Source organism: Hevea brasiliensis, chromosome 13 (assembly GCF_030052815.1).
Source record: "Hevea brasiliensis isolate MT/VB/25A 57/8 chromosome 13, ASM3005281v1, whole genome shotgun sequence".
NCBI classification, from domain to species: Eukaryota; Viridiplantae; Streptophyta; class Magnoliopsida; order Malpighiales; family Euphorbiaceae; genus Hevea; species Hevea brasiliensis.
The window spans coordinates 35994448-36066536 of NC_079505.1; the positions used below are offsets into that span (position 1 = coordinate 35994448).

The 72089-nt window shown below is 35.7% G+C and overlaps 1 protein-coding gene across 5 annotated transcripts; it reads left to right on the forward strand.

Moving 5' to 3' along the window:
• Positions 1 to 36816: 36816 nt before the first annotated feature.
• LOC110642642 (uncharacterized) lies at positions 36817 to 53137 on the forward strand. Of its 5 annotated transcripts, none has more exons than XM_058131979.1 (9): positions 36817 to 37139; positions 37218 to 37342; positions 37472 to 37509; positions 40305 to 40415; positions 40643 to 40722; positions 42075 to 42111; positions 43183 to 43224; positions 47436 to 47545; positions 52913 to 53137. In XM_058131979.1, exons 1-9 carry the CDS (start codon positions 36861 to 36863, stop codon positions 52931 to 52933), a joined length of 843 nt encoding a protein of 280 aa, XP_057987962.1. In that variant the 5' UTR covers positions 36817 to 36860; the 3' UTR covers positions 52934 to 53137. The 5 variants fall into 5 exon arrangements, with proteins under 5 accessions (XP_057987962.1, XP_021650550.2, XP_021650614.2 ...); XM_021794858.2 differs by lacking the exon at positions 47436 to 47545 and adding an exon at positions 50978 to 51018; XM_021794922.2 differs by lacking the exons at positions 47436 to 47545; positions 52913 to 53137 and adding an exon at positions 50044 to 50954.
• Positions 53138 to 72089: the final 18952 nt, after the last annotated feature.

A 72089-nucleotide genomic window follows, 5' to 3' on the forward strand; every position in this document is an offset into this window, starting at 1 on the left:
CTTCCAACTGACTGCACTTCCATTATAAATGAACACATACCCAGAGGTAGACTTTCTATCATCGATGTCTGATTGAAAATTAGAATCAGTATAACCATCCAATTGCAAGTCTCCACCTCTATAAATCAAGAATAAATCCTTAGTTCTTATCAAGTACTTAAGAATATTCTTGACAGCTATCCAGTTTTCCAAACCTGGATTTGATTGATACCTGCTAGTCAAACTAACAACATATGCGATATCCGGCCTAGTACACAACATTGCATATATTAAACTTCCAATAGCCAAAGCATATGGAATCCTGACCATTTTATCTCTTTCTTCAGGTGTCTTTGGAGACATCTCTTTAGAAAGGTGGATACCATATCTCACTAGTAACAATCCTCTCTTGGAATTAAGCATGTTAAACCTCTTTAACACCTTTTCCAAGTATAGACTTTGGGATAAACCAATTATTCTTTTTGCTCTATCTCTATAGATGCGAATCCCAAGAATATAGGTTGCCTCCCTAAGTCTTTCATGGAGAATGTATTTGACAACCATACCTTTACAGTTATCAACATACCTGTGTCATTACCTATCAACAAAATGTCATCCACATATAAGATAAAAAAAGTGACAACACTATAACTAACCTTCTTATATACACATGGCTCATCCTCATTTTTTATAAAACCAAAGGACTTAATAGCTTCATCAAAACGGATGTTCCAACTCCTCGAAGCTTGTTTCAACCCATAAATAGATCGCTTTAGCTTGCATACCTTGGAACCATCTTGGGATTCAAAACCCCTAGGTTGTTCTATGAAAATATTTTCTTCAATGTATCCATTGAGAAAAGCTGTTTTGACATCCATCTGCTAAATCTCATAATCATAGTATGCAGCTATTACTAATAGAATCCAAATTGATTTAAGCATGGCAACAGGTGAGAAAGTCTCCTCATAGTCGATTCCTTGCCTTTGGTGAAACCCTTTTGCTACTAGCTTTGCCTTATAGGTCTCTTCCTTTCCATCAGAACCAATTTTCTTCTTGAAAACCCATTTGTTCCCCATAGGTACAATACCTTCAGGTGGGTCAACAAGATCCCAAACTTGATTCTTATACATGGAATCAATTTCAAATTTCATAGCATCAATCCATTTTGAAGAGTCTATATCTAATATAGCTTTTTCATAGGTAAGTGGATCATCTCCATGATCTACTTCTTCATGAGTAGACAACTCTTGTTCTTCTTCATGAAGGAAACTATATCTCACTGGTGGGTGAAATGCCCTGGTTGTTCTACAAGGAATAGCTATAGATGTTATATCAATAGGTGTAGGTTGACTAGATGGATCTATATCCATCTAATCTGTTGGTTGGTCAGAATTCTCTAATTATAACTCTATTTGCCTTCCTTTGCCTCCTTCTTAAACAAACTGTTGTTCAAGAAATGTAGCATCTCTACTTATCACAACCTTTTGTGATATAGGCAAATAAAAATAGTATCCAAAACTATCTTTTGGATATCTAACAAATCGACCCTTTTCTGATCTAGTTTTCAATTTATCAGTGTTCAGCTTTTTGATATAAGCTAGACAACCCCAGATCTTAACATACTTAAGACTTGGTTTTCTTCCATACCATATCTCATAAGGTGTGGAAGAACTGATTTTCATGGAATCCTATTCAGAATATACAAAGCTGATTCTAATGCAAATCCCCAAAAAGAGATTGGCATATCAGTATAGCTCATCATACTATGTATCATATCCAATAGGGTACGATTTCTCCTTTCAGATACACCATTCGGCTGTGGTGTTCTTGGAGGAGTCTGCTAGGAAATAATGCCGTGCTCTCTCAAGTATTCATCAAATTCAGTACTCAAATATTCACCTCCACGATCTGATCGAAGAGCTTTAATACTCTTTCATGTTTGATTTTCTACTTCAGATTTAAATTCTTTGAACTTTTCAAAGGATTCATGTTTGTATTTCATTAAATACAAATACTCAAATCTTGATTTATCATCAGTAAAGGTAATAAAATAATGAAAACCACCTCTAGCTATTTTTTTAAATGGACCACATACATTACTATGTATGAGCACCAAAATATTTTCAGCTCTTAGCCCTTGTCCAACAAAGGGTGATCTAGTCATTTTGCCCTGAAGGCAAGATTCACAAGTTAGAGTAGGCTCAGAGCCCAATGAGGATAGAATCCCCATTTTCTCCAGTTTTGCAATCCTATCTTCTGCAACATGACCTAATCTTAAGTGCCAAATATATTTTGAACTCGAGTTGATTTTCACCATGGCATTGCATTCATTTAGATCACTTGCATTCTTTTTGTGTTTGTCATTATTATCCAAATAATAAAGACCATCATTCATATACCCTGAACCAACATATTTATTTCCAAAATAAATATTATTGCAAACATCATTTGTGAACTGAAATTCATAGCCATTTCTAGTCAAACTAGATATAGAAATGATGTTCTTAAAAGCATCAGGTACATATAAAATATTATCCAAATGCATAACATGTCCAAACATGTAAAAAGATTTAGATTCTATGGATAAAGCTTCAACAATTGAGCCATTGCCAATCCGGACTCTAACATCTCGAGAATGCAAGCTGCTACTATTTGCTAGTTCCTGCATATCATAAGAAATGTGAGAACTGGCACCAGTATCTAAAACCCAAGCTGTAGATGAACTATGAGTATCATCAGAATCTAAATAACAAGATATAGACATACCTTCCGAAGGTCTATCTTTCTTGTCCTTCAGAGAAGCAAGATACTCTGGGTAGTTCCTTTTCCAGTGCCCATCCTTTTGGCAGTGGAAGCACTTTCCTTTGCCTTCATCAGCTTTAGTCTTCCCTTTCGGTTTAGTTATTTTCTTGGAAGGACCCGGAATCTGAGGTTTCTTTTTCTTATTACCCTTCTGCTTGTTGGACTTTCCAGCAGAAGAAGATGCAATCAAAGCTACCTCTTTTCCTTTATTGCTCGAAAAATTCTTTTGGGCAATAACCAGCATGTTAAGTAAACCAGCTAAGGTGCATTTCTGTTTAGTCATATGGAAATTTGTCACAAAATTCTCAAAAGACTCAGGAAGGGACTGAAGGATCAAATCCATCTGCAATTGAAAATCCATGTTAAAGTCGAGATATTCCAGTTGCTCAATCAGCCGAATCATCTTGTGGACATGATCCCCAACATTCTGTTCCTCAGACATCTTCATGCAAAATAGCTGTCCAGATATCTCATATCTAGCATTCCTGCTGTGTTCATCATACAACTGTTATAGGTGAAGGAGGATCTCACTTGCACTTTGCATGTTCTCATACTGCTTCTGTAACTCATTACTCATGGAAGCAAGCATGTAACATTTCGCTCTCATATCATGCTCCTTCCACTTGTCCAAAGTTTCATGTTCCTCTTGAGTGGCATCTAGAGGTAAGGGACCAGGAACATTTGAGTCTAGAACATATCCTATATGTTCAAGGTTCAGGATAAGTTTCAAATTTCTTAGCCAATCAGACAGATTAGGTCCTGTCAACCTATTGCGATCAAGTATGCTTGCAAGGATATTGGATGGTGGTGGTTGTTCTGTGCTCATTATTAGCAGAAAATTAACTACAGAAACTAACCAAATTAATTAGTAAATGTATCATGTAATTAACCAAAATGATTATGGTCTTTTAATCAAATTGGTCCTCCCACTAACTTAGCGAATCCTACACTTCCAAAGTAGAAAACGAAAATCCTAGTTGGATGGATTTATAGTGGGTGATTGAATTCTTATAATTCTATTGATCATCCTTAGGTACACCCATTATTGGAATTACAATAAACTATAAGTGAGCAACTGCTTGCCCATCATATTCTATGTGAGGTTCAATCCTTTACGTAGCCCCTAATGCTCAAAATCTCAGGTACATCCATTATTGACTTATCTTGCATTAGTTAAGTTGATCCCATTGAGCTAGTAATTATGCAAATAATTTTAATGTCCTCAGGTACATCCAATATTGGCCACCAAACCATTTACATATTTACAAAATCTCATGCTTAACAATTATTCTTAAGAAAATCTCTTAAATTAATTGCATCTTATGCAAGCATTTAAAATTTCTTAAAATAATTGCCTCAATTGAGGGCTCATGTTATAATTACTTTAATTATAGCATTTTCAACTTAATCATTTGTTTGGAAGATTTTATAGTCATCCTAATTACTATTAAGGTCTCACTTTGCACATTATCCAATTAGCATGCATATATCATATACTTGCATACATTCCCATACATCTCATGCATTCATAGATAATAAATAAATATGGTATGATCATGGACTTTTCTAAGGGATTCAATTCTAAGCCACCAAGAATTGAATCAGGGCATTCCTAGGTGCATTTCATTTATTCATTTTACAAGAGTTGCTGAAGGAGTAAATAATCAACATTTGATCTTGAATTCCTCCCACTGGTCCCACCAATGTTCTTGACCTCCTTGATCTTCTTGCAATCCAATTACATAGTAATCCTTGGCATACCACCTATATACAAGATAACTGTACTATCTCAGGTCTAAAGATTATATGCACTGATATGATTTATAACAATGCATTGACAAGAGTAAACTCCATGTGCTTGTCATAAGTGTCACTGGTTCGACCTACTTATCATGTATAAGTGCCTATCATGTTTGTTATATGGCATGAGACTCACCATTCTATCTTATTTACATCTCATATAAATAACTTGGGAACAAACATGAATACAATCATTCTGGATAAGTCATGTCCTTATTATGAAGTATCCTCGATTGTGAACCTATTTATGATACTTTGTACTAAAAATACTGTCACTCATATTCTTAACAACTTAAGAATAGAATTTCTAACAAAATATCAATGGACCTTTTCTATTACACATAAATATATTATATAAACGAAAAAGTGAAAATACCTTTTATTTATAAAAATATGTACAAGATACATACTAAATGATATACTTTAGGGCATACTACTAACACCAATATAAATAGAAAAGAAAACATCAGAAGAGACGGACAGTCGCAGGGAGTGTTGTTGAAGGCTGCTACTGTTGGGCTCCGCATCAGCACCAAAAGATGTTTTCCAGCTGAAGTTCCACAAGATCAAAGCTGCAAACTATCTTCAGTTCCTTCGTTTCATCTCGTTAGACAGATTTCTATTGCTTTATTTCCTTTACATGATTTTCTTCTTACTGTCTTTACCTTTTAACATGATGTTTGTTGAACTCACCATGAGTGAGTAGTTTCCTTATTCTGGATTTGGGAGAGTAATGCTTGTAATTATTATTATGGATGAACATTAAGTTTTATTCACTGGATTTGAGATTCGTTTCTTGATTTAATTTCTTGTGATCCTAATGCATGCTATGTGATGGTACCCACTTAGACATGATTGTAGATGTTGATTGAAGGACTGAAAGGTGAACATTAACATTAGAAAATCAAGATCTTGAACCTAGGAAATCTGACCTAGACATGGATTGATACCTTTGTGAAACCTAAAAATTGGTCAAAGGTCTTAAAAGATTTTAATTAATTTGATCACCACGAAAGTAGGGTTTGAGTTAATTAAAATACACCTTAGATGCCTTGAGAAAGGATTTAGGATAACTTAGGGCTAATTTCCATCAAGGAAAATGATCCTCAATTCAGTAAATAAACGAGATAACATCCCTAATAAGATTTAAGTGTAAAATCTTAAATCCAGAATTATTCCAAAAATAGATTACTTCATTTTAAATTTACTATTCTAGTGTTTAAAATTAATAAACTTCACTCTCTAAATATTTAATAGCCTAGACAGTCAAAATTACTATGTAGATTGGTACTTGCTAAACAAATGTTCTCGTGGGAATGATACTCTACTTATCATTTTATTACTTGTTAGCGATCCGTGCACTTGCGGCGTTGTAAAACCAGGCAAACACTTTTTAGGGTTTAGGATTGAAATTTGTGGGATAAAATCAAGTTATTCAAGCTTGAATAACTTAGCAATGGAGGACATCCATGGAGGAGAGAGGTGTGAGAGTTTCGGCCGGCTTTGGTGTGGAGGAGAAAATGAATTTTTTTTCTTTTAATTTTTATGTATTTATCTTTCATCTTTGACTTAGTCAAATTTCAATTAATTAAATTTCATTTTTGACATCATGTGTGATGTCACTAAGGTGAGGTCATAATTCAATTTCTTTTTCTTTTTCTTTTCCATTTGTTTTTCCATGGTTCTTTAATTTAATTCCTTATTTCAAAATTTTCATTTCTCCTATTTAATTGGACAGTTACGTCATGGGTCACCTCTAGGGGTGAATTGATCAATTTGCTCCTCGCCGGTCTGATCCGATTTGCATATAATTTGATATTTCTTCCGAAGTCCTGACCTAATTATTTGACCTATTTATCAACTCTTTTATGTGATTTTCTCTTTTCCACTAGCTTTGCTCTAGTCCTTAGGACCACGGTATCAATTTTTCCCTTTCAAAATTAGGATTACAGTTGACCTCGCTGTCACTTCCCGATAAGGTCACCCATCGCTGCGACCACTGACTCATTTAACCTTTTATACTTTATTTTTCTTATTTATACTTCACTATCTGGTACTCGCTATTTATTTCCATTAAGGGTTTTTCTAGGTGTCTTAAACATGATTCTAATCTTTTTAATTAGATTACCAAGCTAATCTTCACCAGTCACCGGAACAGTGAAATATACCAAGCTATGCAAATAGGAGTGTTACATGCACTCTATCTATTTCTATCTATCTAGGTCTAGGACCGCCTAAACCTCTGCCTTGATACTACTACACAAATGCAGTTAGGGCTTAAAACACACACTATTTTTCAACAATTCTCAACCTGCAGGGAAATTACACTCCCAAATTCATTCCTCCAACTCCTTTACCTTCAAATAGCATACATGACACTTCTAAATATCATCAATGATCTCAATACATGTGACACCCCTTACCCATCTACTGTATAGCTAAGTAAGATATATCACACAGTGTACCAGAACACCTTATTTTAATTCAACTATTTTTATTCTTCCTAATTTATTTCTTTCATAGTTATGAAGTGTAATTCGTGAAATATCATTCATTTAAGTCATTTATTGAAATTATAATTTATTTGAAATTCTGCAAATTTTATAGAAAATCCGGCAGAGTGCTAGCTAAAAATGGATAAAACAGTTCTTCGAAACTTGTGAAAAACACTTCCAAAATTTTCAATCAATCCCAAACTCCATTTCATCAACAAAATCTCAATATTTTTCAACAACATTTCCATTTCTCATTCATTCATTACATAGGATATTCATGTACAAGTCATAAATAAATATTCACTTTTTTCATTCATAAACATAATTTCCACTATTTACATTGATAACAAAATACATTATATGAGTCTCAATTTTATATGATAAAATAAAAGTTAATTACAAAATACCCAAAATGAAACCTAGTGTCCTACCAATGCACTGCTGTCGGTGAGGTGACACGGACACTATGTAGAGATGCAGAAGGTCTCACTCAGTCTGTGGTCTATTGGGCTCTCGGTCGGTCTCTCCAGAACCTACGCATGGCAAAAAGTAACGCACTAAGCAATAATGCTTAATGGTGCCAATAACAAAATAAAAAGAAATAACATAAAATAAATGTGCAGTGCATGTTCTGATATCTTATGCAGATAATTTTTCGATCATTATTGATAATATTATTTATTTTGTACTTGTTATATTCATAATTTCATTAAATTTATTCACTTTCATTTTTTTTGGTTACCTAAGTAACCTATACTGGATGACTGGACTGATAAACGGGTAAACTGGCACTAGGTATCAAGTACCTCGGGCTGTCACACCATCGGTCACATATGTATCTCCCGGTGTGCAACAGAACAGCTAATAAGCTGTAATAAACATTAGGCACAAGGCCAAGTATCATCACAATGTCAGAATGACTAAAAGCCATAAAATCACAGAATGGCATAATGCCATGTGCAATACTGCTAACTGAACCCTATTGGCATGCCAACCTATCCAAACCAACCTTGCTAGGTGTACTAGGGCATGTTACACTTTTAAATTGTACAATTCTTGAAATTTAAGTTTAGGTGTTACTATTAATTTCATTAGTCAACTAAAATATTGACTTTTGCATAGAAAATAGGTACATTGGTTCTAATACTCCCAACATACCACATTTTGCATTCTAAAATTGTTGGTATTGGTTGCCAATACCATTTCTAAGCTTAGTGTTAGTTATTCAAAATTTTCAAATTTTAAGCCTCATATTTACTGTTCCATTGGTCATTTGTACAGTAAGAATTTGGTAAAATTGTCTTCATGAAAGTTGTTCATTATTTTGTCTAGTTATATTTCCTTTTTTGAATCACTCCATTTGGAGTTTTGTAACTCAAGTTATGGCCTAAAAACCATAACTGGCCGGATTAGACAGAATCCAAAATTCTGGGCAAAACTGGTTCTGCCAAATTTGGTAACCTAAGTTTGGTTGGCAATTTGACTAGGTTATGGTTAGAATTTGGATTTGTATTCTTCATGAAAGTTGTAGTTCTATGTCTTAGCTTTCTGCTGGTAAACTTTCAGGACAATTGGACCTTTCTACAATGAGTTATGACGAAATGAATAAATACTGTTCATTTAGTCATTTTGCTCAGGCAGAATGCAGGTCACCCAGATTAGGGTAATTTTTAGGTCAACTTGGTTTGGTTTGCTGGGCAGGGTTTCTATACCAAAATTGTGCCATTATGTGTCTAGTTTCATGTCCAATTGACCTTGCACCAATTGAACCTCTACAACTCTATTTATAACTGCAAAAACTTGCTGGACTCATGCTTAGTTCTGCAGGTCAGCCAAGGCAACTCACCCACACTCAATTGCCAAGCCTCAACTCACTTCATTTTCTCATCATACACAGCCAAATGGTCACTAATTGACCATTTAAACTTTCATTCACCAACACATAAGCAATGTAACACCCCTTATCCATCTACAGTATAGCCGAGCAAGGCGTGTTACACAGCGTGCCGGAACACCTAGTCTGTGATTATCTCATTTTCTGAACTCAATTTGATTTTAAGAAGTCTTTTTATGTAATATTCATATCATGCTGATACTATTTTCATACTTTGATAAAATCAGTATTTCAAAAATGGTAATAAAAATTTGGCAAGATGCCGTCTGTATTTCGGATAAACTGTCCTTCCAAACCTGTTGAAAACAGTTTAATATGATTATATCAAAATCTCAAATATTTCACAGTTTCTATTTCTCAGTAAAGTCAATAGACTTTTACAGTTATTAAACAGTTCCATAATACAGTCCATAATAATTTAAATATATCTAGAAAATCTCCATGTTATTTAATATGTACAAAATATTACAAACTTTAGAGCTTTTATATCATTATAAAATACAAGGCCGAATTTCAAAAATACAACAAAAGTACAAAATATAAGATATCCTATGTAACACCCCAAAGTTCGGTAGGGCGTTCTACTGCTCCGGTGACCAGTGTTGTCCGGACAGCTAGGATGCCTAGAACCGTACTTCAATATGAGTGAGGAGACATAAAATAATGAAATACAAGAAAAGAAAAACAAAGGAAAAATCATAGTAAAGAAATGTAACCGAGTAAGTGAGCCGGGAAACCTAGCGATGGGTGACCGCACCGGGAGGTCACGGCGTGGACCGTTGACTAGCCCTGGATCATGGAACCACAGGAAACATTTTTAGGACTTAAATAGACCATTTTTGAAGAGTAAATATCATTAGAAAGATCAAAGAAAAATTAAATAATTAGTACAAAGAAAAGTGAGAAATCGAAAAACAGACAAAATACGGTGTTACCAAAAATCGGAAAACCACGAACAGGGCATTATGGTCATTCGACATCCCAAGTGTCTTTTGACCTAAATGTCCATTAAAAATAAATAGTATTACACTTAGAAAATGAAATGAAAAATTAATTTGGTGGTACCTAAAATAAATAGTGGAAATAATGGGTTAAATGTGGATTATGGGAAAGTTAAGTTTATAATATGAATTATTTTACTTAGTGGAGCACTAAGGGATTAATTTATCATTGAATTATGGCTGATATGGTCCACTCACCATCTGAAATCCATCTTCCTCATATTCTCTCAAAAATGGCCGAAGTGAAGAACACAAAGAACTCCATGGGCGTTTGCATGCAAGCTTAATCCACCCTCCATTTTCAGCTCCATTCACTTAGCTTCTTTCATGAAAAATGGTCTACACACCACAAGGAAGATATTGATACCAATTTTGGGAAGTTTAAGCAAGGTTTAACAAGCTCCAAGCATAAGGTAAGTTCATAATTTTGAGAATTTCTTTGTTAAAGTTTATGTGCATGTTATGGGTATTAGTTTGGTGAAGGAAAATTTTGAGTTTGATGGGTTATTGTTGTTGTCATTTTGGACAGCCATGGTCACGTTTTTGATGAGGAAATTGTGCATATAATTGTTGAGAAATAATGTTGTTCATGGTGATTTAGTAACCTAGTGGTTTAATGCATGTATATATGGTGAATTATGCACTTTGATGGAAATTAACTTATGGTACGGCAATGTGATGTTGATGAGTGATTTGTGGCAGCTTGTGGACACTTGAGAAAGGGTGTATATTGAAGGAAGTGTGGGCAGCATATTGACCTAGAAGGATTGATGTTAAGTATGTAAATTAAAGTTGTAAAGTGTATGTAATGTTTGTAGTGTTTAGGTGTAATTGTAATGGTACTTAGAATTGTGATTGTGAATGATAATTGGTGTGTTGATGGTGATTGGAATCTGCCCAAAATAATGCTAATGTAATGTAGTAAATGTTGTTGGTAATGTGCCAAAACAGTTTGGTAGGGTATGGAAGTAAACCTTGCAAGGTAAATAATGTGTTTGAAGTTGGGGTGTGAAATGCATATTGAGGGCAGTGTATATTTTGGCCTATAACCTTGAATGTGTAACCTTAATTAGTATGAGACCAATTTGAGGTGAAACTAGGCACAAAATGTGCCAACTTTCATTGAGAAACCATGCCAAAATTCTGCTTGCAAGGTGACCTAAAAATTTGACCAATTCGGATTAGATGCAATTAGGACCTGAAAAATGACCAATTGGGCAGCAGTGAGTGTTTAGGCCATAACTCACTCAAACCAGGTCCAATTGACCTGAAATTTTGACCAAGAATAGTTAAGACCCATACCTACAAGTCTTATGAAGACACCAAAGCCCAGAAATGACCATAAGCAAGTCAAACAACTTGCACAAGTTCGGGTCCAAAAACTGGCCGAACCAGAATTGACCACTTTGACCTAAAATTGACCTAAAATGGTACCATTTGACCAGCAATAGTGTAATGACCATAACTTGGTCTACTTAACTCGGATTGACCTGAAATTTTGCACCGCGTGCAATAAGACCTAGATCTACAAGTTTGTAGTTTCGACCGAGACTCGAAAACCGAGGGAACTAGATCGTTCGGTTAGGTCAAACCGGTGTTCGGAATCGAGAATTTGCATTAAAATGCACTAAGCGAGGAAATGACTTTGGTAAAACATACCAAACCTAAAACCCTATCGAGTGTGACATATTAACGACACTAAAACCTAATTTACCTAAAACGCATCGAGGGTCGGTATATTAGGTGATTAAGCGAATAATTGAGTTCGATTGCATTATTTACAAACCCCATCGATAGAGATAGTTTAATTTGGTGCTGAAACACTTCAAATTGTGTTTCTCGATTAACAAGGACTCAGCAAAAGGGAAAGAAATACTGAGTCAAGACCAGGAGACAAATATCAGAGGTTTGTGCACAACAACTATTTCTTTTGAATTATTTTCAATTGAAATAAATTATGACTATTTGTATATTATTGTTTTAAATTGTGAAACTGTGAAAAATTGTTTGAATGATATTTGATGGATACTTATTGATTGAAAAGCACTGTAAATGGTTTGAAACCACAGCTATCATGTATATTGATTGTATTCCTCGCTAGCTTGTCTAGTGGGATAAATTGAATTCCCTCTGGCTGAAGTGTTGAGGTGTGTGCTGTTGAGGACGAATAGAATGAGTACTCATATTTTTGCTAGCTAGCCATGTTATTCCTCATTAGTCATCGACTTTTGGGATGAATTGAATACCTCATTAGCCATCGGCTTTTGGGATGAATTGAATTATGGATCATGATTAAGCTGTGTGTGATTTATTGATGTGTATTGAGATTGTGAAATGGATTTAAACTCTCATTGACATATCTTGTCTTTTGAATTCAAACTGATCGACTTATGCAAAATGATTCTGATATTGAGAACTGGAGATTAAATTCTTGTTGACAATTATTGTCTTGAATTTAATTATGATTTTAACGATCCACTATTTACATGACTTATGAATTGTGATTTAAATTGGATTTGGTTAATGTTGTGCACCATCGAGACATTGTCTCAAATGATAGCTTTATTCTTTATCGCAGATAGAGAGATAGGCAGGCGAGACTAGGCTGCATATACATCCAATGAGGATTACAGTATATTGAGTATACCGCTTTTGCTTTTTGTCTTGTAATGTATGACAATTGTATGTACATATTGTTTTGGTTTTGAGCAATTGTAAATTAAATTGTACCTTGAAGTTGTAAATTAATTATGAGTGTTTTGGATTGTAAAAGTTGTATTATATTTCCTTATCTCGGACTTTGAAAAATTTCTATGGAATTGTGTTGATAAATTGTTGTGTTGAGAAATGTATTGGAGTTGAGATTTGGAAAAAATTATTGAAGTGCTTTTTACGAGTTTTACAAGAACTGTTTTGTCCAAAATACAGATGGCACTTTGCCAAAATTTTCTGAAATTCCAAATAAACCAAATGAGTTAGTTATTTCACTTGATTCACCAAGTCTTTAACACTGTAAATAGTGCTCACCATGTAAAAGAAGTAAGAAAAGTTTTAAAATCCCTTGTAGTGTATTTAATGGGTTATCGATGAAGCGGAGTTGGTAATTCATTAGGTATACTACGGGATCATGTTATGCCTTACAGAGGGTAGGGTGTGACATGTTTTAGTGGTATCGAGCAAAGTTTTTAAATTTTTTCACTGTTATTTGAATGTCCTTTCTTCATAGTACAACCGCTCAATATCATTGTTTGATACATACAATTACATTCTGAGATAAATATGCACTAACGAGTAAATATCCTTGTGTTATTATTCAGAAAGCTAAGATCCTCGCATTGAATATGGAAGAGGGTGATCGTTCGATCGTCGATCTATTGAGGCTGAGGTGCAAGGGGATGCCCAGTGTACAAAATGTCGGTGGTTCAAGAAGACCGGCCCAGCGATCTGCAGATTTCTGCTCGATTCGCTCGATGGTCGTGCAATATTCCAACAAATGGCTGGTAATGCACCTACTCAAGTCCCAATTCGGACACAGTGGTACAACCACGATCTCCTACGAGACAAGATGATAAATTGATGAAGTATGGGGCTCTGAGTTCAAGGGGACAGATCCTCTAGAAGGTGAGCAGTGGTTAGAGAGGATGGATAGGGTGTTCAAGAAACTTCATTGTACAGAGGAGCTCGGACTTGAATACTCGGTATCCTTACTACAAGGGGATGCTTATGGTGGTGGAAAACCATTCCCCACGATCTGGTAGAACTGCGATGCTAACTGGAATGACTTCCTTAGGGAATTGATGCAAATACATCCTCGATGCCTATGTAGACCGAAGCTACAAGAATTCTTAAGTTTGAAAGCAGGAGGCGGTCGGTGGTGAGTATGAAAGAGAATTTTCCGCCTTAGCCATTATGCGGTGAGTCTACTCTCTACCAGCAGGAGAGATGCAAGAGGTTTGAAACCGGCTTGAAGCCCAGATTAGAGTACAAGTGCTCGGCTTCAAACACACTAACTTCTCTGAACTTGTTTCTCAAGCCCTAGAGTTGGAAAGAGTTGAGTTTGAGACGCTCTGAGAAGAAGAGGTTAGAGAAGACAGAGAAAGAGGGAAAATCGGTAGATCGAGTTCCGGTGGTCATCTTTGGAAAGAGGAAGAACTATGGGGACATGGCGGAGGTGGCAAGAAATGCGGTAGGGGAAGATATTCGGGACAGAGACCTCCCTATCCAGTCGTGAGTACCGAAGTTCCTACCCTCCCCGCCAATGTGAAACTTGTGGAAAGAATCATGGTGGAATCTTTTACAAGGCAATTGGAGACTGTTATAACTTTTGAGGCACCGGACACTTTGCCAAGGATCGCACGATGGTCGCAGAGTTGGACCACCTCCTACTACTGCAGAAGGGTCGATTCGAGCCACTGTCACGACTCACAACCACCTAGCGAGGTAGAGGCGGGGTAGAGGTAACCCAGCAGCCAAGGCACGATAAAGCAGTCGAGAACAAGGCGATTGCTCGATCGAGTCTATGCCATGAGACAGAGAGAAGAGGAAGAGACATCTGATGTTGTGGCTGGTACCTTCTCAACTTTTAACCAGAATGTATTTGTGCTATTTGATCCGGTTCTACCCATTCTTATGTGAGTGCTAGCATCATTGATTGCATTGCTGTTCCATGTACAAAAATGGACTTTGAGGTGCTAGTAACAAGTCCGCTAGGACAGGAGGTCAGAGTTAATAGAATGTATAGAGATTGTCCTTTGGTGATCCAAGGACACACTTTCTGTCGATCTCATTGAAATGCCCTTGAGAGATTATGATATCATCTTGGGCATGGATTGGTTAGCTAGGCATCATGCCATGATTGGATCAGAGATCAAGATACCACTTTTGGTCTCCTCGATCTGATGATGTGGTGATACATGGGGAGAGGCAGCTATTGCCATCAAACATCATTTCGGTGCACTAGCCGTAAAAATGATCGAAAGGGTGTGAAGCATACTTGGCACATGTGGTAGACACCCAAGTGGGAGTCCGGCATTGAAGGACATCCCTACGACATGACTTTCGGATGTGTTTCTGATGAATTGCGGGATTACCTCCGGAAGAGAAGTGCGATTTGAAATTAATGTTCGCACTGGTGTGGATCCAATCTCCATAACGCCATACGTAATGGCACCAGCAGAGTTGAAGGAGTTGAAGATACGATTACAAGAATTACTTGAAAAGGGCTTCATCCGCCCTAGTGTGTCGCCTTGGGAGCACCGGTGTTGTTTGTTAAGAAGAAAGATGGTACTCTCGCCATGTATAGACTACGATTGAATAGGGTGACAATAAAGAACAGATATCCATTGCCTCGCATTGATGATCGCTCGATCGATTGAAGGGTGCAAAGATATTCTCCAAAATTGATTTGCGATCCGTTATCATCGATTGAAGGTGCAAGAGCGAGTATTCAAAAGCGCTTTAACTTCGGTATGGCCACTATGAGTTTCTAGTAATGCCATTCGGGTTGACAAATGCTCCACCGCTTTTATGGATCGATGAACACTATCTTGCACCATATCTTGATCAATTTGTGGTGGTGTTTATTGATGACATTTTGATATACTCGAGGAGTGCAGAGGAGCATGATAGACATCTGCGGATTGTACTGCAGACTTTAAGGAGAAGCAGGTATTGCCAAATTGTGAAATGTGAATTTTGGTGAAGGAAATCTCCTTTTTGGGACATGTTGTGTCGATTGAAGGGATCAAGGTAGATTCCGGCAAGGTAGAAGCTATCCTTAATTGGAAGCCGCCAGAACATCACGAAATTCGCAGTTTTAAGGCTTAGCTGGATATTACCGCGGTTTGTGAAGGATTTTCTATGTTATCTTCTCCACTGACCAAGCTTCGGAAAGATGTAAAATTTCATGGGTGATAAATGTCGTGAGTTTTGATGAGTTGAAGAGGTGCTTAATCAAGCTCAGTTCTAACTTTACCTACTCGGGTAAAGAATACAGTTTATAGTGATGCTTCTCACAATGGGTTAGGTGTGTCTTGATGCAAGATCGAATGTCATTGCTTATGCATCACGCCAAATGAAACCGCATGAGAGGAACTACCCAACACATGATCCGGAGTTAGCGGCTATTGTTTTTGCTCAAGATCCGAGACACTATTTGTATGGGGAGAAATGCTACATTTACATAGATCACAAGAGCTTGAAGTACTTAGGCACCCGGAAGGAATTGAATTTGAGGCGAGAGGAGATGGTTAGAACTCATTAAAGATTATGATTGCTTAATAGACTATCGGCCGGGGAAAGCAAATGTGGTGGTGGCGCCTTAAGTCGCAAGACTATGGCAAGTCTCGAGTTTCTCCTTTGTCCATGGTATATGAATTGAAAGCCTGACATGCGGTTTAGAGGTTGATGATGAGGGACAGACGGTAGTTGCATGGCATGTACAGCCGGTGTTGATTGATCGGTCGTAATGGTCGCGCAGTGATGAAAAATATCGGAAAGTCTTGAAAGAAGTTCAAAGGCAAGAAACCCGAATTCTCTGTGAGAGATGATGGTTTATTGCTACATCGAGCGAGTGTGCATTCCTAGTGATGTGGAATTGAGACAAACCATTTTGAAGGAAGCACATGAGTCTCCATTTGCTATGCACCACGTGGAACTAAAATGTACAGAGGGTGAAAGAGCATTCTTGGTGGATGGGCATGAAAAGAGATATAGTGAATTCGTTTCCAAATGCCTAACTTGTCGCAAGTAAAGGCGAACATCAAGTTCCAGTGGTTTGTTACATCCTTTGTCGATGCAGTGGAAATGGGAATGGATAACTATGGATTTTGTTACAGGACTTCCAAGGACACGAGTAGTCATGATGCGGTATGGGTTATAGTTGATGATTGACTAAGTCCGCTCACTTTTTGCCGATTCGGATGGACTATAGCACGGAAAGATTGGCGGATTGTACATATATGAGATTGTAAAATTGCATGGAGTGCCAGTATCAATTGTGTCTCGACAGAGATCCTAGGTTCACTTCTAGATTCAGGGTAGTCTTGAGAGAGCCCTAGGAACTAGATTGAACTTCAAAGACATTCCACCCATGCATGCATGGCCACCGAGAGGGTTATTCAGATATTGGAGGATATGCTACGAGCTTGTGTGATTGAATTTGAAGGTAGTTGGGATACACACTTGCCTTTGATTGAGTTTGCTTATAACAACTACCAATCAAGCATAGGGATGCCTCCATATGAAGCTTTGTATGGCAGAAAGTGTAGAACTCCCTTATGTTGGGATGAAGTAGGTGAAAGGAAAATGATTGGGCCAGAAATTATTCAGCAGACAGAGGAAAAGATCAGATTAATCAGAGATAGGCTCAAGGCTGCATCGCCTTGAAGTCCTATGTTGATCTGAAAGAAGAGATATTGAGTATGCGATGGGTGATAAGGTATTCCTCAAAGTTTCTCCTTGGAAGAGGATTATGAGATTTGGCGAGAAAGGGAAACTAAGTCCTCGTTTCATCGGACCATATGAAGTTACGGAAAGAGTGGGTCCCTTGGCATACCGGTTGGCATTACCTCGAGCTAGCAAGGATACAGTGTCTTCCATGTGTCCATGTTAAGGAGGTACAGATCAGACTCCATCTCATGTACTATCGGTTGAAGAGATTGAAGTAAATCCAGACCTCTCATATGAGGAAGAACCCATAAAAATTCTGGCTTATGAGGTGAAACAGCTGAGGAACAAACAGATACACCTAGTTAAGGGCTGTGGAACCATCATTCAGGCCAGGAAGCTACTTGGGAACGTGAAGAGGATATGAGGAGACAGCACCCACAGCTGTTCAGAGACTAATGCCAGGTAAAATTTTGAGACGAAATTTATTTAAGGGGGGGAGAATTGTAACACCCCAAAGTTCGGTAGGGCGTTCTACTGCTCCGGTGACCAGTGTTGTCCGGACAGCTAGGATGCCTAGAACCGTACTTCAATATGAGTGAGGAGACATAAAATAATGAAATACAAGAAAAGAAAAACAAAGGAAAAATCATAGTAAAGAAATGTAACCGAGTAAGTGAGCCGGGAAACCTAGCGATGGGTGACATGCCAGGAGGTCACTACGTGGACCGTTGACTAGCTACCTGCGGGGAACCACGGGAAACATTTTAGGACTTAAATACAAGATTGTTGAAGAGTAAATATCATTAGAAAGATCAAAGAAAAATTAAATAATTAGTACAAAGAAAAGTGAGAAATCGAAAAACAGACAAAATACGGTGTTACCGAAAAATCGGGAAAACCACCCGAACAGGGGCATTATGGTCATTCGACATCCCGAAGTGTCTTTTGACCTAAATGTCCATTAAAAATAAATAGTATTACACTTAGAAAATGAAATGAAAAATTAATTTGGTGGTACCTAAAATAAATAGTGGAAATAATGGGTTAAATGTGGATTATGGGAAAGTTAAGTTTATAATATGAATTATTTTACTTAGTGGAGCACTAAGGGATTAATTTATCATTGAATTATGGCTGATATGGTCCACTCACCATCTGAAATCCATCTTCCTCATATTCTCTCAAAAATGGCCGAAGTGAAGAACACAAAGAACTCCATGGGCGTTTGCATGCAAGCTTAATCCACCCTCCATTTTCAGCTCCATTCACTTAGCTTCTTTCATGAAAAATGGTCTACACACCACAAGGAAGATATTGATACCAATTTTGGGAAGTTTAAGCAAGGTTTAACAAGCTCCAAGCATAAGGTAAGTTCATAATTTTGAGAATTTCTTTGTTAAAGTTTATGTGCATGTTATGGGTATTAGTTTGGTGAAGGAAAATTTTGAGTTTGATGGGTTATTGTTGTTGTCATTTTGGACAGCCATGGTCACGTTTTGATGAGGAAATTGTGCATATAATTGTTGAGAAATAATGTTGTTCATGGTGATTTAGTAACCTAGTGGTTTAATGCATGTATATATGGTGAATTATGCACTTTGATGGAAATTAACTTATGGTACGGCAATGTGATGTTGATGAGTGATTTGTGGCAGCTTGTGGACACTTGAGAAAGGGTGTATATTGAAGGAAGTGTGGGCAGCATATTGACCTAGAAGGATTGATGTTAAGTATGTAAATTAAAGTTGTAAAGTGTATGTAATGTTTGTAGTGTTTAGGTGTAATTGTAATGGTACTTAGAATTGTGATTGTGAATGATAATTGGTGTGTTGATGGTGATTGGAATCTGCCCAAAATAATGCTAATGTAATGTAGTAAATGTTGTTGGTAATGTGCCAAAACAGTTTGGTAGGGTATGGAAGTAAACCTTGCAAGGTAAATAATGTGTTTGAAGTTGGGGTGTGAAATGCATATTGAGGGCAGTGTATATTTTGGCCTATAACCTTGAATGTGTAACCTTAATTAGTATGAGACCAATTTGAGGTGAAACTAGGCACAAAATGTGCCAACTTTCATTGAGAAACCATGCCAAAATTCTGCTTGCAAGGTGACCTAAAAATTTGACCAATTCGGATTAGATGCAATTAGGATCTGAAAATGACCAATTGGGCAGCAGTGAGTGTTTAGGCCATAACTCACTCAAACCAGGTCCAATTGACCTGAAATTTTGACCAAGAATAGTTAAGACCCATACCTACAAGTCTTATGAAGACACCAAAGCCCAGAAATGACCATAAGCAAGTCAAACAACTTGCACAAGTTCGGGTCCAAAACTGGCCGAACCAGAATTGACCACTTTGACCTAAAATTGACCTAAAATGGTACCATTTGACCAGCAATAGTGTAATGACCATAACTTGGTCTACTTAACTCGGATTGACCTGAAATTTTGCACGCGTGCAATAAGACCTAGATCTACAAGTTTGTAGTTTCGACCGAGACTCGAAAACCGAGGGAACTAGATCGTCCGGTTAGGTCAAACCAGTGTTCCGGAATCCAGCAATTTGCATTAAAATGCACTAAGCGAGGAAATGACTTTGGTAAAACATACCAAACCTAAAACCCTATCGAGTGTGACATATTAACGACACTAAAACCTAATTTACCTAAAACGCATCGAGGGTCGGTATATTAGGTGATTAAGCGAATAATTGAGTTCAGTGCATTATTTACCAAACCCCATCGATAGAGATAGTTTAATTTGGCATCAAACACTTCAAATTGTGTTTCTCGATTAACAAGGACTCAAGAAAAGGGAAAGAAATCGAGTCAAGACCAGGAGACAAATATCAGAGGTTTGTGCACAACAACTATTTCTTTTGAATTATTTTCAATTGAAATAAATTATGACTATTTGTATATTATTGTTTTAAATTGTGAAACTGTGAAAAATTGTTTGAATGATATTTGATGGATACTTATTGATTGAAAAGCACTGTAAATGGTTTGAAACCACAGCTATCATGTATATTGATTGTATTCCTCGCTAGCTTGTCTAGTGGGATGAATTGAATTCTCTCTGGCTGAAGTGTTGAGGTGTGTGCTGTTGAGGACGAATAGAATGAGTACTCATATTTTTGCTAGCTAGCCATGTTATTCCTCATTAGTCATCGACTGTTGGGATGAATTCAATAACTCATTAGCAATCGGCTATGGGATAAATTGAAATATGGAACAAGATTAAGCTGTGTGATTTATTGATGTGTATTGAGATTGTGAAATGGATTTAAACTCTCATTGACATATCTGTCTTTTGAATTCAAACCCGATCCGACTTATGGAAAATGATTGTGATATTGAGAAATGGAGTTTAAATTCTTGTTGACAATTATTGTCTTGAATTTAATTATGATTTTAAGTATCCACTATTTACATGACTTATGAATTGTGATTTAAATTGGATTTGGTTAATGTTGTGCACCATCGAGACATTGTCTCAATGATAGCTTTATTCTTGCCGCAGATAGAGAGATAGACAGTAGCAGACTAGGCCGCATATACATCCAAATGAGGATTACAGTATATTGAGTATACCGCTTTTGCTTTTGTAATTGTAATGTATGTGACTGTATGTACATATTGTTTTGGTTTTGAGCTGTTGTAAATTAAATTGTAGCTTGAAGTTGTAAATTAATTATGTGTGTTTTGTATTGTAAAAGTTATATTATATTTCCTTATCTCGGACTTTGAAAAATTTCTATGGAATTGTGTTGATAAATTGTTGTGTTGAGAAATGTATTGGAGTTGAGATTTGGAAAAATTATTGAAGTGCTTTTTACGAGTTTTTTCAAGAACTGCTTTGTCCAAAATACAGATGGCACTTTGCCAAAATTTTTACAGAAATTCCAAATAAACCAAATGAGTTAGTTATTTCACTTCACCAAGTCTTTAACACTGTAAATAGTGCTCACCATCGTAAAAGAAGTAAGAAAAGTTTTTAAAATCCCTTGTAGTGTATTTAATGGGTTATCGATGAGACGGAGTTGGTAATTCATTAGGTATACTACGGATCATGTTATGCCTTACAGAGGGTAGGGTGTGACATGTTTTAGTGGTATCGAGCAAAGTTTTTAAATTGCTTTCACTGTTATTTGAATGTCCTTTCTTCATAGTACAACCGCTCAATATCATTGTTTGATACATACAAGACATTACAAGATAAATATGCACTAACGAGTAAATATCCTTGTGTTATTATTCAGAAAGCTAAGATCCTCGCATTGAATATGGAAGAGGGTGATCGCTCAATGATCGCCTATTGAGGTCGAGGTGCAAGGATGCCCCAAATTGCATAAAATGTCGATGGTTCAAGAAGACTACCCGCAGCATCGCAGCTTTCTGCTCGCTTCGCTCAAAGATGGTCGCAATATTCCAACAAATGGCTGGTAATGCACCTACTCAAGTCCCAATTCGGACACGTGGTACAACCACAGTCTCCTACGAGACAAGATGATAAATTGATGAAGTATGGGGCTACAGAGTTCAAGGGACGATAGATCCTCTAGAAGTCGAATGTGGTTAGAGAGGATGGATAGGGTGTTCAAGAAACTTCATTGTACAGAGGAGCTCAGACTTGAATACTCAGTATCCTTACTACAAGGGGATGCTTATGACTGGTGGAAAACCATTCCCCACAGTCTGGTAGAACCTGCAGTGCTAACCTGGAATGACTTCCTTAGGGAATTCAGACAGAAATACATCCCTGATGCCTATGTAGACCAGAAGCTACAAGAATTCTTAAGTTTGAAACAGAGGGGCAGATCAGTGGCTGAGTATGAAAGAGAATTTTCCCCCTTAGCCATTATGCAGTGAGTCTACTCTCTACCAGCAGGGAGAGATGCAAGAGGTTTGAAACTGGCTTGAAGCCCAGTATTAGAGTACAAGTGCTCGGCTTCAAACACACTAACTTCTCTGAACTTGTTTCTCAAGCCCTAGAGTTGGAAAGAGTTGAGTTTGAGACTGCTCCTGAGAAGAAGAGGTTAGAGAAGACAGAGAAAGAGGGAAAATCAAGAGATCGAGTTCCAGGTGGTCATACCGGAAAGAGGAAGAACTATGGGGACATGGCAGAGGTGGCAAGAAATCGTAGGGGAAGATATTCGTGACAGAGACCTCCCTATCCGTCGCAGAGTACCAGAAGTTCCTACCCTCCCCGCCAATGTGAAACTTGTGGAAAGAATCATGGTGGAATCTGTTACAAGGCTATTGGAGCCTGTTATAACTGTGGAGGCACCGGACACTTTGCCAAGGACTGCACCAGTAGTCGCAGAGTTGGACCACCTCCTACTACTGCAGAAAGGGTCGATTGAGCCTGTCACCGTAAGCTCACAACCACCTAGCAGAGGTAGAGGCGGGGTAGAGGTAACCCAAAGTGACCAAGGCACGATAAAGCGATCGAGAACAAGATGCTCCATCGAGTCTATGCCATGAGACAGAGAGAAGAGGCAGAGACATCGATGTTGTGGCTGTACCTTCTCAACTTTTAACTAGAATGTATTTGTGCTATTTGATCCGGGTTCTACCCATTCTTATGTGAGTGCTAGCATCATTGATTGCATTGCTGTTCCATGTACAAAAATGGACTTTGAGGTGCTAGTAACAAGTCCGCTAGGACAGGAGGTCAGGGTTAATAGAATGTATAGAGATTGTCCTTTGGTGATCCAAGGACACACTTTCTGTCGATCTCATTGAAATGCCCTTCAGAGATTATGATATCATCTTGGGCATGGATTGGTTAGCTAGGCATCATGCCATGATTGATCAGAGATCAAGATCACTTTTGGTCTCCTCGATGTTGATGTGGTGATACATGGGGAGAGGCATATTGCCATCAAACATCATTTCTGCACTAGCCGTAAAAATGATCGTAAAGGGGTGTGAAGCATACTTGGCACATGTGGTAGACACCCAAGTGGGGAGTCCAAGATTGAAGGACATCCCTACGACATGACTTTCGGATGTGTTTCTGATGAATTGCCGTGATTACCTCCGGAAAGAGAAGTGCGCTTGAAATTAATGTTCGCTCGGTGTGGATCCAATCTCCATAACGCCATACGTAATGGCACCAGCAGAGTTGAAGGAGTTGAAGATACGATTACAAGAATTACTTGAAAAGGGCTTCATCCGCCTAGTGTGTCGCCTTGGGAGCACGGTGTTGTTTGTTAAGAAGAAAGATGGTACTCTCCGCCTATGTATAGACTACAGGCAGTTGAATAGGGTGACAGTAAAGAACAGATATCCATTGCCTCGCATTGATGATCTGTTCGATCAGTTGAAGGGTGCAGCAGTATTCTCCAAAATTGATTTGCGATCCGTTATCATCGATTGAAGGTGCAAGAGCGAGTATTCCAAAAGCGCTTTAACTCGGTATGGCCACTATGAGTTTCTAGTAATGCCATTCGGGTTGACAAATGCTCCAGCTTTTATGGATCTGATGAACACTATCTTCAGACCATATCTTGATCAATTTGTGGTGGTGTTTATTGATGACATTTTGATATACTCGAGGAGTGCAGAGGAGCATGACAGACATCTGCGGATTGTACTGCAGACTTTAAGGGAGAAAGCAGACGCCAAATTGTCGAAATGTGAATTTTGGTGAAGGAAATCTCCTTTTGGGACATGTTGTGTCGTTGAAGGGATCAAGGTAGATTCCAGCAAGGTAGAAGCTATCCTTAATTGGAAGCCGCCAGAACATCACGAATTCGCAGCTCGGGCTTAATGGATATTACCGTCGGTTTGTGAAGGATTTTCTATGTTATCTTCTCCACCGACCAAGCCGGAAAGATGTAAAATTTCAATGGTGATAAATGTCACAGAGTTTTGATGAGTTGAAGAGGTGCTTAATCAAGCTCAGTTCTAACTTTACCTACTCGTAAAGAATACACGCTTTATAGTGATGCTTCTCACAATGGGTTAGGGTATGTCGATGCAAGATCGAATGTCATTGCTTATGCATCACGCCACCAAACCGCATGAGAGGAACTACCCAACACATGATCCGAGTTAGCTATTGTTTTTGCTCAAGATCCGAGACACTATTTGTATGGGGAGAAATGCTACATTTACATAGATCACAAGAGCTTGAAGTACTTAGGCACCTGTAAGGAATTGAATTTGAGGCAGAGGAGATGGTTAGAACTCATTAAAGATTATGATTGCTTAATAGACTATCACCGGGGAAAGCAAATGTGGTGGCTGACGCCTTAAGTCGCAAGACTATGGCAAGTCTCAGAGTTTCTCCTTTGTCCATGGTGTATGAATTGAAAGCACAGCATGCCAGTTTAGAGGTTGATGATGAGGGACAGACAGTAGTTGCATGGCATGTACACCGGTGTTGATTGATCGATCGAATGGTCGCATGAGTGATGAAAATATCGGTCACGAAAGAAGTTCAAGAGGCAAGAAACCCGAATTCTCTGTGAGAGATGATGGTTTATTGCTACATCAAAAGAAGCAGTGTGCATTCCTAGTGATGTGGAATTGAGACAAACCATTTTGAAGGAAGCACATGAGTCTCCATTTGCTATGCACTCGGTGGAACTAAAATGTACAGAGGGTGAAAGAGCATTCTTGGTGGATGGGCATGAAAAGAGATATAGCCAATTCGTTTCCAAATGCCTAACTTGTCAGCAAGTAAAGGCAGAACATCAAGTTCCAGCTGGTTTGTTACATCCTTTGTCAGTACCAGAGTGGAAATGGGAATGGATAACTATGGATTTTGTTACAGGACTTCCAAGGACACAGAGTAGTCATGATGCAGTATGGGTTATAGTTGACAGATTGACTAAGTCTGCTCACTTTTGCCGATTGGATGGACTATAGCACTGGAAAGATTGGCGATTGTACATATATGAGATTGTAAAATTGCATGGAGTGCCAGATCAATTGTGTCCGACAGAGATCCTAGGTTCACTTCTAGATTCTGGGTAGTCTTGAGAGAGCCCTAGGAACTAGATTGAACTTCAAAGACAAAGATTCCACCCACGCATGCATGGCCATCGAGAGGGTTATTCAGATATTGGAGGATATGCTACGAGCTTGTGTGATTGAATTTGAAGGTAGTTGGGATACACACTTGCCTTTGATTGAGTTTGCTTATAACAACAGCTACCAATCAAGCATAGGGATGCCTCCATATGAAGCTTTGTATGGCAGAAAGTGTAGAACTCCCTTATGTTGGGATGAAGTAGGTGAAAGGAAAATGATTGGGCCAGAAATTATTCGTGACAGAGGAAAAGATCGATTAATCAGAGATAGGCTCAAGGTCGCATCACCGCCGTAAGTCCTATGTTGATCTCGAAAAGAAGAGATATTGAGTATGCAGTGGGTGATAAGGTATTCTCAAAGTTTCTCCTTGGAAGAGGATTATGAGATTTGGCGAGAAAGGAAACTAAGTCCTCGTTTCATCGGACCATATGAAGTTCGGAAAGAGTGGGTCCCTTGGCATACCGGTTGGCATTACCTCGAGCTAGCAAGGATACAGTGTCTTCCATGTGTCCATGTTAAGGAGGTACAGATCAGACCCATCTCATGTACTATCAGTTGAAGAGATTGAAGTAAATCCAGACCTCTCATATGAGGAAGAACCCATAAAAATTCTGGCTTATGAGGTGAAACAGCTGAGGAACAAACAGATACACCTAGTTAAGTGCTGTGGAACCATCATTCAGGCCAGGAAGCTACTTGGGAACGTGAAGAGGATATGAGGAGACAGCACCCACAGCTGTTCAGAGACTAATGCCAGGTAAAATTTCGAGACGAAATTTATTTAAGGGGGGGAGAATTGTAACACCCCAAAGTTCGGTAGGGCGTTCTCTCGCTCGGTGACTGTTGTCCTGACAAATAGGATGCCTAGAACCGTACTTCAATATGAGTGAGGAGACATAAAATAATGAAATACAAGAAAAGAAAAACAAAGGAAAAATCATAGTAAAGAAATGTAACCGAGTAAGTGAGCCGGGAAACCTAGCGATGGGTGACCGCACCGGGAGGTCACGGCGTGGACCGTTGACTAGCCCTGGACTGCGGGGAACCCTGGGAAACATTTTTAGGACTTAAATAGACCATTGTTGAAGAGTAAATATCATTAGAAAGATCAAAGAAAAATTAAATAATTAGTACAAAGAAAAGTGAGAAATCGAAAAAACAGACAAAATACGGTGTTCTGAAAAATCTGAAAACCACGACGAGGGCATTATGGTCATTCGACATCCCGAAGTGTCTTTTGACCTAAATGTCCATTAAAAATAAATAGTATTACACTTAGAAAATGAAATGAAAAATTAATTTGGTGGTACCTAAAATAAATAGTGGAAATAATGGGTTAAATGTGGATTATGGGAAAGTTAAGTTTATAATATGAATTATTTTACTTAGTGGAGCACTAAGGGATTAATTTATCATTGAATTATGGCTGATATGGTCCACTCACCATCTGAAATCCATCTTCCTCATATTCTCTCAAAATGGCCAAGTGAAGAACACAAAGAACTCCATGGGCGTTTGCATGCAAGCTTAATCCACCCTCCATTTTCACTCCATTTACTTTGCTTCTTTCTTGAATAATGGTATACAAATCACAAGGAAGATATTGATACCAATTTTGGGAAGTTTAAGCAAGGTTTAACAAGCTCCAAGCATAAGGTAAGTTCATAATTTTGAGAATTTCTTTGTTAAAGTTTATGTGCATGTTATGGGTATTAGTTTGGTGAAGGAAAATTTTGAGTTTGATGGGTTATTGTTGTTGTCATTTTGGACAGCCATGGTCACGTTTTTGATGAGGAAATTGTGCATATAATTGTTGAGAAATAATGTTGTTCATGGTGATTTAGTAACCTAGTGGTTTAATGCATGTATATATGGTGAATTATGCACTTTGATGGAAATTAACTTATGGTACGGCAATGTGATGTTGATGAGTGATTTGTGGCAGCTTGTGGACACTTGAGAAAGGGTGTATATTGAAGGAAGTGTGGGCAGCATATTGACCTAGAAGGATTGATGTTAAGTATGTAAATTAAAGTTGTAAAGTGTATGTAATGTTTGTAGTGTTTAGGTGTAATTGTAATGGTACTTAGAATTGTGATTGTGAATGATAATTGGTGTGTTGATGGTGATTGGAATCTGCCCAAAATAATGCTAATGTAATGTAGTAAATGTTGTTGGTAATGTGCCAAAACAGTTTGGTAGGGTATGGAAGTAAACCTTGCAAGGTAAATAATGTGTTTGAAGTTGGGGTGTGAAATGCATATTGAGGGCAGTGTATATTTTGGCCTATAACCTTGAATGTGTAACCTTAATTAGTATGAGACCAATTTGAGGTGAAACTAGGCACAAAATGTGCCAACTTTCATTGAGAAACCATGCCAAAATTCTGCTTGCAAGGTGACCTAAAAATTTGACCAATTCGGATTAGATGCAATTAGGACCTGAAAAATGACCAATTGGGCAGCAGTGAGTGTTTAGGCCATAACTCACTCAAACCAGGTCCAATTGACCTGAAATTTTGACCAAGAATAGTTAAGACCCATACCTACAAGTCTTATGAAGACACCAAAGCCCAGAAATGACCATAAGCAAGTCAAACAACTTGCACAAGTTCGGGTCCAAAAACTGGCCGAACCAGAATTGACCACTTTGACCTAAAATTGACCTAAAATGGTACCATTTGACCAGCAATAGTGTAATGACCATAACTTGGTCTACTTAACTCGGATTGACCTGAAATTTTGCACCGCGTGCAATAAGACCTAGATCTACAAGTTTGTAGTTTCGACCGAGACTCGAAAACCGAGGGAACTAGATCGTCCGGTTAGGTCAAACCGGTGTTCGATCCAAAGAATTTGCATTAAAATGCACTAAGCGAGGAAATGACTTTGGTAAAACATACCAAACCTAAAACCCTATCGAGTGTGACATATTAACGACACTAAAACCTAATTTACCTAAAACGCATCGAGGGTCGGTATATTAGGTGATTAAGCGAATAATTGAGTTCAGTGCATTATTTACAAAACCCCATCGATAGAGATAGTTTAATTTGGTACTGAAACACTTCAAATTGTGTTTCTCAGTTAACAAGGACTCAAAGAAAAGGGAAAGAAATACTGAGTCAAGACCAGGAGACAAATATCAGAGGTTTGTGCACAACAACTATTTCTTTTGAATTATTTTCAATTGAAATAAATTATGACTATTTGTATATTATTGTTTTAAATTGTGAAACTGTGAAAAATTGTTTGAATGATATTTGATGGATACTTTTTTATTGAAAAGCATCAGAATGGTTTGAAACCACAGCTATCATGTATATTGATTGTATTCCTCGCTAGCTTGTCTAGTGGGATGAATTGAATTCCTCTCTGAAGTGTTGAGGTGTGTGCTGTTGAGGACGAATAGAATGAGTACTCATATTTTTGCTAGCTAGCCATGTTATTCCTCTTTAGTCATCGACTTTTTGGATGAATTGAATACCTAATTATTATCCATCGGATTTTGGGATGAATTGAATTATGGATCATGATTAAGCTGTGTGTGATTTATTGTTGTGTATTGAGATTGTGAAATGGATTTAAACTCTCATTGACATATCTTGTCTTTTGAATTCAAACTGATCGACTTATGGAAAATTATTGTGATATTGAGAAATGGAGTTTAAATTCTTGTTGACAATTATTGTCTTGAATTTAATTATGATTTTAAGTATCCACTATTTACATGACTTATGAATTGTGATTTAAATTGGATTTGGTTAATGTTGTGCACCATCGAGACATTGTCTCAAATGATAGCTTTATTGCCGTCGCAGATAGAGAGATAGACAGGCGCAGACTAGGCCGCATATACATCCAATGAGGGATTACAGTATATTGAGTATACCGCTTTTGCTTTTGTAATCAGAATGTATGACACTGTATGTACATATTGTTTTGGTTTTGAGCAGTTGTAAATTAAATTGTACCTTGAAGTTGTAAATTAATTATGAGTGTTTTGGATTGTAAAAGTTGTATTATATTTCCTTATCTCAGACTTTGAAAAATTTCTATGGAATTGTGTTGATAAATTGTTGTGTTGAGAAATGTATTGGAGTTGAGATTTGGAAAAAAATTATTGAAGTGCTTTTTTACAGGTTTTCTGAAGAACTGTTTTGTCCAAAATACAGATGGCACTTTGCCAAAATTTTTACAGAAATTCCAAATAAACCAAATGAGTTAGTTATTTCACTTGATTCACCAAGTCTTTAACACTGTAAATAGTGCTCACCATCGTAAAAGAAGTAAGAAAAGTTTTTAAAATCTCTTGTAGTGTATTTAATGGGTTATCAGTAGACGGAGTTGGTAATTCATTAGGTATACTACGGGATCATGTTATGCCTTACAGAGGGGTAGGGTGTGACATCCTAAGTCCTACCATATATGCAATGCAGTGCAGATGACTCTGGACTCCTATGCAGATCTGATGTCTCACCCGGTCGTAGGTCTTCTTGGCTCCCCAACTGTGTCTCCAATACCTACGCGTTATAAAAGCAACGCGCTAAGCAATTTTGCTTAGTGGTGCCAAATATAAAGAAATATAAACTAAAATAAAGTAAATGAATTTATGACATCAGTATTCTTTACAATTGTTGATTCTACTTTTATTTGTTAACATTTCAATTTGTGCTAATTTTGGTGGTGCTGTATGTCAGAAGACTAGATTTAACTATTTGAATTTAATAGTGCTTAAATTAACTGCCTGTGTAGCCTATACACTGACCAGACTGCATAAACGGATATACTGGCACTGGGTACCTAGTACCTCGGGCCGTCACATCATCGGTCACAAAGTATCTCCCAGTGTGCAAATAATGTGGCTAAAAAGCGATATAGTCAATCTGGCGATAAGCCAAGAATAAATACACAATATGTATAGCTGTAGGCTATTAAAGTCACAGTGCGGCATAATAAGCCGTAAAAACACAGTATGGCATGAAGCCATTTACAGAACAGCTGTCAGAATCCTATTGGCATGCTGACCTATCCAAACTAGTCAACTAGGCAAACTAGGGTACATTATAAATTAATTGTTTAATTCATCAATTTTTTTTAGAGTTTACTAGCTATTATGTAATTCATAAGTCAATGCATATGTTGACCTTTTTAGGTATTATGAATAAGTTGTTTCTAGCATCAACATGTCACATATTGTAATTCAATATGCTGCCAATATAGTGCAATTTACCATTTTTATAAGTTGACATTCATTGCCAAATTGCTTCAAGCATCATTGTATGTAAATGTCAAATTCTCAATTTTTGGTGTGCTAGATTGGTCTAGCTTAAAGTCCTATTTCTCTTGGTTTTTAGCTTCTGGTCAAAGAAGAAAAATTGTAGCTCTATGTCTTATTGCACTCGAGGCAAAATTTCAGGTCATTCTGAATTGTATAGACCAAGATATGGTCAATTTACTAAAGCTGGATAGATTGCACCTTTAGTGCAAAATTTAGTTAATTTTAGGTCACTTTTAGTTCTAGCAGTTTTGGTACCCAAAATTGTGCAAGCTATTTGACTTGGTTCTGATCATTTTTGGGCTTTGGTGTCTTCATAAGAATTGTAGTTCTATGTCTAAGCTATCCATGGTAAAAATTTCAAGTCAATTGGACCTGTTTTGAGTGAGTTATGGTCATCCTAATGATTGCTGTTCATATGGTCAAAAATCTGAGTTGCAAGGTTGCCATTCCGGATTTGGTCATTTTTAAGGTCAGTTTCTAGGCAGAATTTTGGCAATATTTCTACATGAAAGTTGGCCTATTTGGTGTCCATTTTCACCCCCCATTGGCCTCATAGCAATTGGGTTCACAGTTTGGCACTTATGACCTAATTTAGGTACTGCCATCAATACACAACTTGCACAAGACACTTACACTTCCAATTTGATATTCCTTCTCCTCCTCATTACTTCAATATTCAATTAATGGCACTTCCATATATATATATATATATATATATATATATATATATATATATATATATATATATTGTACACAATTCCAACAAGCATATTGGGCAGAATACTCAAGTGCTCAATGCACATAATTCACCATTCAAGTTCAACATTCACTTCCACCAAAATTCAACATATCTCAATATCAATATTACACATACACTTCAATATACTCATACTTCAATATCAATTACACATGCTGCCCACAATTTAACACTATCATATTCTATTAATAAACCTCATATTCACACACAAATTCATAATATTATAGGCTGCCAAACATGGCAGTTTGCCAAAGCATGAAGGTCCCATTTCAAACACTTAATTCAAGCGCTAACATGCACATACTTAGATTTTAACTTACTACATCTTCCATTTGAGTTAATCAATCATAATTTCCATCTATTAGAGGTAAGAAAAACTCAAATACAATAAATATTCATGGCTGCTAAAAATGGACAATTACATATCTCACTATTCTCTTCATTTCTCTTCACCAAAATACTCACCTCAACCTAAACACAGGGTTTACTAAAGCAAGGGAGAGGTTTTGGACACTTACAACTTTTGGAGCTTATCAAAACTTCACCAAATCTTGTTTTTCTTGTTTCCAATATCTTCCCCAAGGTAAGTATGCAAGCTTTAATGAAGGAATCAAGTGGAAATGATGGCTTGATCATGACCCAATGAAGCTTGCATGTGGGGCGGCAATGGTGGTTTCCATGGTGAATTTCATTTCGGCAAGGTGAAGTTGGATGAAGAAGAAGATGATAATGAGTGTAATCTGCTGTCCCAAGGCTTGTTTTAGTGTCCCAATATTCAAGTTAGTGGAGTACTAAGCAATAGTTTAATGGTTAATTAGTTAAAGTTTCCTTATTTGCTCATTTATCTCAATTCTTTTACTATTTACATATTGTATCCCATTTTAATTTTTCATGACATTTCCTAAGTGCAATATCATTTATTTTTAATGGAAATTGAGGTCAAAAGGCAACTCTTGGTGTCAAATGACCAAAATGCCCCACTTTGGGTTATATTCTCGATTTTTCGATAACACCGATTTTTGTCTCTTTCTCGATTTTTCATTTTTCTTTGTACTAATTTATTAATTTTTCTTTGATATTTCTAGTGTCAATTATATTTCAATATACCTTCACTTACGTCCCGAAATTTAATTCTGAGGGTTCCCCGCGGTCCTGGGGTCGGCAAAAGCCTTCCCGATGCGGTCACCCATCGCTGCGGTGCCGGCTCGTTTAACTTAGCTTCATTTTCTCTCTCTTTCATTTTTCTTTGATTTTTCTTGTATTTTCTTTTTATTTATTTCATCATTATATGTCTGTTCACTATCACCGAAGTGTAGTTCCAGACATCCTGACTTGCCTGGACTGATATTTGGCCATTGGAGCAACAGAATGTACAGAATATGTACAGTGGGGATGTTACAAGCAAAACCCTAGGTTTTTCCCAAACCCTAACTCTATCAACTTCAATTCTTCATATACATGCAATCAATGAATTAAGACATCTAATTCATATTCAATGGCAGCCATGGACAACTATAAATTAATCTAATCAATGAAATCCTAACATACTCTAAGGCTGCCAAAATTTTGAAGAGTGCATACTTATAGTTTTCTTTGCAATTCCTTGCAATTTTTAAGCTCAATCAAGTCCTTAAACATATATTGAAAGAAAGGAAGAGAAATTGGTCACTAACCTTTTGAGCAGAATTTTTCCACTCAAAATTCCTTCACTTTCTTTGGCTTTCTTAGCAGCCAAACACTTGCTCAAGATGTAGAGACAAATTTTATTGAAGTGGACTTAGGGTTTCAAGTGAGATTTGGGTGGGTTATAAAGCTTGGATAAGGTTTAATGGTGGTAAGGGTTAGGATAAGTGTTTTGTTTGGCTGAAGGAAGGAGGAGAACTAAATTTTTTCTTTCTTTTTTTCTACCCATTTAGTCATTTTAAATAAGTTAATGCCATGTGTCAAAGTTTGATTAGGTGGGAGGATGTTTAATGACATCATAATAATGTCATAAGTCCAATTTCTTTTATTTTCTTTCCTTTTTTTGTTTACTTAATTTCAATTTAATTTTTAGCAATATTTATTCATATTTTGTATGATAATAATTATTTACTTAACTAGACAAGTTGGCCAAAAATCATCTCTGAATGCGAAATGACCAAAATGCCCTCCGTTTGGCTTAACAGACCAAAATTGTCTGTAGTGAGTGAAAAATTTTTCTAAGCATTTTCTTGGCATTCTAATGCCATAGAAACTTCAATGACCCTTCTCTGGAGTCCCAAAAATTATTTTATGAATTTTCCCCTAGGTTTAGGACTCCTAGTTGCGAGAATCGCAACTTCCCACTGGATTACCCATCACTAGGGTACTGGCTCATTTAACTTGGTTATATTTTATTTCTAAAATTTTTCCTAAATTTTTCTTATTAATATTTGAGTTAATTATGGTTTCTCACTTTAGTTTAAATATTTTTCCGGATGCTCTAGCTGTCCGGGACCGACACTGGTCAACGGAACAGTAGAATGTACAGAGTTGCTACGAGGAGGGTGTTACAATACAATCAATTTCCAGCAATTTACTCAAGCCTTTAATAGTTAATTCAGAACCCTAATTTAAATGGTCAAAATCAACAACATACACATGAGAAAAATTTGCTAGTATATGTAACTTCAACTATTAACCTATGATTCACTTCCACTTATCCATCAATACCATTAATAACCATTTAAATTCATGAAATTATCAATCTCTCAAGTTCCTCAAGGTTGCCAAATTGGACAGTTTCACTAAGTATTCATTAATTATTCAAACCCTAATTCACATTACCAACCTCAATCATATTCATGCAATTAAATTCTAATACTTATAATCACCTTAATCAACATTATTAATCACCAATTATATACATAAAATTAACAATATCCATGCTTCTCAAGGCTGTCAAAATGAGGAATTTTATAAGTCTCCAATAATCAATTCAAAACTCTAATTCCATGGTCAACCCTAAACATACACATACAATTAAATTCTAGTACATGTAATTGCCTTAATCAGTATCATTAACCCCCATTTACATGTAAGAATAAATCACCCTCTCATGCCTCTCAAGGCTGCCGAATTGGGGGACTCATAATTACCCATCATTTTCTTCAAATTTTCCACCATACTAACTCAATTAACACTCAAATCAAGAATTAAAAGAAGAAAGGTGAGAAATTATGCACTAACCTTTAAATCCAGAAAATCTCAACCTTGTAAACTTCACCAAACATTATTTTTCTTGCTGTCTATAGTCCACCCAAGATGTGAGGACCAACTTTTGTGAAGTGAGTTTATGATTTCATGTGGAAAAATGAGGGAAGGGAGAGCTTTGCATGTGATCGTCCATGGAAGTTTGGGAGAGATGGGAATTCGGCCATGTGAGGTAAGGTGAGGAAGATGGAGCTTTTTGGGGTTTTAAAATCTATCACTCATCCCTTTTATACTCCACTAACTTTTGGTTTAATAATATAATAATCAAGGTTTCAATAATTCTAATTATCCCCACTTATATTCCTTTAATTACAGTACATGTAATTTCATATTTTTCATGGGATTTTCAGAAATTTAATATCACTCATTTTTAATGGACTTTTTGATCAAAAGTCAATTTCATGTACCAAATGACCAAAATGCCCCTCTTTGGGTTAAAGTCCCACTTTTTGGCAATACCGATTGAATTCCAGCTCTGATAGTTTCTTAAATTTTTATACTTTCTATTTTATTTTTATTTTCACATTTACCAATTAATTAAATTTTCTTTGACATTTTTAATGTCATTTATACTTCGATAAATTTTTATTTAAATTCAGGAAATTATTTCCTAGGGTTCCTCGCGGGTTTGGGACAATCAACTGTCTATGCAGTGACTTCCCGGTATGGTTACCCATTGCTGTGATTCCGGCTCCTTTACCCTAATTACATTTCATTTCTTTTATTTTTCCTTAATTTTTTTTTCTTGGTCTTTATTTCATTAATTTATATCTCCTCACCCTAGTTTAAATGCAGTTCCAGATATTTCAGCTGTTCGAACAGACGTTAATTATCGGAACAGTAGAATGTACGGACTACCTACGGTGAAGGTGTTACACAAGGGCAATAGGAGTCCAATTGGTATGCCAAAATAAGTGTTGGAGTCAGATGTGGAAATTGGCTAAAACAGAGTATAGGCTTGCGTGTCACTACATGGCTTGGGGCGTGTAAGTTACTAGAGCTATTTTGGCCTCTTTGCATGGAACACATAATGTTACACTAGCCTTTGCTGTTTACACGGTTCATATTACATGGCTCGTATACTGTGTAAATTCCTTTTACCACTTCAAGCCTTGACGACAGAGAGTTACACGGGGCACTAAATGGCAATATAGGTCAGATTACATGGCCCGTGTACTGAGGTTTTTCTGGCACTCCTTCGATTATTGCTAGGCAGAAAGTTATACAGGTCTTTGGCTGTGATTATACGATTTGTGTAAGGTGTATCAGTAGCTTGCCTTGCTTTTAAGTCCTCTCAAGCTTCCTTCTTTGCTCCTATGCCTTGGATTTCCTTCAAAATACTTAAGAAAGTGCAGAAAAAATAGATTTCAATAAAGATTAACGAAATTAATAAAAGCAAATGAAACCAATAACTATGAATGCAATTATCTATCTAAATGTCATGAAATATTGTACAATTATGCTTAAAAATATCTATATAATACAAATGTATCGAATATCCCCATACTCAACTTTTGCTTATTCTCAAGCAAAATAAAACCTTTTTGAAAAACATTTTAAGGAGACCTAGAAACATAACCAAAATTTCAATTTGCACACAATTAAATTCCCTCAAATTTTCATACCAAATTTTCACTTTTAAGGTATAAAGATCTCAATGGTTGCCTGCTAGAACCTCACCCCCTTTATATTGTTTCAACTAATTATTTCTCTATGTAAGGCCATTAATAAGTCACAAATAACTTATTTTATCAGGATGAAATTGAGAAACACTTGCTCCCATAAATTGTCTCTATTATGAATAAAATCCATTAGTGTTTTATATGGAATATAAAATGTTTAAATTGAAAAATAATTATATTTTAAATTAAAATTAAAATTTTGATTAAAAAAATGAAAATATATATTAAAATAATAAAATGTAAAAAATAATTAATTTAAAAAAGTGGTATAAAAAGGAATTTTCTTGTAAAGGACCTACAAAAGTTTTGTAAATCAATACCGCTGCGCTAAGTAGGACCCATAACCCAACGATCTTGGCCTGACGTGGACGATCCAGATGCATAAAGACAGCTGCAGTGGCATATACCGAATCCAGTAATTGTAAATTCTTATATAAGATAAGATAGGGTACTAATATTAATTAAATAATAATAATAAAAATAAAAAAGAACACGCCGAAAATGGGAAGCGGAAGCCGAGTATTGCTGTGTAAATCAACATCCTCGCTCGTCTTCTCTGGGTTCGCACCTGCTTTTGCTTGTTCTTGCTTTCAGCTCAGATTCAAATCCTTCCCTCCGTCACCGAATAGCTCGAGAGCTCAGCAACATCATCGCATGGCGGCCGAAGCTTCATCTTCTGCAAATGACGGCGCTGCGTCGCCTTCTCCTTCACCTTCTCCTTCTCCTTATCCTTCTCCCGCCTCTGCTATTGATTTTCTGTCTTTATGTCACAACCTCAAGGTAATGAAATACTAATAGAATCTTTTTTTCCCCTGTTCTGAGAATTGATTGGTTGTTTGGTTGGAATAAATGAATCAGAAAACGAAGAGAGCTGGATGGGTGAAGAGAGATATAATCAATCCCGAATCAATATCTGATCACATGTACAGAATGGGTTTGATGGCTCTTATTGCTCCTGATATTCCCGGCATTGATAGAGCCAAGTTAGTGTTTTATCTTTTTCTCATTCTAAATTAAGTGCATTTTTAGCTTTTTTGTTATTAATTTTTCTTATTTAGTCCCAGCATTTGATGGGATTTTTTTTTAAAATTTTTATTTTTATCAATTTTCAGGTGCATAAAAATGGCCATTGTACATGATATTGCAGAAGGTATTTTTGTAATAAGTGTTCTTATTCAATTTAGTTTATTTATTTTTAATTATAATGTATCGTTTTATTTGGGAACGACTGTAATCATGAAAGCAAACATATAAAATATGGAATTTTAAAATGGACAAATGAATCTTCTGAAAAAAAAAAAAAAGTTTTAGGTGAATTGGTGAAACATATAAAAGAGAGTATTTATTGGTTAATGATGTTCGACGATGATATTGTTTTGATAGATGAGACGCGAGAATGAGTCAATAGAAAGCTAGAGCTCTAGAGTTAAAGGGTTTTAAGTTAAGGGCTTTAAGTTAAGTAGAATGAAGAAAGAATATATGCATTGCAAGTTCAGTGGAGGCCAAACTAGTGATAGGGAATGAGTTAGTTTGTATGGAGTAGTACTCTCCCAAAGTAATCACTTTAAATATCTTGGCTCAGTCATTCAAGTAGATGGGGGATTTGAGGAGGATGTTAGTCATAGGATTAAAGCTGGGTGGTTGAAGTGGAGACGAGAGTTTTATGTGATCGCAAGATTCCCAATAAGTTGAAAGGAAAATTTTACCGTACAGCCATACGACCGGCTATGTTATATGGTAGTGAGTGTTGGGCACTGAAGGAGTCGTATGCGTCTAAGATAAGAGTTGCAGAGATGAGAATGTTAAGGTGGATGAGTGGCCATATTAGACTAGATAAAGTCCGTAATGAGAGTATTAGAGAAAAGGTAGGAGTGGTGCCAATTGAGGATAAGTTGAGACAAGGGAGATTGAGGTGGTTTGTTCATGTGAAGCGTAGACATAGGGAGACTCCAGATAGACAAGTAGAGCACGTTAGGTTAGAGGATAGAAAGAAAAAAAGGGGTAGACCTAAATTGACTTGGAGGAGAGTAGTACAACATGACCTAGAAGCATTACACATTTCTGAGGATTTAACCCAAAATCGTTTAGAGTGGAGAAAGCAAATCCATATAGCTGACTTCAAATTTTTGGGATAAAGGCTTAGTTGAGTTGAGTTGAGTTGAGTTGAATCTTCTAAAAAAAATAAAAAAAAAAAAGCAAAAAGGCAAATGACCTGCACAAGTCCAAATCTTTGGTTTATTTTAATACTTTTGGCAAAGTCTTTCATATCAGCTTCATCCTCAACTATGCAATTATGTGTGAGTTGTGGTCTCAAAAGGGAAAAATCTTTTTGAACCGAAAATATTTTCTAGTAAAGAAAGCACAAGTATTGGTACTTGGTAAGTTGTTAATATCTGAGCCATCATGGATAAGGAGGGCTATTTCCTTGTGTATCTAGAGTGGGGTTTAAGCAGAAAGAGAGATCGATACTCAGTTATATAGGCCTTTGTGCAATTGTCCTTCCGTGGGAAAAGATTAAGAAAACAGGAGTTGCATTTTGTTTCAGTAATTACCCTTTCATCTATTTGGTAATCTCTGAGCTAGCATGGATAAGGAGGGCTGTTATCTTGCATATCTAGAGTGGGGTTTAAGCAGAAGGAAAGATGGATACTCAATTATTTAGGCCTTCATGCCTTTTAGCAATGTCCCTTCCATGGGAAAGATTAAGAAAAAAACAGTTGTATTTGTTTTCAATTGTTACCCTTTCATCCATTTGAATCCGACTTAATTATTTTTTGCAACTAATTAGTGAAAACCATTCATAGAAGAACTTGGTCAAAATTGAACCTAAAATTGTATAACCAAGCACAAATTGATTCAATGAATGAATTGGCCAAAAACGAAAAATGCAATGTTTTGGTTTTTTTTGGTGTCATTAACTCTTTGAATTATACAAGAGAATGTAATCATAGGATGAAAATAGGATGGATGAAATGGAAGAGTGTGACGGGCGTATTATGCGACTGTAAGATTCCAAATAAAGTGAAAGGTAAATTCTGTAGGATTGTGGTCAGACCAACTACATTGTATAGGAGTGAATGTCGGACATATAAGGTATAACATACCCACAAGATAAGTATGACAGAAATACAGATGTTAAGATGGATGTTTGGTGACACGATAATGGATAAGATTAATAATGATCATATTCGTCAGAGAATGCATGTAGTACATATTAGAGACAAAACGAGAGACGGTCGATTAAGATGGTATCACATCCAATGTAAAGAATCAAATGTCCCAATACATAAGTATGATAAGCTAGGGGTAGGAGTGAGAAGGGGGAGGGAGAGACCAAAGATGAAGTGGGAGGAAGTAATATCAAATGATTTACAAGTGTTGGATATTCATACTGGTATCTAACAAAGCTGAATGGCCAAAAAAATCCATATGGTCTACCCCAACTAGTTTTATACTAAGGCTTAGTTGTGTTTGTTGTTGCTGCCATTAACTCTTTGAATGTTGCGAAGGCTATGTCTAGACTAAGTAAATCAAAGAAGTGATATCACTATGTCTTTTTTTTTTTTTTTTTTTTTTTCCTGAAGAATTAAATTCTTCTCAGAACATCTTTCTAAACAGCAATTATCAATGTAGTGCTCTTTTTTTTTTTTTTTTGGTACCTAAACAACAGAATGGATTTTGTTTTACTATATTATCTTTGTATGTAAATTTTAATCCATTTGTGTAGTATTGTTAGCAACCCATCCACAATTCATGCAAATTTGTTTATTTGAATATTTACAATATCCTACTTCATATGCCTTGGAGACTTGCTAAAAGGATTTTTTTTTAATATTTAATAGTTACTCCTACATGTGTACCGTGTACGTTGTTGTTTTGTTGTTTATTGCAAATTTGAGGTTTTTCTTTTTGGTGCTTTTTTATGGAACTAATTGCTTTGAACAGCCATTGTTGGAGACATAACCCCTTCTGATGGGATATCTAAGGCACAGAAAAGTCGACAAGAGCGGGAAGCTTTAGACCACATGTGCAAATTGCTAAGAGGAGGGTTGGGAGGTACGTTATTTACTTAGAATTCTTTTTGTAAACTTGCTTGTTTTGTCTTTTTTAAAAAAAAAAAAAAAAAGAAAATAGAAAGACTTTTTTTTAAAAAAAAAAGGAAAACAAATTCTTGCTATTGTATGATATAATGACAGAAAGGCAAAAAGTTAAAAAAAAGAAAAGCAAGTTTACGAAGTGAAGCATAATATTTTATGCTAAATGGACTGATTTGTAAATTTTAGCCAATGAAATCAATCAATTATGGATGGAATATGAGGAGAATTCGTCACCAGAAGCCAAAATTGTGAAGGACTTTGACAAGGTATGTATTTAGAAATGATTTGTGTCGCAATTGCATATTGATTGACCTCTTATCAGTTTATCAATTTCAAGTTAAATTCTTTTCTAAGGTGCTCGTTGTTTGACTTGTTGGTTTACATATATGATCTCACAAGGGTTGTGCAATGGTATGCACAATAATAATACAGAATAACGCTGATATTTGGATCTTAAAATAGCCAATACAATACTTTACCCTAGTAGTTGAGTTAGTTACTCCTCTTTGTTAATCTGTTAGTGGAAACTTTACTAAGAATTTTCTTTCCAAACTTTAAGTTCTGGAATATGGTATAAAATTTGCATGACTTTCTAGTGAATTTGATGGTTTGAAAAATTCACTTTATTTAGTTTTTCCTTTTTGTGATTTGCATATCATCACACACGGCCATCACTCTTTTGCTGATTTGTCTAGATTGGACTTCATCGTTTGACGAACAATAGTACAAGGGTTCAACAGGTCAAAATAAAAGTTGAGTGATTGAATAGGTTTTATATATATATATATATATATATATATATATATATATATATATATATATATTAAAAGTAGGGACAAATTGGGGGTGAAGAGGGGGGGGGGGGGGTGTTGTGTGGTAGTGGCTGGGGGGGTGGGGGACCTAAGGTCAAAATAAAAGTTGAGGGATTTAATAGTTATTAGGGTACCTAAGTGGACCCTTGCCTCACGGTTTTGGGGGTTTCGAATCCCTCCACACTCACAACCAACCAAAAAGGGAATTGTTAATCCCGATCTATGCAGTAACAACGTTTTGAATCCATTCAATTTGAATTGGTATTTTCTCCATCAAGGCGCCTGTAAAAAAAAAAAAAAAAAAAAAAAAAAATATATATATATATATATATATATTGAAGAGATTTCAAGAGAAATTGACCAAAAAAAAGAGAGAATTTCTTTGACCATCATTAAACCCAAATCAATTGACAAGTGATTATCATATTTTTTAAGTTGTTTTTATGACTCTTCATTCTCCAAAAGGTTTTTTGGTTGCCAATTTATTGAGCCTATATAACTATTTTTCTTAACTTTTAAAATAATTTTTGTGCATGAAATTCTTAATAATATGGTATACTTCTTGTTTTTTTATTTATATCATTTATTAGTTTTGTGTATGAGTATGTTTGAATGTATTTAATTATGTTGGCCTCTCCAAAGTTTCAATTCTTTATTCATGCTTGATTAAAGCTCAGGGCTTATGTATGTGTTTTGCCAACTTTTAATCGTACAATGGTGAATCATGTTGTTGTTGTTGTTGTTGTTGTTGTTGTTGTTGTTATTATTATTATTATTATTATTATTATTATTACTTTTCTATGTAGGTGGAGATGATACTTCAAGCTTTAGAATATGAAAATGGTGAGGCTTTTTATTTATTTATTTTTTATTTCACCCCCTTCATTGTATATGTCTAAGTGAAGACTTACATGGAGTAGAACCAAATTATTTATGGGATCTGAATGTAATGTAAAATATCTCGGAATAGTTACTTGACTTTATCATGGTGGAAGATGCCAATAGTCATGCATTGCTTGCATAAATATGAAATCTGATTTTGGGCGATGGAATTGGCAACATTAGCACTCGTTAGCGCTTGAATTGTTTATGGTTGTTATTGGGAGTTATCCATTTATATATTAGCACTTGTGTTGCACTGGTTGTGATCGATAGTACTTTGTTACTCTTGGTTTTTTGTTTCTTATATTCTGCTTGTTTACAGTGGAAGAATATTTGAATTGTTTATGGCTGTTGTTCAGTGATGTAAAATTCATAAGGATTTTAGAATTCTAAATCATAGAAAATAGAAGAAGGCATAAAGGAAAGTTGCTTGTGGATACTGATTTTATAGCTGTTAGGAACACCAGTTGAATTTTGGTGTAGGGTGCTGCTTCAATTTTCCTTTTCTTTATCTTCCCTTTTCTCTGTGTTTATTTTGTCAATCAAGTGCAAAAATTCACTGCTTGATACAATGACATATCATAACTACCATATTTGTATTTATTACCAGTCATAGCCTTGTTTTATTTTATTTTTTCATTTTATTTTGATTCTGTTCGTTCATATTTTTGTCTAAGATTTCAGTTAAGGCCTCTCTTTAGGACCGAGATTTATTATTTTTTTTTTGGGGAACATTGGTATGAAGTAAAAAAAAGTTTAATATGCACAGCAAAAAAGGTATCCAATGTTTTATCGTGTGTGCACCTCATTTGCTAAACACGGTTAAGGGGATGGCCCAATTGTACAACTTTGAATACTGTTAGAATGGGTGAAGCTAACCCTTTTTGTGTAGCTATTTAATAATAAGGAAAAGTTACAATAATTTCAAACAATATATCCTTATTTTGTCACTCTTCATTTAACTTTCCTTAGGAATTTCAGTGAATAAATAAATTTGGAGTGATAAATGAAGTTGTTTCTGGCTTTCTGCAGAGCAAGAGAGGGATTTGGATGAGTTTTTCCAATCAACTGCTGGTATTGTTTCTCTGAACATAATTGCTGCTTGTTTTATTTATTGTTTGTCTCTTGTGGCTAATCCAACTTATTTAGAATTATTACTTCAAAATATATATGTTTTAGATTTTCTATGCAACCTTTATGGCTATTGAGATAAGCTTTTAATTTCAACATGTTAACTGGCATCTCATTTGAAATAAATGACAAAATCTCATTAATATTTGACAAAATACACTTGTATCCTCATTTTTACAAAGTGAATTATATGGTTCTTCACTTTTCAAATTCATTTAAGTGTATGATAGTTTACTACTAGGATTAAATATAAAATATTTGAAAGAATCAGGAACATTTGATTTAATTTAAGAAAGTAAGGGCGGCCCAAGTGTACTTTGTATCAAATATCAGGTTTTTGTAATATAATTGTGGATTGTTGTGACATCCCTTGTGCTTTGTAAATGTTGGGGATTTGGTTAGAAGCTTCTCTTTTGGGGGCCATGGTTGAGAACTTTTTCTGAAAGGGATTATACATTTATGCTTGTCTCATAGGCATTATGCTACTCAATTTTGTTAATTGACATGATATCTTGTAGTCCACCCAACAACAACAACAACAATTAAGCTTTATTCCCAAATTAGTTGGGGTCAACTATATGGATCATTTTCACCATTCAAATTAGTTAGGTAGTAGGTCCGCATCAATAGCCAAAACTTGTAAACCTTCTGATATTTCTTTCCTCCACATCATCTTAGGTTTCCCCCTTCCCTTTCACTCCCTCCCCTATTAACTTACTACACTTCCATATTGGAACATTTGATTCTCTGTGTTGTATATGACCAAACCATCTTAAACTACCCTTTCTCATTTTTCTCTAATATGTGCATCTTGTAGCCCACCCATGGATTTAGTTTCTACATTCAAAATCAATATTAAAATATGAAATTCAAGTAAATTCTATGTGACACTTGTTGGGTGTAATTTCATCGTTAAAATTCAGTTACCCTTACTTTGTAAAACACCATAAATGGTAAAACAATAATATTTTTTTTTTCAATTGTTCAACTATTAAATCAAAAGGTTTGAAATAGTAATATATTTGTGATATTGTTAGACTATCAAACTAAAAATGAAAATTCGATTTTGCCACTCCAAAATTGAAATTGATTAATAGAAATAGAATGAAATTATAACTAGTATTTCTAGTTAATATGATAAGGGAAAATCTAACTAAAAAACTAACTTATAAGAATTACAGTATCATGATTTTTAATAAATTCTAGGAACCAATTATAATAACAATGATTTACTCAATTGCAATTAAAGTAAAATTTGAGAAAAGTTCATATATAAGAATCACAATAATATAGCATTTCACAATTTCAAGGACCGATGATAATTATAACAAGTTATCTATTCATTAAAATTAATAAAACCTTAAAATTATGATACAATTTATCAATATTATTTTATATTTTATTATATTTACAATAAAAATTAAAATTGAGAATATAGAAAATAAATCTATAAAAATAAAATAGATTTGGGTACTTACAAGTTAAAAAAATGCATAAAACTACAATAATCTTTTCTATTTGAGAATTTAAAAGAAAAAGTTACCAGAAAATGAAAAACAAAAAAACTATACAAATACAAAATTACTCATAGATCCCACAAATGAATTTAACTTTAATTCTTCACTTTCTTTGTCTTTGACGTTGTTCAATTTTTTCTAACTTTATTTCTCTTTTATGTGAGTTATGATTCAAAAAGATAAATGAAATACAATTTGTAAGTTATATATATATATATATATATATATATATATATATATATATATATATAGAGAGAGAGAGAGAGAGAGAGAGAGAGAGAGAGAGAGAGAGAGAGTTCTGTCTTTTGTTTAAGTCAAAATTTAGGGGGGCAAATAATAAATTCAAAGTTAAGAGGGAAATTTCAAAATATAATATTTTCATAAATAGCAATTTAAAAAAAAAAAGGTTAATGGGGGCAATTTGCTTCGCCATTGCTGAATGAGCATATGGAGTGTGACTCATTGTAGTAGGATCTTGAATGGGTTGGGGGAATATGGATATAGAAATGTAGATTAATTTCTATCATTCATTTCAAATAAAACTTTGATGATTATCAAGAAATGAATATTTGTGAAGATGGGAAATTTGAGAGAAACAGATGGAGAAGTGTAGAGACTATAAACAAAATGAGCTCTTCCCTATTTGCCTATATGGGTAATGACTGTAACTCATTAACGCAATGTTCGGGAGCTGTGAGGAGGTATGTTAAGGCATTTTTTATTATTTTTTTATAAGGTAAGGTAATTGAAATATTTAGTTTCATCTTGGTTCGGAGTAATGTATGATAATTGATGGTTTAGTATTCTTGTATTATTTGGGTGGAAGGTATGTGAAGGTAAGGTAAGGTAAGTATAAAGTTACTTAAATATCCTTATTGTGTAAAGATGTATGTTTTAATATTTAAATATGGATAAGTATATTTAAATAAGGATAAGTCTAAAATTTTTAAAATGTATTGAGTGTAATATGGGTAATAAAAAATTTGGAGGTTTCAAAGCCTATTTAACCCACCAATTTGGTGTGGAAATTGAATGCCAAGAAAGATAGAATTAGCTCAAGTCAAAGTGACGTTTTTGGCATGCTTGTAGGTCTAAGGTAGCATACACCAATCCTTGTGCAAGTAGGATAATGAAGCCTAAGTGAAAGGCAAATCCAATTTACATAAGGAGTTGTTTCAACCTAGGTGCACCAAAACGCTAGTTTTGGTCCGTTTTTTTTGGCGCTCCATAGTTTGGCATGTGCTTGTGTTTTCTTTGTTCGTTTTGATTGTTTTAAGTTGTTTGGGTTTATTTGGAATTGCTGGAGTGTTGTTTATTGTGTTTAGATCTTGGGTTATATGTGTTTAGAGTTACAATTGTGCAAGTTTGGTTATTCTAACTTGTTGGCGGAATTGCTTCTTGCTACTTCCACTCTAATTTCACATAGTTTATTTATTGTAACATTAAGGCATATCAGTAACACAAAAAATTAAACTCTAGTCAAGTTAAATAGTAATGTAAACAATAATTTATGGTACTTGTCAATTATAAGTTCATAGCATTGGATAGGTGGTGGCTATGGTTATTGTTGTTGAAGTGCAATTTTTTCACGATGATTGGAGCACTACAGATTTCATTATAATAATTCAATTTCAAATGACAAAAAATTTTCATGTAGTAGTGTGATTTATGTTATAGATGACCCAAAAATTTAGTAGAATTGTTAGACAGATGGGCATTAACCTGCAATAAAAGTAGAGTATATTTTTCTTCAACTCCAGCATCTCTCTGTTTTTTTTTTTTTTTTTTCTTATTGCCATTATATATATCAAAGGTAATAAATTCTTTTTTCCATTGTCATAGCCTACTTGTATATAACTAAACATGATAATACTTCTAAGTTTTTACACATATGATGGATAAATTTCGACAACTGTCCCTGAACTTGTATAGTTGTAACACTACAGTCTTTTAACTTTAAAATGTAACATAAAACCCCATAAACTTGAATTTTGCATAGTAAAATCTCTTTGACTTTCAATTACTGATTTTTCAGTTAGAAACTGACATGAACAGCTTTCACATAACACTTAGTCAATATTTCTCTCTCCTCTCTTATGCAAAGTATAAAATTATTCTCTCTAAATATGAAAAATTATTCTGTCTACAGAGCGAAGAAGGATTCAATTTACATATAGCTTGAGAGAGAAAAGAGAAATAATGACTAAGCTCTATGCTGAAATTGTTTAGGTCAACGTCTAACTAAAAAATCAGTAATTGGAGACTATGTAGCACGGAAACGGAAACGCGGACACGGGGAAACGGCATTTTCAAAAATGTAGGAAACGGAAACGTGGGGAAAACGCGTAAATATAAAAAATATAGGGATATATTTATAAATAAAATATATATATATATATGAATTTGAAAGTCCTAATTATAACAAATTTAAATATTAAAAAAAGGAAAAAATAATAAAATTAATTATTTGATTAATTGATTAGATTATTTATATATTTATAATTATAAATTATTGAAATAATAAATATATAGAATAATAAAATTAATATTAAAATACTGAAAATAAAGGTTTAAAGTTTTGATAAACTGAAAATTGAATAAAAAAAATAATAATGATTAAAAAAAATTTTCAAATAGGAAATAACGTATTAGGATTCGGGGAAGGAGAGAGCCATCGAAGAAGGAGCAGTGCGGCAGCGCCATCGGGGACCAGTCACCTACCATCTCCGGCACGTTGCCCCCACCAGGTACTCCTCCTCCTTCTCCTCTTCTTCTTCTTCTTCTTCTTCTTCTTTCTTTGCCTTCTCCTTTCTTCCTGGAGGTGCGTGACTTTTTTTTTTTTTAAGAAACGCGTGTCCGGCGAAGGAAACGCGTTTCCGATTTCATGGAATTACGGAAACGGCCCGGAGACGTTTCCTCGCCGTGTCATAACGTTTCCGGCAAGGAAACGTTTCCAGAACGGGGAAACGCTCCCGCCTCCCGTTTCCGTGCATCCTAGATTAGAGATTAGAGGGAGTTTACTGTGTAAAATTTAAAAGTTGATGGGGTTTTATGTAGGGGTGTGCAGTTTTCGGTTTAAACCGAAAAACCGAACCGAACCGATTAATTCGGTTTAATCGGTTCGGTTTTAAAATTTAATCGGTTCGGTTCGGTTTATAATTTTGATAATTTCGATTAATCGGTTTGGTTCGGTTATTTTCATAAAAAAAATAAAAAAAACCGAACCAAACCGAAATTATTAATATATATAGGAAATCAAAAAAAATCGAATCAAATTGAATCGAATCGAATCGAACCGAAATCAAAGAAAACCGAACCGAACCTAAAGATTTTTGAGTTTTGATTTCTAATTTTTTTTGTTTTTATGTTTTTATTATTTAGATTTAATGTTAAAAATATGAAATTTTATAAATTTCGGTTTGATCGGTTTAAAACCGAACCGAACCGAAATTTATCGGTTCGATTCGGTTCGATTTTCTCTTATCAATCAGTTCGGTTCGGTTTTTAAAATTTTCGATTTTCGGTTTTCGGTTTTATCGGTTCGGTTCGGTTCGGAACCGAACCGACCGTTTGCACACCCCTAGTTTTATGTTACATTTTTAAGTCAAGGAACTGTAATGTTATAACTAGATAAGTTCAGTGACAGTTATCAAAATTTTATCCCCACATATGATGTATTATTTTAAATAGCTTACACACACACACACACACACTATCTTTGGACAATGTGTTCTGGTTTCAGTTCTTCAATTCTAATACATTTTAGTATGGTTTTTGGTCTAGGTATTGCTAGAAATCCAAAATTGTACCATAAAAGTAAATTAAGTTTGGTCCAATTTGGTTTGGTTCCTACAGTGTTTGGGGTTCTTCAGTGTGTGTGTGTGTGTGGTTTCATTTCTTTAATTCTGATACAGTTAAGTATGGCTTTTGGTCTAGGTAATGCTAAACATCCAAAACCAGACCATAACAATAAATTAAGTTTGGTCCAATTTGGTTCGGTTCCTACTGTGTTTGGGGATTTTTCAGTTCTGGAACTTTTCGGTTTAGTTTTTGTCTGGTTTGGGATTGTGACCTTTTAGATTGCTAAAGATTAGGCCTATTAAATAATATAAGCTGGAATACTATTTTCCAAATGGAAGATTGAAATGATCTACATAGGGATATAATATTGAATGAGGAATGAGATTACTCGAAATTTTGGTGTCGTGGTCCAAAAGCTGCAATAGGAGAGATAGGTACAATAATTTCTCATTTTAAATCTTTTCATTTGGTACTTGGAGTGTTGCAGATGTAATAGGAGTTCTGTTGTTGGTTTTTTTTTTTTGGAAGATGTAATAGGTGACTTTTTCCCACTTTAAGAATTTGGGTTCTTATGCATGGACGTATAGCTTTTTTTATAACATTACCATTTACCAATGGTTAAACATGCATAGTTTAACACCCCCTTACTCGATCTACAGTGTAGCCGAGCAAAAAGAATGCCACATCCTATTCCAAAGCACCTAATCTTATCCTATTCGATTGATGATCAATTTAATTTCATCATAATTTAATTAAAGAAATTTTAAATGAAAATTGCAAGAGTTTCCCCGTATTATTAACATTTTGCCTGTTAGAGAATTGACTTGTTCAAATCATCTATATCGGAAATCTCAAATCTATATGAATTTCAACATCACAATTCATATTCCTTTTCTAATCATAGCCATTTATTTACATAAATTTTTCATTCATTACATTCCTTTACAAAATGTGTACATTTATCATATATTTCAAAATGTAATTACAACTTTTGTGTCTTAAGTACAATACATATAGTCATGCATTAATGTGGGCCAATGTTCTCTATACCAAAATGATGTGCGAAGGTGACAATTATCCCTATTGCAGATCAGTCTCAAAATCTTTGTCTCTAGTCTATTGGGTCTTATCACTTGGACCTGCGCGAGGAGAAACCATCGCGCTTAGCATTTTTGTTTAGTGGTGCACTAATGTAATAAAAATATCATCTACAAACAAAAATAATTTCATGCTTGTATGTTATAAGAAAATGCATATTTAAATATTCATAAATCATTTTAAGAAGAATATAGAGTTTATAACCTCAAACTTTTATAGTCATTTCACAATATTTTTTTTCTTGTTTTCTCATATTTTCGTATTTTTACTTTCTTTGGAAATAGTTATTTTCATAGGATCTTTCCTTTTCTTTATTTTGATATTCAACATTCCTAATTTATTTCAGTGCCCAAAGTAGCCTTTAACAGAACCGTCTAGGCTGGATATGTGGGTTTTACTGGCGCTGGACGCTCGGTGCCTTGGGCCGTCATACCGTCGGACACATCGGTGCCTGCTGGGTGTGTAATATAATTGGGCATAAAAGCCATAGGAATAATCATATCGGATACTTGATGCCTGTTAATGATTATTCAAGCAATCATAAATAAGGGATAACCATAACAGACACTTGGTGCCTACCAATGCTATCCGAGCATAGAAGCCATGTGCAGTACTGCTAATCTTATCCTTTCTTAGCATGTCAATCTATCCAACCCATTAACTATTGTCTAGGCGTACTCGGGCTAATTTTTTATCATTAGCAATTCAATGTTCTCATTATTTAATCATTTAGGTATCATTCTTTTATAATTCCATCATAATCTCAATCATCATGGAAACATAAGTCTCAAACACAATTTCACATGCCATTCATGCTTGACATGTCATGGCATTAATCATAATTTACAATTTACACAATTATGCTTGCATTTCATAAATTTCAGGTTTGGTATCTCCACTTTTTTAATATATTTGGTGAAGGTACAGTAGGAATTAGGCCATACCCTTTTCATGAGAGTTATAGATCTATGTCTTATGTTCATTTTGGCTTTAGAATCATTCAATTTGCATTTATATAGCTTGAGTTATGACCATTTTGCCAAAACTGTTCAGGTGACCAATTTTCAGTTTTTAGGTCACTTCCAGAATCAAGGCAGATTTTTGGACTCATTTTGTAAAGCAAATTTGGATAGGTTATAGTCATAATTTGACATCATGTTCTTCATATGAATTGTTCCCCTGTCTCAGGATCACACAAGTTCAAATATTATTCAATTTGGAGTTTTGTAGAGTGAGTTATGGTCAATTTAGTGTGTACTGTTCATTTGGTCATTTTTCAGGATTTCAGAATTTGTATTTCCGGATTCCAGTCCTTATTCAGGTATCTTCTAGTCAATTTTAGGTCAAGTATTTTTTCATGAAAATTATTCCTCTGTGTCATAGCTTTCCAACAAGGTAAAATTTACCTCATTTGGAATTATATACAATGAGTTATGTCCAAGTAAACAGGACATGTTCAGGTGCATTCTTTACTAATCGCAGGACAAGGTCTGGGCAGTTTTTTAGAGCCCAGATTTGAATAAGTTACACTTTGAATTTGTCATTTTGTTCCTTAGGAAAGTTGTTCTTTTATGTCTTAGCTTTTCAACAAATCAAGAATTATCTAATTTGGAGTTTCCTAGAGGGAGTTATACTCATTTAATCCGGACTGTTCAGAGTGTCCTGCTCCTAGGTTTCAAGTTTTGTAACTCAACTTCTAGCAAATTTTCAAAGTATTTACACAGAATTTGAGCAACTTGCCTTCATGAAAGTTTTAGTATATTGTATTATCTCTAATTTGCCGCTGGTTTCACATCAATTGGAATTATGTAACTCAAGTTATGAGTATTTAATCCCTCTGGACTCAAGCTGTCCAGATTCACACTTAATGCACACTTATCAATTCATTTAATCTCTTTATCCGATCATTAATGTTTCTCAATAAATAATAATCATAATATAACCATACTATCATTAAATAGGCTTCATACAATGAAAACCCTAATTGCATGAAAACCCTAACTTGATAGCAAAAGCTTTGAAAATTCAAGGGATGTTTTAGCACTAACCTTGATTATAAGCTTTAATCACTTTCAATAAACCTTCAATTCACCAAAACTTTAATTCTTCTTCTTGGTCTCCCCAAACCAAAATTCCTTCCTTCATTAATCTTCCAAATTTCTTTGATTTCTTGCTTGCTTTCTTCAATTCAAAGCTCAATCCAAGGTTTTCTCTTGATTTGCTATAAAATTTATGGAGGAATTCAAGGGCTTTGAAGCTTGAAAATGAAGCTTCAATGGTGGATCAGAGAGAGAAGGAGACGGCAAGAGGGAAGAAAAGACGATGAAGATGATGTTTGTCATCTTCCAATGGATATTTATATTAATTTAATCCCTAATAGCAATGTTGTAAATATGTGGAAATGGCGAACTTGTAAATATGTGAAAATCTTTAATCATTAGGTTTGACTAATTAAATATTTATGTTTAATTTTTCATAATTATAATTAGTTGAATTAATGCACTTCATTAACTTAATTACTTACATCTTTGGTCAATATTTGACCTTTAAATTTAATTGACTAAATTTTGCTTTTACAGAGTTTCTATTCATCTTTTCCTAGTGCAGTTACCCATCGCTGGGACTTGTACTCATTTAACTGATTATACTCCACTTTTTTTATTTGTTCTTCAGCCTTACTTGATCTTTATTAATTTAAATTATGACTTCTTAGTTAAATTTAAGGGTAGTTCCAGACATCTCAGTCTGTCCGGACAGATGTTAGTTGCCGGAACAGTAGAATGTGCGAACTACCTATAGTGGGGGTGTTACACATAAAATGTGTGCACATCCTAAACTGGTTTCTCTCTTATTTTTATTTTTAAAACCTTTTTTGCATGGACTGCTAAATATTGCCGTTATATTAGATAATTGTCATATACAAGAAGAAAGGAAAGGTAAGCTTGAATTTTGAGATATTGGCTGAAAAATCCACTGATTACTTCTGCTCTGAGTGGGGCAGTAGGATCATCATAGATGGGGAAATACTAAAACTTTGGAGCAAGAGTTTGACTATTCTTCATTTGTGTTTGAAGCTTTGTGCAAAATTTTCGACTTGATGCATGTGTTTTTTTGTGTTGTCAAAAAATTAGTATGAAGAGTTGAAATATGTATATCTTTTTCTTAGGTGGGAGAAACAGCCTGCTCTGATTAACTATTGCTTAAATTTTTTGCAGGGAAGTTTCAGACTGAATTAGGCAAAGCTTGGGCCTTAGAAATAGCATCAAGAAGAAAGGGGCACTAGTTCCTACTTTTCAAATAATTTCCTGGACAGTGCTGATTCTCTAACTAGATTCTTTCAATATTTTCAGATTGTAATTTTTTTGAACGTTCATATTTGCCTCTTATTTCTAATTAACTAAGCATCAACTTAGAAGCATTGATAGTAGTTTGCCCAGCTAGCCACACAGGTGATTCTCATCTTCCTTTTTCTAAGTTTTATCTGCCTACACAAGTCACAGGAGCTATTGGTTAAATAAACTTTCCAGCTTTTATTTAATTTCTGCCTAGCATGAATTCGGTGGCATTCGGGTTTCTGAGTGTTGATTTGTGTTTGAAGGCCCCAGGGGAGGTTTAGCACAGAAAATTGAAAAACCCGTTTTGAAAAAAGGAAAAATTAATTGAAAATTTGGGGAAACAAAATCCATATGGTTATGGAGTGTTTTTCCTCCATTCTTTTGGCATCTTTTCAAGTTCTAGAATTGCTATTGAATAGCTTGTTAGCCAAGCTAACCTCCACAATATACTTCCATACTTCTATAAGGATACAATTTAGGCTTCAAGTTCACCCCTATCTTCATATTCTTTCTGGCCTCTTTAATTACAAAAAACCTAATTCTATGAGTATAATTAAGATCATTCTATGTCAAAGAAGCATTAAGGTTTGTAAAAGCCATTCTCATGACTCGCATTGAACAGTTGATCAAATTAGCATTTACATCTCTCTTTGTTCTTATTATCTCCCAACAAAAATTGTTAATTATCATCTTTAATCTGTATTCCTATTTTCCTTTAGTAATGCAAACTTGTACATGACATTCTCCTCCTCTCATGTCCTTGATTGGTTGGAGATTTATCATGAGCCTCTGTAACCTGTCTTAACTTCTTGCCTTGTCAACTTGTATTTATCAAAGGTATCATTATCTTTTGTTGTGGATTACTTCATATACTATTCTCTTTTCATCTTAATATCCTTTTGAATATTCTCACTCCTTCATACTAGACTTTTGTGGGCATGTTCCTCTACTTTTGGATATACCTAATAATATATACTATTACTTTCTTAATGCAGTTTGACATTGCCCTCCATGTGGTGTCAACATTATCATATAAATTTCATTCACCTTCTATCAATAGCTTTTCCTTAAAAGTTTATTTGGTTAGTGCCTTTTAGGTTCAAATAGGGGCTGTTGTTTATGCTGTACGCCTTTTTTGTTCAAATAGTGGGTATACAAAGAGAAAGGTGTTAGGCACTGTTTACGCATAGTCTAACTTCGTTAATTTGTGTATCAGCTTTTTAGTAATGTTTTTAAAAGTCTTGTTTATTATTTATTTATTAAACTTCTTACTTAAAAATGCAATTTTTAAATTTACACGCAAGTAATTCAAACTGGGATTGTTATTTACAAATAATTTTCATGTAAATGTACCCCTTATCTATGGGATTGCTAAATTAAATCAAGTGACATTTACTAAGTGATTAAAATTAATTAATTATTGACAATTTAATTTATAAACAAATTCAATTTATAAACAATCAAAGTTTTTATTTAATTAATTAATTTATTAATTTATCAAATTACCCTAAAAATAATTAAACTAATCAAATTATACTTGTGTATTTTATTCAAATAAATTATATAAAATTTAAATAATTACAACCTAAAATAATTTATTCCTAACATGCCAATTTAGTTTATAATTTGCTAAGTATTTAATTAAATTTAATTTACATATCAAATATGGGCTAAAATATAAACAAAATTGATTTTAGTATTTATCAAATAAATTCTTATTATTACTGTATATTACAAACAAAATTATTATTTCAAGAAAATTTAAGGGATGTTTACCTTTTAATTGTTACAGCTGCCATTAGGGTAAACTTCCTTTAAAGAAGGGGCCCTTCTAGTATGACAAGTTAATTCCTGTCTACTCTCATTAGGCTCCACAGAATTACCTATTTGATAATTATATTAAGGTTAATCACCAATTTAATTTTAAAATAAAATAAACATTGCAATTAAAAATTTAATCACTTACAATCTAAGTAACAGAGTTTCTAATGGGACAAAACTATACAATGGCCAAGGGTTCTTCTAACCTAATTCTAACATATTATAATATCCTATTACATCATATAAAACATTAAATTAACATTCAAATATAAATTTTTATTGAAGAACATCAACTTAGAAACATACATGATAATTCCAGATTTTGACAAATTTACAGTATTTTTGTATTTGAATTTCTAAAGTTAGTTAAACATGTACAAAATTACAACAAAATTCCAAAGCATATCAAGACATCATATAAAATTATAAAATTATTAGCTAGTCTAAAATCTCTACCAAATAATTTGCAAAAATCATGGTTTACTATTGTTATGCATTAGAGGCATATTTGCATTACTTTTATTAAAATCAATGTATCTCACAAACCATAAAAGATATTCACATAAAACTAATGGGAACAGTTGGAACAAGATTTTAACTTGATTTTAGAATCAACAATCACATAAAAGTTTGAAAAATCGAGGGAGATATTGGCTCCAAAAATCTATTATCCTGCAAATCACAAACAGAAGATACTCTAACTTTAAATAACCATAACTCTCTCAATTTAGAAGCTTTTTGCACAATTAAGGAGGCTAAAATCATTAAAATTTCATAAAGAATACAAATATAAATTTTATACAATTTTTAAAGAAAAAAAATACATGAAAAATAATAAAAAATGTGAAGATAGAAAATCAACATGTGCAGAGTTGTATGTTCCCTCTAAATTTATCACATGAACATGAATATTGTGAACCATCTAAAGGCATATAAACATGAAAGAATAGAAATATGGTATGTTTTTTGAATATTCATAACTTAGAACACATACTTTGAAGAATTCTTGAAGGTTTCTCGAAGAAAAAGAAAGAAAGAAAGAAGAAGAAAGAAGGAGGGAGATGGGAAGCTTGCCAAATTGGAGAAATCGAGTTTGAGTTTTTATTTATTTTTTTTCTTGGGTTGTGTTGTTCTCCTTCCCCTTCTGAATTTATGATGGGGGTATTTATAGGGTTTTGGCGTAACACCCCTTACCCGATCTACAGTGTAGCCGAGCAATAAATGTCACATTCTGTGCCAGATTACCTTACCTTATATTGCTTTATTCATTATTAATTATAATCCCAATATTTATTTAAAAAAAGATTTAAACAGAGAAACTGCCAGAGTTTTCCCTGTTTTATTAATATTTTTGCCCTGTTTAGTATTTACCTGTGCCATAAAATTCATATTATAATTTCACTTTTCATCATCCTTTCATATCATCAAATCGAAATTTCACATCAATCTCATTCATCTATACATTAAATTTGCTTGTTTCATTAATTTACAAAATATACATAATTTACAAATTCTATACTTCTCAAAATTTAATTACAAACTTTTCATTAATTTACAATGAGCAAAATGTACATAACTGTGCATCCATTGGCCCTACCAATGATACACTGAGGTGACAACCCTCCTACTGCAGATCTATCCAAAATACTAGTCTGATCTATACTGGGTCTGATCTCCTGGACCTTTGCGAGGAAACAACTTTTGCGCTAAGCATTTCTGCTTAGTGGTGTAATAATAGAAAAGAAATACAATATACAAATAAACGAAACAATTTCATACTTGAAGTAGTATACAAATATGCATATGTAACTCATTTACATATTTATTTATATTTTCATGTTTGCATAATTTTGGTGATCTTTTGAACATTTATTTCTTTGCCCAATGTAACCTCTAACATACTGTTAAGACTGGATACACAGGAGTATACTAGTTAGACACCCTATGTGCCTATTAGGTATACATCTATCAGGCATAAAGCCAGCTGTCAGGCATAAAAGCCAGTAAAACTATCAGGCATAATTGCCAGCTGTCAGGCATAAAGCCAGCAAAATAACCATATCAGACATACATTGTCTATCAATGATCATTCATGAAGTAGGCTCAAAAGCCATGGGCAGTACTGCATCTGTGGTCCCTAATTGGCATGCCAATCGATCCAACCTATACACTGATGTCTAGGCATACACAGGTAACTTGAACATCTTTAGTTAATCATTATTTCATTACATGTATTATTCATGCTCATAGTATTTTCATTCCACTCATAATGGGAACATAAGTCCCAATTACATATTCATGTGATTTATGTATTCATTAAACCATTTATGTTAAGTACATATCACATGCCAAGTCTTTTTAGGTTCCAGAATTTGCACTTTGAATTTCCTCTTATATGTGGCCAAGTTGTAGTGTTAGTTTGGCCATACTTTCTTCATGAAAGTTGTAGGTTTATGTTTTCAGTTTAATTTGGCTTTGGAATCACTCAATTTGAAGTTTGTATAGAGTGAGTTATGGCAAATTAACCAATCTAGACTCATAAACCTTGCACTTTCAGGATTTTCAAGTAAATTTTGCATATCACATTTTAGGTATTTACACCCAGAATTTGGGTAAGGTGTCTAAACTAAAGTTGTAGCCCTATTTCTTAGGTTTTCATATCATTTTGATTCATCTCAATGGGTTTTATACAATGAAAGTTATGCACTATTTTCTACCTGGAGGTCACAGGGCACTTTGTTGGAATTGCAGGAATTCCAGTTTCAGTAATATAAATTTGTTCTAGGAATTTGACAAATTTGCAGTTAGAACTGGGCAATTTTTTCTTCAAGAAAGTTGTTCTACTATGTCTCAGCTTTCCAAAAAGTCAAAATTCACTTCATTTAGAGTTTTCTAGTGCAAGTTATGCTCATTCTAAGTTATAAAGTTCAAATGATCTTTTTCCTGGATTCCAGAATTTCACTTCCGAATTCTAGCCCCAATTCCAACCTTTTCCAGCCAATTCTAGATCAAGTGCCCCTCATGAAAATTATAATATTATGTCTTAGGTTTATTTTTCAATTGGTTTCACCTCAATTGAATTTACCTAAGTCAAGTTATAAGCAATTCAAGCTACTAGACTCAAGCTGTCCAGATTCTGTCTCAATACACAATATTACACCCATTCAATTGTTTGGTCATCTCATCAACACATATCAACAATTGTGTGCCAAATTGACTAAATTTAGACATAATTACATCAATTAGATCATAACCATTAAAATCCCCAATTTCAGCAAACCGTAAATAAACTTGCATAAACTTCAAATTCCAAGAGAATTTCTGGCACTAACCTTGTTTCTAATGCTCTCTTCAACTCAAATCAAGCTTCAATTCATTCAAGGTCTTCACTCCCTTGTGGACCCCACCTTGGCAAAAATTTCTCTTCCAAAGTCCCCAAATTCTCTTGATTTCTTGGGGCTTTCTTCAAGTTAGGTTTCAATTTAGGGTTTTATGGTGATTTCCTAAAGAAATTGGTGGAACTAATATAGGGTTTCAAGCTTTGTCCAAGCTTTAATAGAAGTTTTGAGAGAGAGAAATGGAAGAAGGTGGAACGGCTGGTTTGGAAAGGAAGAAGGAAATCTGATTTCTTTTCTTTTTAACATGATATTTATATTATTTTATTAATTAATTAAGTTTTGTTTTATTAGGCAAATTAATTTCTAATTAATTAAATTTAAATTGTAATTATTTTTGTAATTATCCATCCATTATTTTTATGTATATATATATATATATACACACACACACACACACTCTCTTCCATTTTAATAAATGTCCATTTAGTTTATATGACATTTTGATCAAAAATCAACTCTTCAAGTGCAATGACAAAAATGCCCTTTAACGGGTCATGGTTCACCTTCATCGATTTACTTTGGTTTTCTTTCTGTAACACCCCTCACCTGTCTACAGTATAGCCAGGCAAGGCGTGCTACACGGCATGTCGGAGCACCTAGTCTGTGATTATCTCATTTACTGAAATTAGTTTGATTTAAGAAGTTTTTATGTGATATTTATAACATATTAGTTTTATTTTCATACTTTAATAAAATTAGTGTTTTAAAAAAATGGTAATAAAAATCCAGTAAGGTGCCGTCTGTATTTCGGACAAACTGTCCTTCTAAACTTGTTAAAAATAGTTCAATATGATAATCTCAACCATCCAACTAATTTTTCAGTCTCACAATTTCATAATTTCAAAATACAGTCCTTCATATTTTACATTCATCAAAACACTATCCATAGGAGTTTAATATATGCAAATTATTACAAACTTTAAAGTTTTATGATATCTATACATATTACATAACAAAATATCAAAATACAACTGATAGTCATTACACAAGATCCTAAGTCCTACCATATTACATAATAAAATGTCAAAATACAATTGATAGTCATTACCCACAACTGTTATTTCTTCATTCTCAACAGTTTTCAGAGAGATTCTCTTTAATTTACAATATACCATTGCATGATGATGGGATAACCAGTCCATTTCCAAAATCACGTCAAACTCATGGAAAGGCAGTTCGATTAAGTCTGCTGAGAACTCTTTCCCTTGAATCTTCAATGGACAGCCCTTATATACCTTGTTTACTGCCACACTATGGCCTAGCAGATTCATGACCAGGATGTCTTGGTCACTTTCCTCTACTGGTATTCCCTTTTCTACGGGCAGCTTGATACAAATATATGAATGAGTAGATCTAGGATCCACTAATGCATGCACAAAAGTATTATAGAGGAGGAACGTACCCTTGATGACATCTGGAGCATCCTGTTCCTCCTGTGCCCTTATAGCATAGGCTCTGGCTAGTTTTCTACCTTCTGCTCTCTCCACAGACTCTGATATAGGTTTTTGTGAAGTATCGGCTACCTTAGCCTTTCCCGGCTTTCTACCCCTTGGAGCTGGAGGGGCAGGCCTATCAGTTGATACCAGAATAGATGTAGCATTTCTGTGAGGACAATCTCGGATTAGGTGGTCTGTAGATCCACACCGTAAACAAGCACCTATCATCCTCCAACATTCACCCTTGTGCCATTTTTGGCAAAGTGGGCAAGCAATAGATACTGTTGGGGCTGATCCCCTGAACCCTGTCCCTGGAGAGCTAGCCACTAAAGGTGTGGACTAGCTTCTCCTCGGTGCAAACTGAGATTTGCGCCTCTGTGACTGACCCTGACTTGGTGCTCTGCTGAAACTCTGAGTAGGCGAACCTCTGAATTTCTTACTAGGGGTAGAAGATGTACTGGTCTGACTCTGACCTCTTTTCTCTTGTCTGTCCCTTCTGTTCTGCTCATTCATTCTAACTTTTTCAACCTTCAGTGCAGCTTCCACTAACTTGGCAAACTCTGTAATCCCTAAGGCTGTAATCATTACTTTAATATTATCATTGAGTGCTTCCTCAAATCTCTTGCATCTCTCGGCCTCATTAGGGACTATTTCCCGCCCATAGTGGCTCAGTTTGACAAATTCTCTTTCATATGCAGTCACTGTCAGCTGTCTCTGGCGTAGGGTAATAAACTCCCTTCTCTTCTCTTCTAGGTATACATTGGCCACATACTTCTTTCTGAACTCATTAAGAAAGAAATCCCAAGTTATTTGTTCTGGTGGCACCTCACTAGTTACTGTATCCCACCATTGGTATGCATTATAGCAGTAGTGATACAACAGCCTCCAAATTCTGCTCTGGAGTACAATGAAGTTGTTTCAAGACTCCTCCAGTTCTGTCCAACCAGTTTTCAGCTGTGACAGAATCATCTTCCCTTTTTCTTAGAAAATCCATGTCACACCCTACCCATCAAAGTGCATCATTCACCATATATACATGCATTAAATCACTAGGTTACTAAATCACCATGTTTAACATTATTTCTCATCAATTATATACACAAATACCTCATCAAAAACGTGACCCATGGCTGTCCAAAATGGCAACAACAATAACCCTTCAAACTCAAAATTTTCCTTCACCAAACCAATACCCATAACATGCATAAAAACTTTAACAAAGGATTTCTCAAAAATGCAAACTTACCTTTATTTGTAACTTGCTAAACCTTCACCAAACTTCTCAAAATTAGTATCAATATCTTCCTTGTGGTGTGTAGACCATTTTTCATGAAAGAACCTAAGAGAATGGAGTTGAAATGGAGAGAGGAAATGAAGCTCAAAGAAAAACGTCAATGGAGTTTCAAGGTTTCTTCAATTCGGCCATTTGAGAGAATTTTGAGGAAGATGGAATTTCAGATGGTGAGTGGACCATATCAGCCATATTTCAATGATAAATTAATCCTATAGTGGTCCACTAACTAAAATTAAAACATATTATAAGTTAACTTTCAATTAATCCACATTTAACCCATTATTTCCACTATTTATTTTAGGTACCATCAAATTAATTTTTCATTTCATTTTCTAAGTGTAATACTATTTATTTTTAATGGACATTTAGGTCAAAAGACAATTCGGGATGTCAAATGACCATAATGCCCCTGCTCGTGGCTTTCCGATTTTTCTGAATACCGTATTTTGTCCTGCTTTTTCGATTTCTCACTTTTCTTTGTACTAATTATTTAATTTTTCTTTGATCTTTCTAATGATATTTATACTTCAATAAGGGTCTATTTATGTCCAAAAATATTTTCCGGGGTTCCCGCGATCCGGAGTTAGTCAACAGTCCACGCCGTGACCTCCCGGTGCGGTCACCCATCGCTAGGTTTCCCGGCTCACTTACTCGGTTACATTTCTTTGCTATGATTTTTCCTTTGTTTTTCTTTTCTTGTATTTCATTATTTTATGTCTCCTCACTCATATTGAAGTATGCAGTTCTAGGCATCCTAGCTGTCCGACAACACCGGTCACCGAGCAAGAGAACGCACTACCGAACTTAGGGTGTTACAATTCTCCCCCTTAAATAAATTTCGTCTCGAAATTTTACACGCATTAGTCTCTCGAACAGTGTGGGTGCTGTCTCCTCATATCCTCTTCACGTTCCCAAGTTGCTTCTGGCCCGAATGATGGTTCCACAAAGACTTTAACCAGTGTATCTGCTTGTTCCTCACTGTTTCACCTCATAAGCCAGAATTTTTATGGGTTCTTCCTCATATGAGAGGTCTGGATTTACTTCAATCTCTTCAACTGATAGTACATGAGATGGGTCTGATCTGTACCTCCTTAACATGGACACATGGAAGACACTGTGTATCCTTGCTAGCTCTGGAGGTAATGCCAACTGGTATGCCAAGGGACCCACTCTTTCCAGAACTTCATACGGTCCGATGAAACGAGGACTCAGTTTCCCCTTTCTGCCAAATCTCATAATCCTCTTCCAAGGAGAAACTTTGAGGAATACCTTATCACCCACTGCATACTCAATATCTCTTCTCTTCAGATCAACATAGGACTTTTGACGGTCTGATGCAGCCTTGAGCCTATCTCTGATCAATCTGATCTTTTCCTCTGTCTGCTGGACAATTTCTGGCCCAATCATCTTCCTTTCACCTACTTCATCCCAACATAAGGGAGTTCTGCACTTCCTGCCATACAAAGCTTCATATGGAGGCATCCCTATGCTTGATTGGTAGCTGTTGTTATAAGCAAACTCAATCAAAGGCAAGTGTGTATCCCAACTACCTTCAAATTCAATCACACAAGCCCGTAGCATATCCTCCAATATCTGAATAACCCTCTCGGTGGCCATCTATGCATGGGTGGAATCTTGTCTTTGAAGTTCAATCTAGTTCCTAGGGCTCTCTGAAGACTACCCCGGAATCTAGAAGTGAACCTAGGATCTCTGTCGACACAATTGCTACCGCACTCCATGCGCTTTACAATCTCATATATGTACAATCCGCCAATCTTTCCGTGCTATAGTCCATCCGAATCGCAAAAAGTGAGCGGACTTGGTCAATCATCAACTATAACCCATACCGCATCATGACTACTCTGTGTCCTTGGAAGTCCTATAACAAAATCCATAGTTATCCGCTCCCATTTCCACTGCATCGACAAAGGATGTAACAAACCAGTGGAACTTGATGTTACGCCTTTACTTGCTGACAAGTTAGGCATTTGGAAACGAATTCAGCTATATCTCTTTTCATGCCCATCCACCAGTAATGCTCTTTCAGCCCTCTGTACATTTTAGTTCCACCAGGGTGCATAGCAAATGGAGACTCATGTGCTTCCTTCATAATGATCTGTCTCAGTTCCACATCACTAGGAACGCACATTCTGCCCTGATGTAGCAATAAACCATCATCTCTCACAGAGAATTCAGGTTTCTTGCCCTGCTGAACTTCTTTCAGCAGCTTCTGATATTTTTCATCACTCTGTGCAGCCATTCTGATCTGATCAATCAACACTGGCTGTACATGCCATGCAACTACTGTCTGTCCCTCATCATCAACCTCTAAACTGGCATGCTGTGCTTTCAATTCATACACCATGGACAAAGGAGAAACTCTGAGACTTGCCATAGTCTTGCGACTTAAGGCGTCAGCCACCACATTTGCTTTCCCTGGCTGATAGTCTATTAAGCAATCATAATCTTTAATGAGTTCTAACCATCTCCTCTGCCTCAAATTCAATTCCTTCTGGGTGCCTAAGTACTTCAAGCTCTTGTGATCTGTGAAGATGTAGCATTTCTCTCCATACAAATAGTGTCTCCAGATCTTTAGAGCAAAAACAATAGCTGCTAACTCCAGATCATGTGTTGGGTAGTTCCTCTCATGCGGTTTCAGCTGGCGTGATGCATAAGCAATGACATTCCGATCTTGCATCGATACAGCCTAACCCATTGTGAGAAGCATCACTATAAAGCGTGTATTCTTTACCCGAGTAGGTAAAGTGAGAACTGAGCTTGATTAAGCACTTCTTCAACTCATCAAAACTTTGCTGGCATTTATCGGTCCACTGAAATTTCACATCCTTCCGAAGCAGCTTGGTCAGTGGAGAAGATAACATAGAAAACCCCTTCACAAACCGACGGTAATATCCAGCTAAACCCAGAAAACTGCGAATTTCTGTGATGTTCCTGGGCGGTTTCCAATTAAGGATAGCTTCTACCTTGCTGGAATCTACCTTGATCCCTTCAGCTGACACAACATGTCCCAAAAAGGAGATTTCCTTCAGCCAAAATTCACATTTCGACAATTTGGCGTCTGCTTTCTCCCTTAAAGTCTGCAGTACAATCCGCAGATGTCTATCATGCTCCTCTGCACTCCTCGAGTATATCAAAATGTCATCAATAAACACCACCACAAATTGATCAAGATATGGTCTGAAGATAGTGTTCATCAGATCCATAAAAGCAGCTGGAGCATTTGTCAACCCGAATGGCATTACTAGGAACTCATAATGGCCATACCGAGTTCTGAAAGCAGTTTTTGGAATACTCTGCTCTTGCACCTTCAACTGATGATAACCAGATCGCAAATCAATTTTGGAGAATATCTTGCACCCTTCAATCGATCGAATGATCATCAATGCGAGGCAATGGATATCTGTTCTTTATTGTCACCCTATTCAACCGCACTCGTAGTCTATACATAGCGGAGAGTACCATCCTTCTTCTTAACAAACAACACCGTGCTCCCAAGGTGACACACTAGGGCGGATGAAGCCCTTTTCAAGTAATTCTTGTAATCGTATCTTCAACTCCTTCAACTCTGCTGGTGCCATTCTCGTATGGCGTTATAGAGATTGGATCCACACCAGCGAACATTAATTTCAAATCGCACTTCTCTTTCCGAGGTAATCCCGCAATTCATCAGAAACACATCCGAAAGTCATATCTGTAGGGATGTCCTTCAATCTTTGGACTCCCCACTTGGGTGTCTACCACATGTGCCAAGTATGCTTCACACCCTTTTTCTCGATCATTTTTACGCTAGTGCAATTAAATGATGTTGGATGGCAATAGCTGCCTCTCCCCTTGTATCACCACATTACTGTACTGAGGGAGACCAAAGGTGACTGTCTTCAGCCTACAGTCAATCATGGCATGATGCCTAGCTAACCAATCCATGCCCAAGATGATATCATAATCTCTGAAGGGCATTTCAAAGAGATCGACAGAAAGTGTGTCCTTGGATCACCAAAGGACAATCTCTATACATTTTATTAACCCTGACCTCCTGTCCTAGCGGACTTGTTACTAGCACCTCAAAGTCCATTTTTGTACATGGAACAGCAATGCAATCAACGATGCTAGCACTCACATAAGAATGGGTAGAGCCCGGATCAAATAACACAAACACATTTTGGTTAAAAGTTGAGAAGGTACCAGCCACAACATCAGATGTCTCTACCTCTTCTCTCTGCCTCATGGCATAGACTCGATCGAGCACTATCTTGCTCGATTGTTTTATCGTGCCTTGGCTGCCTTTGGGTTACCTCTACCCCGCCTCTACCTCTGCTAGGTGGTTGTGAGCTTCGTGACAGTGGCTCGAATCGACCCTTCTGCATTAGTAGGAGTTGGTCCAACTCTGCGACTCATCGTGCAGTCCTTGGCAAAGTGTCCTGTGCCTCCACAGTTATAACAGGCTCCAATAGCCTTGTAGCAGATCCCACCATGATATCTTCCACAAGTTTCACACTGGCGGGGAGGATAGGAACCTCTGGTACTCTGCTGACCAGATAGGGGAGGTCTCTGTCCCGAATGTCTTCCCCTACCAGATTTCTTGCCACCTCTGCCATGTCCCCCATAGTTCTTCCTCTTTCCAGTATGACCACCGGAACTCTGATCTTCTGATTTTCCCTCTTTCTCTGTCTTCTCGACCTCTTCTTCTCGGGAGCAGTCTCAAACTCAACTCTTTCCAACTCTAGGGCTTGAGAAACAAGTTCAGAGAAGTTAGTGTGTTTGAAGCCGAGCACTTGTACTGACATCTGGGCTTCAAGCCGTTCAAACCTCTTGCATCTCTCCTCTTTGGTAGAGAGTAGACTCACCGCATAATGGCTAAGGCGGGAAAATTCTCTTTCATACTCAACACCGATCGCCCCTCTGTTTCAAACTTAAGAATTCTTGCGCTTTACGGTCTACATAGGCATCGGGGATGTATTTACTCAATTCACGAGGAAGTCATTCCAGGTCAGCACTGCAGGTTCTACCAGACTGTGGGGAATGGTTTTCCACCAGTCATAAGCATCCCCCTGTAGTAAGGATACGGAGTATTCAAGTCTGAGCTCCTCTGTACAATGAAGTTTCTTGAACACCCTATCCATCCTCTCTAACCACTGTTCAGCTTCTATAGGATCTACTGTCCCCTTAAACTCTGTAGCCCCATACTTCATCAATTTATCATATCGCCTTGTAGGAGGCGTGGTTGTACCACGGTGTCCGAATTGGGACTTGAGTAGGTGCATTACCCGACCATTTGTTGGAATATTGCAGCCATCTGCTTGAGCGAAGCAGAAAGATGCTGCAGGGCTGGTCTTCTTTGAACCACTAACATTTTGTAGGCCTGGGGCATCCCCTTGCACCTCAGCCTCAATAGACTGATCGACTGAACGATCACCCTCTTCCATATTCAATGCGAGGATCTTAGCTTTCTTGAACAATAACACAAGGATATTTACTCTCGTTAGTGCATATTTATACTGTAATGTACTGTATGTATCAAACAATGATATTGAGCAGTTGTACTATGCAGAAAGAATATTCAAATAACAGGTGAAAACAGAATTTAAAAACTTTGCTCTGATACCACTAAAACATGTCACACCCTACCCCTCTGTAAGGCATCACATGATCCCGTAGTATACCTAATGAATTACCAACTCCGTCTACTGATAACTCATTAAATACACTACAAGGGATTTTAAAAACTTTTCTTACTTCTTTTACAGTGGTGAGCACTAATTACAGGTGTTCAAAACCTTTGGTTAACTGAAGTGAAATAACTAACTCATTTGGTTTATTTGGAATTTCTGTAAAAATTTTGGCAGAGTGCCCTCTGTATTTTGGATAAAACAGTTCTTCAGAAAACCTGTAAAAAGCACTTCTATAATTTTCCAAATCTCAACTTCAATACATTTCTCAACACAACAATTCATCAACTCAATTCCATAGAAATTTTTTAAAGTCTGAGATAAGGAAATATGATACAACTTTTACAATCCAAAACACTCATAATTAATTTACAACTTCAAGTACAATTTAATTTACAACTGCTCAAAACCAAAAACAATATGTACATACAGTGTCATACATTACAGTACAAAAAGCAAAAGCGGTATACTCAATATACCAGGTAATCCCTCATTTGGATGTATATGCAATTTAGTCTGCCTCTGTCTCTCTACTGCGGCAATAAGAATAAAGCTATCATTTGAGACAATGTCTCAGTGGTGCACAACATTAACCAAATACAATTTAAATCACAATTCATAAATCATGTAAATAGTGGATACTTAAAACCATAGTCAAATTTAAGACAATAAAGGTCAATAAGAATTTAAACTCCAATTCTCAATATCACAATAGATTTTCATAAGTCAGGTCATGTTTGAATTCAAAAGACAGTATATGTCAACGAGAGTTTAAATCCATTTCACAATCTCACAATACACATCAATAAATCACACACAGCTTAATCATGATCCATAGTTTAATTCATCCCAAAAGCCGATGGCTAATGAGGTATTCAATTCATCCCAAAAGTCAATGACTAATGAGGAATAACACAGCTAGCTAGCAAAAATATGAGTACTCATCCTATTCGTCCTCAACAGGCACACACCTCAACACTTCAGCCAGAGAGGGAATTCAATTCGTCCCACTAGACAAGCTAATGAGGAATACAATCAATATACATGATAGCTGTGGTTTCAAACCATTTCCAATGCTTTTCAATCAATAAGTATCCATAAATGTCATTCAAACAATTTTTCACAGTTTCAAACCATTCACAATATTTTTCAATCAATAAGTGTCCATCAAACACATTTCCACAATTTAAAATAATGATATACAAGTAATCAATATTTATTTCCATTGAAAATAATTCAAAAGAAACAGTTGTTGTGCACAAACCTCTGATGACTGTCTCCCTGGTCTGGACTCAGTATTTCTTTTCCTTTCCCTGAGTCCTTGTTAGCTGAGAAACACAAATTTAAAGTGTTTCAGTACAAAATTAAACTGTCTCTATCGATGGCGTATGGTAAATAGTACACTGAACTCAATTATTCGCTTAATCACCTAATATACCGACCATCGTTGCGTTTTAGGTAAATTAGGTTTTAGTGTCGTTAATATGTCACATTCGATAGGTTTTAGGTTTGGTATGTTTTACCAAAGTCATTTCCTTACTTAGTGCATTTTAATGCAAATTTCTGGATTCCGGGACACTGGTTTGACCTAACCGGACGATCTAGTTCCCTCGATTTTCGGGTCTCGGTCGAAACTACAAACTTGTAGATTTAGGTCTTATGGACCGCGGTGCAAAATTTCAGGTCAATCCGAGTTAAGTAGACCGAGTTATGGTCATTACACTCTTGCTGGTCAAATGGTACCATTTTAGGTCAATTTTAGGTCAAAGTGGTCAATTCTGGTTCGGCCAGTTTTTGGACCCGAACTTGTGCAAGTTGTTTGACTTGCTTATGGTCATTTCTGGGCTTTGGTGTCTTCATAAGACTTGTAGGTATGGGTCTTAACTATTCTTGGTCAAAATTTCAGGTCAATTGGACCTGGTTTGAGTGAGTTATGGCCTAAACACTCACTGCTGCCCAATTGGTCATTTTTCAGGTCCTAATTGCATCTAATCCGAATTGGTCAAATTTTTAGGTCACCTTGCAAGCAGAATTTTGGCATGGTTTCTCAATGAAAGTTGGCACATTTTGTGCCTAGTTTCACCTCAAATTGGTCTCATACTAATTGAGGTTACACATTCAAGGTTATAGGCCAAAATATACACTGCCCTTAATATGCATTACACACCCCAACTTCAAACACACACTTACCTTTGCAAGGTTTACTTCCATACCCTACCAAACTGTTTTGGCACATTACCAACAACATTTTTTTTACATAACATTAGCATTATTTTGGGCAGATTCCAATCACCCTCAACACACCAAATATCATTCACAATTACAATTTCTAAGTACCATTACAAACACACCTAAACATTTCAAACTTTACATACACTTTACAATGTAAATTGACATACATATCATCAATCCTTCTAGGTCAATATGCTGCCCACACTCCCTTCAATATACACCATTATTCAAGTGTCCACAAGCTGCCACAATTCATTCATCAACATCACATTGCCGTACCATATGCCAATTCCCATCAAAGTGCATCATTCACCATATATACATGCATTAAATCACTAGGTTACTAAATCACCATGATTAACATTATTTCTCATCAATTATATACACAAATACCTCATCAAAAACGTGACCCATGGCTGTCCAAAATGGCAACAACAATAACCCTTCAAACTCAAAATTTTCCTTCACCAAACCAATACCCATAACATGCATAAAAACTTTAACAAAGGATTTCTCAAAAATGCAAACTTACCTTTATTTGTAACTTGCTAAACCTTCACCAAACTTCTCAAAATTAGTATCAATATCTTCCTTGTGGTGTGTAGACCATTTTTCATGAAAGAACCTAAGAGAATGGAGTTGAAATGGAGAGAGGAAATGAAGCTGACAGAATTAAGTCAATGGAGTTTCAAGGTTTCTTCAATTCGGCCATTTGAGAGAATTTTGAGGAAGATGGAATTTCAGATGGTGAGTGGACCATATCAGCCATATTTCAATGATAAATTAATCCTATAGTGGTCCACTAACTAAAATTAAAACATATTATAAGTTAACTTTCAATTAATCCACATTTAACCCATTATTTCCACTATTTATTTTAGGTACCATCAAATTAATTTTTCATTTCATTTTCTAAGTGTAATACTATTTATTTTTAATGGACATTTAGGTCAAAAGACAATTCGGGATGTCAAATGAACATAATGCCCCTGTTCGGGTGGCTTTCCCGATTTTTCGGTAACACCGTATTTTGTCTATTTTTCGATTTCTCACTTTTCTTTGTACTAATTATTTAATTTTTCTTGGATCTTTCTAATGATATTTATACTTCAATAAGGGTCTATTTATGTCCACAAAATATTTTCCGTGGTTCCCGCATCAGGTTAGTCAACGGTCCACGCCGTGACCTCCCGGTGCGGTCACCCATCGCTAGGTTTCCCGGCTCACTTACTCGGTTACATTTCTTTGCTATGATTTTTCCTTTGTTTTTCTTTTCTTGTATTTCATTATTTTATGTCTCCTCACTCATATTGAAGTACGGTTCTAGGCATCCTAGCTGTCCGGACAACACTGGTCACCGGAGCAGTAGAACGCACTACCGAACTTAGGGGTGTTACAATCCACTGCTCCGAACTTCCTAAGTTTTTCCATGTGAAATTTTTGATGTGGAGGTGGTGGTGGCGGTAGCGGTGGCATAACTCCTACCATTTGTCTAAAGAACTCAGCCATTTGCCGAAATGTGGCTGTTACATCTGGTATTTGTGGAGCAAGTTCCCTCCTATCTCCTGGCTTAGTCATAAATGGAGCATGACTCTCCACCTCCTCATCGACCGCTCTCTGCGATGTGGAGTCCATATTCTGATCAAAATAATAAATCAAAAGATCTACATTAGAGTCATCATAACACTTACAATGCAATGCATGATATGCAATCTATCTAGGTTTAGAAATGCCTAAACCGTGCTCTGATACCACTAAATGTAACACCCCTCACCCGTCTATAGTGTAGCCGAGCAAGACGTGCTACATGGCGTGCCGGAGCACCTAGTCTGTGATTATCTCATTTACTGAAATTAGTTTGATTTAAGAAGTTTTTATGTGATATTTATAACATATTAGTTTTATTTTCATACTTTAATAAAATCAGTGTTTCAAAAAAATGGTAATAAAAATCCAGTAAGGTGCCGTCTGTATTTCGGACAAACTGTCCTTCTAAACTTGTTAAAAACAGTTCAATATGATAATCTCAACCATCCAACTAATTTTTCAGTCTCACAATTTCATAATTTCAAAGTACAGTCCATCATATTTTACATTCATCAAAACACTATCCATAGGAGTTTAATATATACAAATTATTACAAACTTTAAAGTTTTATGATATCTATACATATTACATAACAAAATGTCAAAATACAACTGATAGTCATTACACAAGATCCTAAGTCCTACCATGTATGCAGTGTAGTGCAGATGACTCTGGACTCCTGTGCAGATCTGATGTCTCACCCGGTCGTAGGTCTGCTGGGCTCCCCAGTTGTGTCTCCAATACCTACGCGTTACAAAAGCAACGCGCTAAGCAATTTTGCTTAGTGGTGCCAAATATAAAGAAATATACACTAAAATAAAATAAATGAATTGTTTATGAATTTATGACATCGATATTCTTTGCAATTGCTGATTCTACTTTAATTTCTAACATTTTAATATTTGCTAATTTTAGTAGTGTTGTATGTCAGTAGATTGGATTTAACTATTTGAATTTAGTAGTGTTTAAATTAACTGCTCGTGTAGCCTATATACTGACCAGACTGGATAAATGGATATATTGGCATTGGGCACCTAGTACCTCGGGCCCTCACACCATCGGTCACAAAGTGTCTCCCGGTGTGTAAATAGTGTGGCTAAAAAGCCATATAATCAATTAGGTGATAAGCCAAGTATAATGACACAATACGTATAGCCGTAGGCTATTGAAGTCACAGTGCGGCATAATAAGCCGTAAAAACATAGTATAGAATGAAGCCATTTACAGAACAGCTGTCAGAATTCTATTGGCATGCCAAACTATCCAAACTAGTCAACTAGACAAACTAGGGCACATTATAAATTAATTGTTTAATTCTTCAATTTCTTAGAGTTTACTAGCTATTATGTAATTCATAAGTCAATGCATATGTTGACCCTTTTTGGTAATATAGATAAGTTGATTCTAGCATCAACATGTCATAATTTGTAATTCAATATGCTGCCAATATAGTGCAATTTACCATTTTTACAAGTTGACATTCAATGCCAAATTACTTCAAGCATTATTGTATGTAAATGTCAAATTCTCAATTTTAGTGTGCTGGATTAGTCTAGCTTAAAGTCCTATTTCTCTTGATAATTTTGCTTCTGGTCAAAGAA

Excerpts from the sequence above, each read along its gene's own strand:
- LOC110642642 (XM_058131979.1), top strand. The coding sequence starts at position 36,861 with ATGGGAAGCGGAAGCCGAGTATTGCTGTGTAAATCAACATCCTCGCTC. Across the intron at positions 42,112-43,182 it reads AGCTTTAGAATATGAAAATG|AGCAAGAGAGGGATTTGGAT; the intron begins GTGAGGCTTTTT and ends GGCTTTCTGCAG. Across the intron at positions 43,225-47,435 it reads GTTTTTCCAATCAACTGCTG|GAAATAACGTATTAGGATTC; the intron begins GTATTGTTTCTC and ends ATTTTCAAATAG.